Source organism: Lygodium microphyllum, chromosome 27 (genome assembly GCF_053477565.2).
Source record: "Lygodium microphyllum isolate KBCC chromosome 27, Lygodium_microphyllum_v1.1.10, whole genome shotgun sequence".
Lineage (NCBI taxonomy): Eukaryota > Viridiplantae > Streptophyta > Polypodiopsida > Schizaeales > Lygodiaceae > Lygodium > Lygodium microphyllum.
The window spans coordinates 56,824,035-56,896,123 of NC_141161.1; the positions used below are offsets into that span (position 1 = coordinate 56,824,035).

At 41.5% G+C, this 72,089-nt stretch overlaps 1 protein-coding gene across 2 annotated transcripts; it reads left to right on the forward strand.

Moving 5' to 3' along the window:
• The first annotated feature begins 17,067 nt into the window (after positions 1-17,067).
• LOC148012344 (CDPK-related kinase 5-like) lies at positions 17,068-57,131 on the forward strand. 2 transcript variants are annotated; one of them, XM_087669809.1, is made up of 11 exons: positions 17,074-18,224; positions 18,395-18,525; positions 38,330-38,371; positions 38,461-38,569; positions 38,730-38,808; positions 38,933-39,229; positions 39,324-39,430; positions 40,447-40,554; positions 40,660-40,722; positions 56,107-56,274; positions 56,425-57,131. In XM_087669809.1, the coding sequence occupies exons 1-11, from the start codon at positions 17,676-17,678 to the stop codon at positions 56,563-56,565; spliced, it is 1,794 nt and encodes a 597-aa protein (XP_087525935.1). In that variant the 5' UTR covers positions 17,074-17,675; the 3' UTR covers positions 56,566-57,131. The 2 variants fall into 2 exon arrangements, 1 of the variants encoding a protein (XP_087525935.1); XR_015689168.1 differs by lacking the exon at positions 56,425-57,131 and having other exon boundaries at positions 17,068-18,224; positions 40,649-40,722; positions 56,107-56,192.
• The last annotated feature ends 14,958 nt before the right edge of the window (positions 57,132-72,089 follow it).

Consider the following 72,089-nt stretch of genomic DNA (forward strand, 5'->3'; position numbering starts at 1 on the left):
TACTGTTATTGAGGATGCCAACCTTAAAACATTAGTAGTCTATGCTAATCATGTGGTGGTTTAAACCATGACCTGGATTCATAGATCCATTGCCGCAATGCAATGAAATCATTTCCTAAAGCATCTAAGATGTAGCTACTACTATGGAACTACACCACTCTTGATGCATAGTATGCATGATACTACTTATGGATGGGTATGCATTGTATATGGCATATGCAGTACCAACTCCTTTTTCCGGTTATGCTTAGTGGCATATCTCAAATCCCTCTTAGGTTATTGTTTGGATAAATAGGTCCATGTGATATGGATCCCCAATCTTTTTGGTTATGGATGTATATGGCATATGCAATGTTGACTATATTCTAGTAATGTTTTATGCATGTCTTGAATCTTTGTCATGCTACTTGTATAGATGTATATGTTTTTGTGATATGGACCCCCTTCTTTTTATGCTTGCACACTTGTAAAATGTTTCCTACATGCGCTTGGTTATGGGCATTTGCATGTATGTCAGCAATATCACCATGTGTGATTCCAATTAGTGCATGGTGGCCTACCAAGAAAAAAAAAACACACCACCTCTTTTCTATGAACAAGACTCTATCAATAGAGTACTTAGTACAACAATTATATTTATAGCACTAACTCATCCATAATCATAACAAGTCACAACATCACCTACACCTACAACCATTCTAATTTACAAGGGTATGCCCATATATCTATGAAATACTAGCATATTGTTAGTGGAGTTTTTAGCAAGTGGCCTTCAAGATTGGACTATCAAACCTAGCCATACTTGCCATCATGGCATCCATGATATTATACTTCCAGCCCATGTAGTGCATCTCTCTTAATATTAACCTACACTTGTATATTTCAAGACCCTTACACATATAAAAGTGCATTGATCATTCCCTTTTTCCCCACCCCTCTATTGCAAACCCCCCTACCACTTTACCCCCTTACCATTCACAACCAACTCTCAAACTTCCCATACAAAAGAGGCTTTGCAATTTGCTACATCACAACTCTTGTGGCTTACCTAGAATGGACTCTACAAAGGTAAAATTGATACACAAGCCAAGGGCAATTGGGAGAATGTTGACACTTGCGATGCAATGTTTTTTATTAGTTCTTATTAATACATGGCTTTTGTTTGGTTCACAAATACCACGTTGCTGCCCTACCCATATCCTGGAGTTCTTTTTTGAAAATTTGTTCCTCATATTATGCTAAAATGACATTATTTAATATGACAAACACATTCTATTTTGCACTTTTGAGCTTCATCTTTCAGGATATCTACGTGCTATGTTGTCATACTACACTCTTGTTTTAAATTTGTAGCATTGTGCATCCATTTAATGTCTTCTTGTAACATGATAAGGAACACAAAGAGAAATTACATTTTTTCTCAGGCTACCTTTCTTCATCAATTGCTTATTCTTGCAATTTTCTCAAGTGGTTGTTGCAAATCAAGGGTAGGTAGAGTGGCAAAAATCCAAACTAGAGCAAAACGATGGCAAGATGAGACATTCTTGATTACTTCAACATGCAAACAAGGATAGGAAGGGAAAAGTGGTGCGCAGATCGGATGCAGGTAGCTCACGTAGTGAATTCCCAAAGGTCCCCAAGAACAAAGTACTCTACTTTTTAGCACAAAAACCAATGTAAAAGCAAGCACGACATGAGACAAGAGACAAATTGGGTTGAATCTCCCCCATGCCTTGTGTGAGCGCTTCACCAAGCATGTATTTAATGTATATTTCCAATCTTTTTGCTCAAAAATAGCCCAATTACAAAAATATGACAAGCTTTTAGCTTTTGAGTTTGCTTTCTACCAAAAATAGGAAAATAAAGCTAATGGACGGTGCCCAAAGAGTCTGGCACGCCCAATCTCAATGTCCAAATAAAAATAACATATCCAGGCGCATAAGCGCATACAAAATAATAATAAATAATCGATGTCTCTATAGACATAACAAAATATAGGCGTGGTGCCTATCAAAATATAGTCCAAAGGTCGAAAACCCGCTAGACTCCAATGCTTTCCTCCGCACTGCTGCTATCTCTACACATCAACTGAAGCATTCACAATCGTTAGTAAAATAACACAATTAAACCGACAAAAGTGAATACCTAGCAGTCTTCAGCTACATAAATAAATCAACTGGTTAGAAATAAATCCTAACCTTAATTTATTACGAGTGCGCACTCTAAACTCATAAACGTTTATTAATTTAATATGCATTTTGCGGAATCACCCGCTATGGAATCACCCATGTACACACTAAATTAATGAAACGCCCGAAAAGGACAGGCGTCCCCATCAACTTCTCGCACAAAGAATCCTCTTTGCGTATGAGCCCCGGTCATCTAAGTTTACGGAATCCACCGTAAAACCTCACGGAATCCACCGTGGAATATGCCTCCTGGCATCATACCCCCGGGGTGGGATAGCAATTGACCTCAATTGCTATTAGCTCAATGTGGAGCTAACAGAGTGGGGAAAGCATTTAGGTCTCTAGCGTGCATCCATTGTGCTTCCTCTACAGGATGGTTCTTAAATTTTACTAGATATCTAGAATACCTTCGGCCAGTTCTAGTGGTCATGTAATCAGTGTCTATGATGGCTTCTGGTTCAAGGATTTCAGTCTCTTCTTCTAGTAAAGGTGGGTTTTCATATACAGGGTGGATAGGTAATTGTCCTCTAAATGGTCTCAATAAAGTAATATGAAATGTATTATGAATTTTCCAATGGGATGGCAGTTCTAACTTGAATGCATTGTCATTAATCTTATGAATGATTCTAAATGGTCCGTAGAATCTAGGAGCTAATTTGACAACTGGATGTCTATCTACACTTTGCAGTCTACGCTTTTCTATTCTAAGCCAAACATAATCATCAACTTTGAAATTCATGGCTTGTCTTTTCTTGTTGGCTTGTTTAGTATATGATTGTTGGGCTTTAGCAATCATATCCTTTACTTCATCAAAAATAGTGTTATGCATAACAGCAATATCATCGGCACTTTGTATTCTATTAGACAAAGATGCAACAGGTGTAGTTAATCTATATCCATAAATAACTTCAAAAGGTGCTTTCTTTGTAGATGTGTGCGGTGTATTATTGTAAGCAAACTGTAATAAATGCAAATGAGTATCCCATGTTTGAGGTTTAGAGATAGTGTATGCACGTAAAAGATCTAAAATAGTGCTATTTGTGGCTTCTGTTTGTCCATTTGTTTCTGGATGAAATGCAGATGAGAAATCAATCTTTGTGCCTAGATTTGCAAACAGTGTAATCCAGAAATTATTACAAAATCTAGAATCTCTATCTGAAATAATCACTTTCGGCAATCCATGGTTAGTAAAAACAGTTTTCAAAAATAACTGTGCTGCTTGTGATGCTGTTAAAGTTTTCTTACATGCAATGAAATATGCTTGCTTACTAAATCTATCTACAATTGTCCAAATCATGTCATGGTTAGATTTAGTATTTGGTAAGCCAGTAATGAAATCCATAGATATATGTTCCCAAGGTTTAGATGGAATAGATAAAGGCATTAATAACCCATACTGTTTACCATGATGTCTTTTTATTCTTTGACAAATCAGACATTCAGAAACAAAATTAGACACATCTGCATCCATATGGGGCCAATAAAAATCTTCAGTTAACATGCGTAATGTAGAAATGATACCTCTATGACCTTGATATGGGGGACAATGAATTTCATTCAAAACAAAAGATCGGAATGGAATAGTAACACACAGTCTCTTTTCAAAGAACATGAATCCATCATTATATGACAATGAATCAACAGGAATGAAATTATTTTGAACTAATTTTTGCCAATCAGAATGAAAAGTAATATCCTGGTGATATGTGTCTTTCATAGCAATCAAAGAATCAAAAGATATGATAGAAATGTTATGAATTGCAGGTCTTCTACTTAATGCATCAACAACTACATTTTCTTTTCCAGGTTGGTATTGAATGATAGGATGGAAACTTTGAATGAATGAAGCCCATTTGATATGGCGGTCAGAAATTTGGGGTTGGCTAAGTAGATGTCTAATGCTTTGCTGGTCAGTCTTTATCATGAATTCTGAACCCATTAAATAATGCTTCCATTGTTTTAATGCTTGTACAACTGCTAAGAGTTCCTTGTCATAAGTGGAATATTTAAGCTCAGAGGGTTTCAGCTTAGAACTAGAATATGCTATTGGATGGTTATCTTGCATTAGCACGGCTCCTATTCCTGATCCGCTAGCATCGGTCACAACTAAAAAGAATGGTCTATTAAAGTCAGGCAATTGTAGGACAGGGGCATTGGTCAATGCACGTTTAAGTAAATCAAAGGATTTCTGCTGGTTTTCAGTCCATTGATAAGCAATACCTTTCTTAAGAAGTTTGGTCAGTGGTAAAGCAAGTAATGAGAAATTACGTACAAACTTCCTATAGAAACTAGCAAGACCAAGGAATGAGCGTAATTCATGTACATTTTTAGGAATAGGCCAATGCAATATTGCGTCAATTTTCTTAGGATCAACTTTTATTCCTTCTTTTGATACAATATGACCTAGATATTCTATTTCTGTCTTAAAGAATTCACTCTTGTCAGGATTTGCAAACAATTGATTTTCTTTCAGTAATTGAAAAACTAATGATAAATGCTCATAATGCTCTTTTTCACTTTGACTGAACACTAAAATATCATCAAAGAAAACAATCACACAGTATTGATATTTTAGAAAAATACGGTTCATCATTCTACTGAAAGTAGCAGGTGCATTAGTTAATCCGAATGGCATAACTAAGAATTCGTAATGGCCAAACTGTGTCCTGAATGCAGTCTTAAATATGTCGGATCTATCAAGCCTCACCTGATGATATCCAGATTTAAGGTCAATTTTACTAAATATAGAAGATCCTTGCAGTTTGTCCATAAGGTCGTCAACTCTAGGTATAGGATACCTATTCTTTACAGTGATCTTGTTTAATGCTCGGTAGTCAATACACATCCGATAAGTATTATTCTTTTTCTTGACTAAGAGCACAGGTGCACCGAATGGAGAACTGCTAGGTCGAATTAAACCTCCATTTAGTAATTCTTCTACTTGACTCTGGATTTCTTTTTGCTCTATTTGATTGTGCCTATATGGGGCTTTGCAAGGTGGTTGTGTGCCAGGTATTAGGTCAATCTTATGGTCTTCTGGACGTGATGGAGGTAAACCTGGTGGTAGGTCTTCTGCAAAACAATCCTTAAAATATGCAAGAAATTCCTTATGTCTAGGGTGCATATGAGTTTCTTTTGCGTGTAATTCATTCACCCAAATGAGATATGATTTAGTGTTCTTGCGTAGTGCACGTTTTGCTTGAGTATGCGAAAGCAGTGGAAACATATGAGATGCATGCATACCAAATAATGTAATAGATTTTCCTTGAAAATTAATATTCATTGTATGCGTAGAATAATCTATATTGGGATTATGTTGGTGTCTCCATGGCATTCCTAGAATAATGTCGCTAGACTCTAATGGGACAACTAAGAAATTTCTTCTTTCAATGTATGGACCAATTTGAATTTCTAAATCTTGAACTTCTTGTGTGCCATTGTACCTAGTGCCTAAAAATGCAGCTTTTATGCGATAGTGTGTAGGTACTGTATGCAATTTCAATTCCTTTACCATTTTTGCTGAAATAAAATCATGCGTACTACCGTCATCATGCAAGATAGTTCTTTCTTTTCCATGCACCATACATTTCATAGTCAACAATGAATGTAAAGTAGGCATACCTGGTAAAGTGTCGGAAGTAGTAATAGGATCATCTTCTTCTTCAGTGAAGTCCGGCATATCCTCATGCTCGTCTTCGTCCATAGCTCCAAGGTAGTTGATATGTGCTGATGGCTTCTTTGAATGACAATTTGCTGCGAGATGGCCTGGCTGGTGACACTTGTAGCATACGATGGGCTTGGCTTTGGTCACATTATTTGCAATGGCTGGGAGTCTGGGTATATTTGAATTTGCTTGTTGGATAGGCTTAGGGTTTGGATTGACAGTGGATGGTAATGCAGGTGGTTTAGGCCAATTCTTGCGAAAAGATGGTGATGAAAAACGACCTGGATTAAACCTTCTGAAATTTGAATTGAATTGTTTAGATCCATAATTATCGTTTGCTTGGAATGGCTGTGGTCGTCGATCTCTTCCACGTAACTTATCTTCAGTGTCGTGAGCTAAGGAGATGGCGTCTTCAAGGGTAGTAGGCTTGAACATGTTCACCTCAGCGTAGTAATGTCCAAGAAGTCCAGACATGTACTTCCGCTTATGTGTCGTCTCTGGTACGTCTTCAAGCATGCGTAACTGTAGGAGTGCATTCCAAAAACGCTCTGTATACTGTGGAATAAGCTCACGGTCGCGTTGTTGAAGTAAATCCCATTGCTTGATTGCCTTCTCATGAAATTGCGGTGGAAGAAAATTTTGCATGAACTTCTTCTTAAAATCTTTCCATGTAGCAGGACATTCTATACTCTTGCGGACTACAGTCCACCAAAGTGATGCTCTATCTATCAGATGATTAGTAACACACTTGATTTTATCTTTCTCAGGATAAGTTTCCTCATGGAAATAGTCATCAAACTGGCTAATGAATGATAAAACAGTCTTTCCTTCTCTTATGCCATTGAAAGTGTGAAACTTGAAACTTCGTTTACTTATCTTGGATTCCTTGCGAATGGTTTGTGCTTCAAGAGTGGCGTCGATGGTACGGCGAATCAGATCTTCAGCTTGAGGTTCTTCTTTATCAGTGGACGCTCCTTGTAGCTTTGTCAATTGCGCTTGCAAGGCTTGCCTAGCTCTTCGCTCTTCGTCCAATTGTAACATGATAAGATCCAGCTTTTGTTCCATGGTAGGCTCGGGTAGGTCGTCTTCAGCCATAGGATCATCCATATGTGGGGTAGTCATCCTGTAAAACTCAACAAACCTTTCTCACTCAAAATCAGTTAGCGGGATGAGCGTAGCTCAAATTTGGGGTTACAAGGCTATGTATTTTTGGGTATTTTCTTCTTCAATTTTCAGAAATTCTGAAATATTTCTGTCTCCGTTTGCTGAAAGTACTTCAACGAACTTGTAGATAGGTAAAACAGCTTGCTGCGAACAACTTTCCAGTTCTGAGTTTTTGCAAACGAACAAGTCTTCTAGGAGTTTCGAGCGTTAGTCAGTTCTGATTTAGTCTGACTTGCAGAGTTGCAGACTTAACAGACTTGCAGGGTTGTTGACTTGCTGAACTTAGCCGATTTGCAGAACTTGCAGGACTTGATTCCAAGTGACTTACTGAACTTGACTTCTGTAGTGCGAGACCCGGAGTTTACAGACTTATTTGCCTTCACTGACTTGCAGAGTATGGAGGGACTTAAGCTTAATTAGTTAAGCTTAAGCTAATAAGCTTAAGAGGAGAAATAGGCCGCCGTTTTCTGATCGTGAGGGGGGGGGGCTCCGTTTTTTTTTTCCGCCGAAAATTTCGGGGCCCTCCTCTTGCCAGTCGACTGATAATTATGAAGCTTATAAAGCTTCCTAAGCTTTGTCTTAAGCTTTTTGTTTAATGAAATAATGAGAAAATTAGTCAAGCTTATCTGTAACTCCACGACTTCATGAAGGAAGTGTTTGAGTGGTCCTCCGCCGACAGAGATTGGTCCTTCGCGATCTGACAGTGGGAATAGGGGTTCTTGATCGCCAGAAGTCTGCCTGTATCGACGGTTCGCGACGAGATTGACTGTAGAGGCCGTTTGTTCCTGGAGCTCCGCCTTCGCCCGAGATTGGTAGCGATTGGAAGCCCTTGATCTCTGCTCCGCTCTGATACCACTGGTGCGCTGATCGGACGCAGGTAGCTCACGTAGTGAATTCCCAAAGGTCCCCAAGAACAAAGTACTCTACTTTTTAGCACAAAAACCAATGTAAAAGCAAGCACGACATGAGACAAGAGACAAATTGGGTTGAATCTCCCCCATGCCTTGTGTGAGCGCTTCACCAAGCATGTATTTAATGTATATTTCCAATCTTTTTGCTCAAAAATAGCCCAATTACAAAAATATGACAAGCTTTTAGCTTTTGAGTTTGCTTTCTACCAAAAATAGGAAAATAAAGCTAATGGACGGTGCCCAAAGAGTCTGGCACGCCCAATCTCAATGTCCAAATAAAAATAACATATCCAGGCGCATAAGCGCATACAAAATAATAATAAATAATCGATGTCTCTATAGACATAACAAAATATAGGCGTGGCGCCTATCAAAATATAGTCCAAAGGTCGAAAACCCGCTAGACTCCAATGCTTTCCTCTGCATTGCTGCTATCTCTACACATCAACTGAAGCATTCACAATCGTTAGTAAAATAACACAATTAAACCGACAAAAGTGAATACCTAGCAGTCTTCAGCTACATAAATAAATCAACTGGTTAGAAATAAATCCTAACCTTAATTTATTACGAGTGCGCACTCTAAACTCATAAACGTTTATTAATTTAATATGCATTTTGCGGAATCACCCGCTATGGAATCACCCATGTACACACTAAATTAATGAAACGCCCGAAAAGGACAGGCGTCCCCATCAACTTCTCGCACAAAGAATCCTCTTTGCGTATGAGCCCCGGTCATCTAAGTTTACGGAATCCACCGTAAAACCTCACGGAATCCACCGTGGAATATGCCTCCTGGCATCAAAAAGATCCACTACTTACCCTCTTCAAGTGGACAAACCTTGACTTGTATCTCACCAATAACTACCGTCAAGAGGAGTTGCAACCTACTTCATCAACAATAGCTCGACTTCTTACCACTACACCCATATGGAGCGTAGTTCTTATTCAACAACATTCACATTAGCATCAATGCATTGTACTTTGATCATCTTCACCTTCAAATTTTTTCATGCACACTTATGTGCATGTAATTAATATAGAGAGGGGTGGAGCTACTAGTTCTAACTAGATTTTGTATTTCTTATGTATACATTGCTAAGAGGATGATGTATGATGATTGTATGTAACCGCCCAAAGAAAGAAAAGAGAAAGAGAAAATTAAAAAAAACGCTAATGAATTTCTCTTTTAACTATGTATTAGCATGCTTAGGCATGTGCACTCACATAATAATTGCACCATAACTTGTACTAGGTCCTTAAGTGTGTGATGATACCCTAGGCTTGTTATCCAACATAATATGTCATGTGCATAAGAATTTAGGCCTATCACTTCCCTTAGGAAGTGCTAGCAAGGTTTTTAATTGCAAAGTACAAAGGTCATGAAGGACCCAAAGCCATTCCCTCTACTTCTATAATGAGATTTCCACTTTCTACACCTTGTGATCCATCCGCCATGACCCTTTATAACAAAGGACCATTAGTCAAGCATACCGACAACTACAAGACCCACAATCCTCATCACCCTCGAAAATGAGTCAATCATTCAAATCCCATCTAAGAGTCGAGGATCCCCGTCCAAATCCCATTGAAGAGCAAGGCCAACTATATTCATCATCCATGACTTCATCAATCTTTACCATCAACAACACCTTGTGCTCCTCCCACAATCTTGCATTTGTGATCCCCACATTCCACACTTTACAATGTGTGCCAAGCATACTACATTTGATGAGAGTACCAAGGTACTAGCACTCGTCTAGTAGGGGGAAAAAGTGTTAACCTAATGTCAAAACTACCAAAAGTAGCTGCCACTAAATATAAGTGTAAGCATCTAGAAGCAAGAAATGTCAATCTAGTGTGCCAATAGTAATTTTTTAGAAGAGTTATAATTTTTGATAACCTTAGTATGCTACTTTAGCCACCATATGTCCACAAGGTGAATATGTAATCTTTCCATCCATTACTTATAGATATGGAACTCTTATATGTTTGTAAAAGTAGAAGATCCAATCTCATCCTATGTGACAACTTGTAATATTACCGATGGTCAAACTAGAAGACTTGCAAATAGATGAGGAGGTTGTAGACAAGTCCATTTGCTTTTACATCATGATCATGACTACTATGCAAAGTGGAATGTAAGAAAGAAAAACAATTGGTTGCAAGTGGAAAAGGGTTAGAGGGTGCCCAATCTAGAGTGTAAATCCTGCTAATGTATACAATGTGTAATACTAAATGAGAGTTGAATCTTATGTTTGCAAAGTATTGAAAACCTCTTCTTATCTATCTTCTTGCAGGCTTCACCATAGATTGAGAGTGAAGAAGAGAGTGTGTAAGAGAGTGGGTAAGGGACTCGAGGAACATTATTCTTTCTCTTCCTCTTTATTTTCATATTCACACCTTGCAAGCAAGAGAGTGAGGGAGATAGTGAGAGACATTGAGAGTGAGAACTAGCTTGGAGAAGCCACATTCCCAATCCTCTTATTCTTATTCTTCTCCTTGTTCTCTATTCTTCTCTCAGGGTTGGAGTGTTATGGTAGATGGATCAAAGGAGGGAATGGTGGTAGATCGAGAGGAGCCACACTCAAATCATAGAGCTTATCTAAAAACTATATGATGGATCAAATTACAACAGGTGAAGAGGATTATGGTAATGCTCACTACATTTGTCCTTGAATGGTTTGAGTTTTTTTCTTCATGGGATTGAGAAGAGAGAATAGTCAAATTTGGAGCAAGAGCACAAGCCGACTGGGTGAAGAATCGTGAGAGAGAGAGAGAGAGAGAGAGAGAGAGAGAGAGAGAGAGAGAGAGAGAGAGAGAGAGAGAGAGAGAGAGAGGTGTGGGGGGTATGTTTGGCAATCCAACTGACATGATGAATTGTGGGATTGTAATGGGACACCTTACTTAAGATAGTATTGACTTTCAACTTTTGAGACTATGTATTTAGCCAATAATTTATTCTAAAACTATTTATTGGACCAAGTCTTTTTGATTGGTTGACTTTGTAGCTCATCACATAGCAAACTACATGTCCATCATTATCATGACCTCATCTCTTATGCATCTCAAAACCTCATCAAAAGGTCAAATTGAGCATCTTATAACGTGGATGGTTACAACATGAACACATAAAGAATTTGTGATGTGTATAAGAGCTTTAATGAGATTCAATGTGCAAAATGTCATGTATATTTGAGAGTATGCATTAGATAGGATGTGTAAAGAAAGGGGCAAATTAGGACCTCCTTGAAAAGGTAGGATTGAAGCGATGATTTGTCCATAAAAAGATTCAACAATCAAGTTGGGAAGTTTTTAATATGAATACTTATTTAATGTTAAAGAATTTAATTGTTTGCATCTTTGAGCTTTAGTTATTAAAAAAAAGGGATATATATTGCCATGGGTAGAGTTCCATGAGAAAAATGAATATTGTGGCAATTCAAACATCAATTGGACATTAAATAAAACAATGTTGAATTCATAGGGCCAATTTGAATTTCATACAACTTTGAAATCATAGGGACAATTTGAGAATATGAGATATACATGCCATTTTGACATTTCCCATAAAACTAGGGTGATTTGAGATGCTTTCTTAAAGTTTTTTCTTTTACTCCACCTGTTATTACATAAACAATCATTTGCCCCCTTTCTTTCAAGAATCCTAATCCTAATTATATATGAAATTTTTTGTTACATCTTCTCCCTCTTGTACTCTTCATGGAGCAATACATCTATTATTTTTTGCACCCACATGCACAAAACACATGTGAAGCCGTAATGATCACACATGGCAAGAGGATCATTGTCATTGTCAACACCCAATGCAGTGTTTGCCTTGATTCTCTCTCAAAGTTGTGGCTGCGTGGAAATATGTATCATGGTTTTTGTCACTAATTTTGATCGTATATCAAGGTTCTTCTCAATTGGGACTTAATTAGGACTATGTATAATTGTTATTGTCAATTACTTTGATTAATCCACTATGGTAAATGTGCTTCCACCTTTAAACTTGCCTTTGTGTTTGTATGAAATTTCATAGATGTTAATAGCAACTAGGTAAGCAAGTTCATGCATACTAGCAAATAAGCATGACAAAATTGCCTAGGTGCCAAATATGTCACGTGCAACCATTTGGGACATTCAAATTCATAGTTCATGGTCCAAATTCTTCTATACATCACATATGTTTATCCCTAGACTTTGCCTCTCAATAATATTTTATATCAAACCCCTTTAATTTCTCATGGAGATAGAATTCGTGGGAGCCCCTAGAGAAAAAATGGACACGCTTAGAAAAAGAGTTGGGAGGTGACCCTCTCCCAAACAACGTGCATACATGTGTGGAGGGAGAGAATTTATAGAGATTTTAGCTAGTTAAATAGTGTACTAGCTTTGCGCGCACGAAATGCTAGGCCACTTCACGGCAGCAACTTCGCTGCCCCGAAGTGGCAAGCGAAGTTGGTCAACAATCCATTTCTCATCTTTCTCTCTCCTCTTTCTCCTCTCTCTTTCTAATTTTTTATTTACTCTCTCTCTCCCCCCCAAATTCCCTGTCTAATTCTCTCTCTCTCTCTCTCTCTCTCTCTCCCCTTTTATTCCCCCTCTCTCCTCTCTTTTCCTTCTCTCTCCCTCTCCTCTTTTTTCATTTTTCTTCTCTCTCTCTCTTTAAAATTTATATTTTCTCTCTCTACATGTTTTCTCACTCTCTCACTCACTCTCTTCTTCTTTCACTTTCTTCCCCCCCCTCTCTGTCTCTCTTAAAGTATGTAAATTTTATATTTTCCCTATATATAATTCTCTCTCTTCTTCTCCTCTCATTCTCTCCTTTTATTCTCTCTCTCTGCCCCCTTTTATTCTCCTCCCCTTTCTCCTAATTTTTCTTTTTTTCTTCTCTCCCTCTCTCTTTTAAATTTTATCTTCTCTCTCTCCCTCTCTCTCTCTCTCTCTCTCTGAGAGAGAGAGAGAGAGAGAGAGAGAGAGGGAGAGAGAGAGAGAGAACTAGGCCCTACACATGAGAGAGAGGGGGAGGGAGAAGAAAAATATTTAATTTAAAAAATATTATTATTATTCCTCTTTCCCCCCTCCTCTTTACATCTTCTTTTTATCCATCTTCTTCCCCTCTCTCTCTCTCTCTTCTTCAATCTCCTCAAAGAGAGTGAAAAACTATGTTCGAAAAACTTCAATTTAAAAAAGTTTTTTAAAAATTAATTAAAAAATTTAATCTAACACAGAGAGAGAGAGAGTTTTGATTTAAAAAGAAGTTTGATTTAATTAAAGGAGAGATAGAGAGAACCTAGGCCCTACAAATGAGAGAGAAAGGGGGAAGGGGGAAGGAATTTAATTAAAAAGGGGAGGGGGAAAAGAAAGAGGGAGAATATAAGAGAGAGAGGGGAGGGGGTTTTAATTTAAAGGGGAGGGGCGCTTTAATGAAAAAAGGGAAAGAGAAAATGAGAGATTACATGCTAGAAAGAGGGGAGAGGAGGGGGTTTTGATTAAAAAAAGGGAGGTTTGGAAAAGGAGATAGGTTTGGAAAGCCCTATGGAGGTTCGGAGCTTTCTGAATCTACAACGAAAATAATATAGTAGTAAGATTTAAAAAGAAGTTTGATTTAAATAAAGGAGAGATAGAGAGAACCTAGGCCCTACAAATGAGAGAGAAAGGGGGAAGGGGGGAGGAATTTAATTAAAAAGGGGAGGGGGAAAAGAAAGAGGGAGAATATAAGAGAGAGAGGGGAGGGGGTTTTAATTTAAAAGGGGAGGGGGGGGGGGGGGGGGCACTTTAATGAAAAAAGGGAAAGAGAAAATGAGAGAGTACATGCGAGAAAGAGGTGAGAGGAGGGGGTTTTGATTAAAAAAGGGAGGTTTCGAAAAGGAGATAGGTTTGGAAAGCCCTATGGAAGTTCGGAGCTTTCTGAATCTACAATGAAAATAATATAGTAGTGAGATGCTCACCTTTAACTTACCTTTAGTCTCCAACCTTTCTACACCTCAACTCCCAATGGGAAATGGAAGAGACTCAATTGATGCGAAAATGTCTACATTATAATGCACACTTGCACATCAAGTAATGAAATGTCTACATTCTTAATGCACACTTGCACACCAAGTCATGAAATAAACTACAAAATACACTACTTCTAATCATACTTGGATAAGCTTCTACTAAATGCCTTAAAAACCCAATATTGAGATCTTTCTCCACTATTTGTTGTCTTGATGAGATTTGATGTGCCTAGAAAGGCCCCTTTTACTTTATTGTGTCACATCTAACTTACTTTCTTAGCTACTCTCACTTCTTCCTATGGACAACCCATATCAATTTTGATAAGGATATCGTTAATTTGGGTTGCAATGACCTTTCTTAGGCCTACTTTTCAAAATATGTCAACTATGCAAATAGTTGAGGAACATCAACAAGGTTCTTTTTGAAAGTAAATGTCATATAGAGATGATCAAGTGAAACATAAATATTAAAGGGAAAACTTCCACTTTCACATCATTGGTCCAAACCGAGCTTCAACACAAGCATTTTTCACATACCTAGATTTATGCTAGGGACATGCTCTCTAAGATGCATTTTCAAAAAGTAAGGACAGCCACTTCGATGTTAGGAGTTTCACAATTATGAATACCATTTAGAAAGTAGGATTTGTCTTGGTGATTTCCAAAAAAACCTTATGGTAGGATGAACTATACTTGAAAGTTAAAATTCTAGTTATATCAACTAACCCATTGAGAAGGACCTAGCGAAGGAGTCATTACGGTATCATAAATGCACTTTCATGAAGATTCAATTAGTCACCAACCACCTTACAAGGTATGCACATAGTCGGCTAAGAAGGTCGGCTCATCTTTAAGTCAATGTTAAACAATATTTTGCATTGTAAAACCATAATCGAAAGTCTTCATGTAAGTGATGCCCCATGTGTAGAATTGGCATGATATGCCACATACCCAAAGAGAAACTATGGGTTAGATCACACGAAGGTCCAATTGCTAGGTGATTGGGAGCCGCTTCACCTTTTTGTATGCCATGTAGACCTTTGTTCGTACTTGTGTTAACTCATAGTCACTCCACCAAAAATTTGAATGGGAGGAGATAAAATAGAGTATTGTGTGAAAAGAAAAAGAGGCTACACAAAATTGGAGCTTTCATGCATTTGACCCCTCCTTTTTGGGCTAGTTTGTAGCTTGATTAAAACAAAGGTGACTAGTGAGTAACTTACAAGCAAAAGGGCTCACATGATCAAACCACCCTAAGTGGCACGAAACTTTGAGATTGTGATGAAGATGCAATGCTTCAAATAAGAGCAAATACATTTTGGAGCTCAAATTAAAATCACATGCCTATCCTACGTTAAGCTAGTTGTATAATTTGAAATAGTGCCCTATTTATCATCTCCTAAACTATGCACACATTTATCATCGGAGATGACTCACTGCTCTTACACAAAAGAGTGCTAAAACCTTCTCATAGGCTATTCTCCAAACATTTTATGAAAATGCACTCTCTTGTAAATATTAAAATGAATTTATTGCTTGATACCAGCACTAAGAATCTCATGAAATCGTAAAGCTTGAACGAGCCACACCTACTTCATGAACTAGTTCACCTACTAGCATAAACATGTCACCTCCATTGAGTACTTTATTTATATGTTTCATGCTAATGGCATTGTCGTCAAAATGAAGCATCATGTTAAGGGGTTGTTAGCATCCATTCTCGTGTCTGAATTAGGTGAGTGTTTATAGGCGTTGTTTGGGTAGTAATGAGACTAAACCACGTAATTGAAGTAACTCGTAGTGTCTAGTTGGACCAAATTAGGTGAGTGTTTATAGGTGTTATCTAGGTAGTAACGAGAGTAAACCACATAATTGAACAAACTTGTGTCTAGTTGGACCAAAATTACTTTCACATGGCAACACATTTTGGTAGCCTTGACCTAAAAAAGTAATAAATGATTCCAATGCTTATAAATATGCTTGCATGTTTGAAGTCTTTGTAGTGTCAATGTGAGCATCAAGGCATGTAGGTGGACAACTTTGCTACGCATACTGATTGTGGTTTGTTAGACCTAATAGATTTCATCCTCAAGCATTCAAAGTACTTGAATCTCCTAGCTCTTGTTTACTTCAAGTTGTACCTTAAAAGCAAAACCTCTAAACATATTGACAATAGAGTGATCCTCCCTTGACATGTAAGGAGCTAATCAAAGTGAGCCGATAGGTGACATAGAACCTCAAAGAAGACCAAGGATCCCAAATCTTGACCATGAGAACCCTTTTCAACTCAAAATTAGAAACTTGAGGTGCCCAAACACCATATTACCACATTGAAGCCTTTGCTTTCATAAAGTCATAATTATTATTTTTGCTAGCACATACATATCTAGACATATCAAAAATCTAAAAGTTGATCTTAGAGAAGTTAAAGGAAAACCTTCAACATGGTCACATTACTAATATCTCTTTAAATCAACATTTATGTAGGACAAAATGACATTTTGAGAGTTTGTTCTACAAATTTAAATATCCCTTATTAACCTCATTGGCATGCGAGGGTAGGTGTGTTTATCAAATTAGTTTGTACTATATTTCACGTTAAATAAATTAGGCATTGGTCTACAATTCACAAGGTTTAAAGCCTAGTCTTATACCAAGCGTTATCGTGACAAAGTCCTACTATGCACGTCTACAATTACATGTGAGGGTTGACAAAGCACATCTTTACAATTGCTCATGAGGGTCAAGTTCCTTGGAAGATTACGTTGAAAACCTCAACTTGGCAAGTCCTTCTAGGATGTAGAAGAAAGTAGCAAGTTCAAGAAGGATAAACTCTAGGCTAAGGCCCTCAAAACTACGATAGAAAGATAGACCTATGAGATATATCTTGGCACCCATAACAACCTCGAATGAGAGAAAGACATGAGTTTTTGGGCTTGCAAACACTTGAATTAAAAGGAAATGTTAAGGCACAAAGAGAGGGTCCCTTGGGCCTTACCTAGAGTAAGAAAGATGCAACACCCGGTAGAGTACGATGATCTCTCTCTCTCTCTCTCTCTCTCTCGCACAGTGTCTGCCCAAAAAAAGTAAAAGTAGTCCACATCTTGCCCAGCTCAAAGGAAAAGAGCTCCTTTCTGGTTTGACCCTCTGTTTATGCGCGTTTATGGGCGGCTACCAAACAGAAAAAAAACTCTTACTGCAAGAAGCCCATCTGAGTTTATTGCCTCTCTTTTTCCTGTTTTCTTCCTCTTCCCATCCCACCCAGGCTCTCTGTTCCCTTCGTCTTGGCCCTCTGCAATCTGCGCTCTCGGTGAGCCCCTTGATCCTCTTCTGGGAGGTGGATCCCTGGCTCTGGTGACATATATATATTTTTGAAACAGAGCCCTTTTTCTGGTTTTTCCCGAAACAGAGCGCCCACCCCCCCGACGCCAGCTCCAATGGGGCTCCACTCTCTAGGCAGCCCCATGCCAAGGCTTCCCGGCAGTTCGCACCGGCATCAGAGCACTTCTCCGCCTGGCAGAAGTGTACTGGTGAGCAATATTCTTCTAGGGTTTCTTAATAGTTTGTCAGGGTAGCAACTCCTTTGGCCCTGCTCCAGTGGGATTTTCGGCCGACAAAAAGACACAACAGGGCTTACTTCTGTAAGCGATGATCATGTGCACCGGACTAATGCAGCACTACAATGGGGGGCTACAGTAAAGCAGTCACCTGAAGCACCTTCCTGCTGAGGGAGGCAATGGGTCAATGCTATGCCAGGCAGAAGGATGCATCAGACGAGGAGTTAGCAGAGGGGGATAAAGCCCGTCGCAGCAGGTCACGGGTTGTAGAGAATGGGTCTTCGGGCAATGGGAATAGGTCTACTTTTACGGTGTCTCCATTACCTTCAGCAAGTCCTCTTCCGACCTTCTATAGTCCCCTCCCCAGCTCAAGCTCAGCAGTGCCTAGTCCTAGCCCGTCCACTCAGGTAGGTGCTTCTCCTGCACGTTCGACTCCTCGACGTTTTTTCAAAAGGCCTTTCCCCCCTCCTTCACCAGCCAAACACATCCAAGCATCTTTGCTCAAGAGATATGGTGCAGCAAAACCAAAGGAAGGACCAATACCTGAAGGTGTCGAAGTAGACAAGCCCCTAGAGAAGAATTTTGGGTATTCAAGAAGTTTCACTAGCAAATATGAGCTTGGGGATGAGGTTGGCCGTGGGCACTTTGGCCATACTTGCTTTGCAAGAGTCAAGAAGGGTGAAATGAAAGGTCAGGCTGTAGCTGTCAAAGTGATAGCCAAAGCCAAGGTGATTGCTGCTTGGCTTTTCTTAAAATGCTTATTTATTGGAACATTTGTGCAATGATTCTAAACTTCTGGAATCAACAAGTTATGGGCCTTGTAACATCGTCAAGGTCAACCTTGCTACTTTCTACAACTTCAGCTGAGTAAGGATACGTATTATGACCTTTGATGCAGATGACAACAGCCATTGCCATCGAGGATGTAAAAAGGGAAGTGAAAATACTGAGGGCACTATCAGGGCATGACAACTTAGTACAGTTTTATGATGCTTGCGAGGATAACCACAATGTGTACATCGTAATGGAGTATGTATCTCTCTCAGACTTCTGTTGTGTTATTGCACTTGTCACTTGATCTTGATGTAGCGTCTATCCTTTCTCTTTATGTTTTGTGCAATGAAGATTGCAGATGTGATCATTAAGATTTCACATTATATTGGTATGCGCAGGTCTGCCCCCTCTTTACGGTGAATCTTTCCTCATTGTCTCATCACAAGTATTTGATTGTATCAGCCTTGATTACAATGTATTGTTCAGGGGCTCTTTTTGATGTACATGTTTTGCATGTAAGGAGAAATCTAGAGTTTAGACATTGATTAAACCTATGTTTTTGTAAGAATATGATGGTTGAATCACCTAATTATCTTGAAATAGGGGTGGAACGGAGGTGCTGATTATTTTTTGTTAATGCTTCATATTAGAAATTATCATTACATGAAAATTTACTGAATGAACATACCCAATAGGAAGAGTTGGCATCCCAATTCACTATTGGTACATATAAGTGGCCATAATAAAAAACTGAATGGAGATGAAGCATTGAAACATAAATTCAATGAAAGGCATACCCACATACACTCTTCCAAGGTAAAGCAATGTGAGCAAGGTAAGAAATGTTAATGAATTGAGAAGGATGTGAAAGAGAGTGGGTTAACACTAGTTGAGACTCTAAAACACTAACACCAAAGCCAAGGGCCAATGGCGTAGGGTTCTCATCTCATGGCAATAAGGAGTCTAGGATACTTCAATATTTTCATAGTTTGAGTTGGCTTACATGTGAACATGCTTTAAAAACTCTAATTTGAATTGATTGCTTGCTCAAAGTTGCTAGGGTGATGGTTGTCAACATTATGTATGTGGATGCAATGGCCTACATGTATGATATGTTGATGGCCATCAACCTTATGAACTTATTATGTCTTGGATGCAGTACCCTAGGTTGTTAATAAAAATGCATACATGAGTAGGAAGTGGTAAAGTAGGTGAAGAAAGTACCTAGAATGGTGGTGGAACCCTAAAATGCATTGATCTACAACAAATTTACAGCAAGCATACTAAATTTATAAAATATATGATATCTAGAAAATTTAACACTTTACCGTTTTGGGCTAGATTGCCTTGAGGAAAATTGAGATGAGTTGACACCTGATTGGCTCCAAAATTTTGGTGCCACTTGTGGCATGTCTTTTTACATTCATTCTGATCAATTGTTGTCTTGTGCAAGCCGAGCCAATTCTCCAATAACATTTTGAATGGCAAGCTGTCCTCTATAACTAGTAATCACAAAATGAAATTTGCCCCTTGATCCAATGCACATCTAGTTATATACTAAGATTTGACTTGAATCCCTGAGAAGAGTCGGGCTTGGCTTGGGATTCGAGAGGGATTGCTCTCCAAAGGTCCACTCTTCCTATGTAGACCAAGCCGATTCTCCAACAACATTTTGAATAGCAAGCTGTCCTCTATATCTAGCAATCACAAAATTCAATTTGCCTCTTGATCCAATGCACATCCGCATGCAAAATGGGTCTTAAACTCTTGGATGCAAGTCATGAATGACCAGCAATATAAAGCTCCAAATTTCCCTTTGCTATTGCATGCAAATCAGCCCACCTCTAGACCCATAATCTTATCTATTTTGTTGTCCATTTACTAAATTTGCATCAGCAACCTTTCTTAGTCATAGAGGCACACATGCAAGCATTTCAATATTGCCATGTAAACCCTAATCCTTGTTGGTGACATGCCAAGAATAGGAAATTAGCCATTCAAAATACATCAAGTTCAAAATTGAGGCTTAAATCTTCAATTTTCATCACTAGATTCAGCATGCATTTGATAGAGGAGGGAGGATGAACAAGAGGGAGAGAGTTTTGATTTCCAGCCTGTGAGATGATGACCAGCAGCAATTATGCTCAATTGCCCCTTGATTACAAGTGTAATCAAGCACAACTTGGGTCTTCTTCAATTGCATGTGAGTCACTTTAGTCGTAGATGGGCAATCCATCGTAGATGTACTCAGTTTTACATCAGATCTCCTTCTTATCTAGCTGAGGTTCAATGGTATGCTTGTCAAGATGGTCGATAAACCTTGATTACAACAGCAATTAGGTATGAAATCAGCAAAACAGTGCTGTATATCTTCAAATCTTTTGAGATGAGAGAGGACAAAAGAGGAGAGAGAAAACATCACTATGATGCCAAGAAGGTGCTATAATAGCAATTGCTTGTTGTTTTAGAGAGATAAAATCGGGTCACCTATTGGTTTTAAGGGTTTTGCTACTTAATTTTAAATAGTATCTCCACATTTTCAAGGCAACGATGGTCAAGAATTGTTTATCATAGTTGGAATAACTTAACTTAATTGCCTTGAGTTTTTGACTTTCATGAGCCACTAGACGATTGCATTGCTACATCACTCCTACACCATGTCCATTGGTATCACAAATCACGAGAAAAGGTTCATTTAGATTTGGCAATCTCAATACAGGGTTTCGAGAGTAGGGAGCCTTCAACTCCTAGAAAGCTTGGTCCATCTCTTGCGGTCATGTCCATTGGAACTTGTCTAGTGCATCTAGAAGAGGCAATGCTACTTGTGCATAGTGCTGCATGAACTTGGAGTAGAACATTGTTAATCCAAAGAACATGTGCATCTTTGATGCACATTTAGGACAAGCCCAATCCATGATTGCCTTGACCTTCTTAGGCTCCATAGAAATTATCCTGTTGCAAATGATGTGTCCCAAATACGAGATTGACATAATATACAATTCATACTTCTTCCTATTCAAGAAAAGCTGATTCTCTTACAACAATTGCACGACCCTTCAAAAGTAATCATAATGCTCCTCTTGAGACTTATCATAAACCAATAGGTTATCGAGGAAAACAATAACACACTTTTATGATGAGATGTAGCACTTGAGTCGTGAGTCGAGAAAAGGAAGCATGTGCATTGAATGGCTGAAAAGAAAGCACCGCAAACTCAAACAATCCAAACGGAGTCTTAAATACCGTCTTTGAAATATCTTCTAGAGCAATCCGGATTTGTTGATAACCGAACTTTAAATCTTGCTTGCTGAAAATCCCTTAGTCTTCTAGTTGATCCAATAACTCATCTATTTGCGGCAAGGGAAACTTGTTTTTGATGATGAGCTTATTGAGTGCCTTGTAATCCACAAGTAGATGCAAGTTCATATCCTTCTTTTTGACCAACAAGATTGGAGCACCCAACATGTTAGAGCTGATTTGAATGAGTCCCTACTCCAAAGGGTCCTCAAATTGTGCTTGAAGCTCCTTGAGCTCCTTCTTGCTCATTTGCTAGGGTGCCTTTGATGGAGGTTTTACTCTTGGGACTAGCTCAACCTTGAAATCCTTCGGCTGTGATGGGGGGCAATTCTCAAGGTAACTCATCCATGACAAGAGAATTGAACTCTCGCAACAATGCCAAACCTATCTCTTCTATATCTCCTTGTTGTGATTCCTCAGGCTCTTGCACGCATGCCATCATAGCGGGGCTGTCCTTGCAAACTACTCTCTTCCTGTGGAGACAAGAAATAGTTACCACTTGCTAAGTCAATCTTCGAGGGTGCAAGAGTGCCATGCAAGGTCTTCACCACTTGTCGAATCCCATCTTGAATGAAGATGAAGTATAAGTGATGATCCACCAAGCCCATGTGGTCATAGAGCCATGGATTCCCTAAAATCACAATGACACTGAGGAGAGGAGCCATCTTTAGAGTATTAGGAACCTCAAAATCTTCTAGTTGGCTCTCTTAAGTGGTATTCTCAACTTTGTTTTTTGTCTTAGGCCGAAAAGCCTGTTCCATAGGTTGGGCCACATTGGTGAGCACCACATGGAGATGATATTTCTTGACAAACTTGTCGTGGATGAAATTCTTGGATGCTCCACCATCCTCCAAGCAAAGTGCCAGTTAGCTCATGACCATTGTCTACACGAGCAGAAGATTATGATGCCCAATGAAGAGGAGTACATGTCTCCCAAGGGTGCTATTTTTTGGGTAGAAGCTATGACAGACGAGGGTGCTATTGTAGCTTGCCTCCATGGTCTTGATTCATGCTTTGGAAGTTTCGTCCTTCAAGGTAGGCTTTTTGGGCCCATTCTTGGCAATATGCCCTGCTTGCATGTAAAACACTTGCTCTCTTCCTTTAGCTTCTTTTGCTCCTACCTTCTTGAAGTATCTTGTCCACTCCTTGTGGACTTGCCCTTATCTTTGGCTATAGTAATAGTGGATTGGTTGTATTAACTTGTCTTCTTGCTCTCCTACAGCTTCTCATAGATTGTAGCCAACTCGAGCTCGCTCCAAAGAATTTAGTTGTTGTGCCTTCACATAAGTTGAAATGGTGGTGTGCAAGTTGTCCACAAACTTTGCCATGAACTCATCCTCAATAATGGAGAAGGATATTGTACACATCAATAAGAATTTGGTGAAGTGAGTGAAGAAAGTGTCCACATGCTCCTCTTGTTTTTGCCTAAAGGATTCCCACTCCTTCCATTGCTGCAATTTGTAGTTTGTCAAAGTAAAGTGTTGAAGAATGGCCCAATTCATATCGATTCAAGTGCTCACTTCATATGATTTTAGGTACGAAACTACCATAGAGCTCCTCCATCTAGAAGACTCTTTTGAACATGAAGAAACTTGAATCCCTTTGTTTGCTACATTGAGGTAAGGGCATTGTGCACTTCTTCACCCAAGTGTAGACAAGCTTTGCATCGTGCTTGGTATTCAACTTCATAATGGTTTATTTCTTGCTAAGAGAGATCCAAAGACTCATTGAGTGGTTGGGGCCATAGTTTTCCCATACGTGAATCAAACGTCAAACGCAAACGCGTATGAAAGTATGAAACGAGTATGATTCAGACCCTAGACCTGAATCATACATGACCCTAATTTTTAAACATATTCTTAACAAAATATGAGAAAAATACACAACCAAAAGCAAAACTGAAAACTGCATAATAGAGTCACATCATATATCATGATTCATGATTCATCTGTCATCAACTAATCTACTCATCATCTTCATCATTCATTAAATTTACTCGTTAGGCAGCAGTATGTCCAAGTAGAGAGCTGTGTTTCCCACAGTTTGTGGAGTTCCTCAGGCTGAGTTCAGTCGTTTTCAGTCACGATTCCTCAGGAGCGTGTGTTTTAGATTGCCTGGATCCAGGGAAAGAGTCGGCAGATAAAGGCGACCACATTCCGTATGCTTTTGTGTAAAGTCGTCAACATTTTTTAATTAAAAAAAACGTCAAGTTTGATATGGGGTTTTCAGACGTCTGTTTTTCAGACGTTTACAGACGTTTGAAATTCATTTCAGACGCGTCTGAAAACAACTATGGTTGGGGCTAGGTGTCAAAAATGGTTGAAAATGCTTGGGGTGGCCTTAGGCACCTCATGGAGGAGGACTGAAGGTGTTGGAAACATGAGTAGGAGTAGGTGAGTGCTCCCACCTAATGTGTTCTAATCCTTCAAGCAAGTGAACTTGGTGATGGGGGCACTTGAATAGTGCTAGCTCTCTCTTTGCTTGTGGCAAAGAGTTGCGACATGAACCCCTTGTACTCAACTTTTCATTTGTTGAATTTGGAACCACCAACCACTCTAGTTGCTCCAACCTTCGTTCCATGTGCTACCCTATCTCGACAACCTCCCCTCGAATTTGGGAGACTGTCAAATGGGAAGAATTCATTTGATTGTGGAGAGTGGTGAAGTAGTATTGCCTCCCAAGTGTGTTGCCTTTGTCATTGATTGTGTCGCCTCCACTTGTGTTGTGAGGTCTATGTACAATGTGTCTTCATACAAAGCATCTATGGTTGGAAAGTGAATCCTTGTAGCCTCTTGTAGTGAAAATCTTGGAATCCTTTGATCAAGTTGCTTCTTGCTTGTCATTGAGACCTGGCTCTAATACCAACTATAAGACTCAGTCATAATGCACAACTCAATAGAAGATGAGATAACCAAAGGAAGGTGGAAGAATCTTTTCTACAACAATCAAATAGGGATTTGTACAAGTAACAGCTTTGAGAGCCCAAGCATGAACCGGCACTTCGAATTTGCTACGTTGCCCAACCATCCGATTCAAGAGAGCTCTTCACTTTGTCTTGATCTGCCTTGAATGATCTTCACCTTGATTAACCCACGAGCACTCTAGCTCTCCTCGATCTCATGCATACTCTAGCATGTGGGTAGACTTGCTTTGTGCTGCTCCTTGCAACTTCGTGTGTACAGAGGAAGAAGAAGAAGAAGAGATTGCTGATTGCCACCAGGGTGAACACCAGGAGGCCCTCCTCAGGTTGACTTTAGCCTTTTTTATGTCCATACTGTTTGATTAATGTGCCATTTCATCATTAATTCTCAAGTGACAAGGCTGCTTTTATTGAGAAGTCATTGTGTTTGTGTTGCCTTCGCATGTTGAGCTGACCACTATCGGCGATCCTTAAGACACGATTTGCCTGCACTTCATGACCTGTCTCACCTTTCACCTTCCACGTGCATGCGTCTGGCCTCTCGCACAGTCCTCACATGCGGTTCCTCGTCCATGTCATCCATCACCTGTCCCATTATTTGCCTGATGTATGAGCACATGTATGTGGGCGGTGTCCAGGTGCATCATAGTTGGATGGCATGTATGACAGTTGGACGTGTGCAGCAGATCAGCCAGGCAGTGTGCAGCATCAGCCAGGTAGTGCGCAACATTTATGACTATATCTGCGGACTAGTTTACAATCTGATCCAGTCATGTTCACGCTGCATATATAGCCTGCTTTTGTGTGGTCAGTAGTTCAGTCAGTCTGTCTGATTCAGTCAGTGACAGTAGTCTTGTGAGGTTCTTTGAGGGCTGATATACTCACACAGTGATATTCTGCCCTCAGTTTTCAGTATTGAACATTCATCTTCTTCAAAGTTTCTCTTTCTTCCTTTCTCTCTCTCTCTCTCACATTTATTTTCTGTCAGCCTGTGCATCCACTTCCACATTGCTGCACTCTGATGTGGTATCAGAGCAGCAGTGGTGGCAGACCTGGAGGAGGAGTAACAGCATGTAAGAGGAGCAGTGTTTCAACGTATGAAGTGAGTAGGAGGGATGGCTACTGCTGGTGTGGATTGAAGAGCATGTCAACAAAGGGGGATGTGCAGTGTTTTCTGATTGGGAGGGCATCTTGGACCTGTGTTTTGCCATGAGCAGGCTTGTAGACCTGATTTTACAAAAAATTCAGTAGAAGAAGTGCTGAGAAGGTTGCATTTTCAGCAATCCAAGGCAGATTTTGAGTTCTTATTACCTAACTGGTAAGGAAAACCCAATGATCGAGTGGAGAAGTCCTAGCTGGCTGCGTTCTTGGAGTGAGAGGTGGGGCTACCCGTGAAGAGTGGTATTCTAAAGGGGGGAGAAGGATGTCTACTGATTTCTAGGCCTTAATGGACGGTAAGGTCCTTGTTCTACCAATGCTTCTTTAGGATCAAAAGCAAGATCATGGTCAAGGATTTCAACTTTCGTTTTAAATCTGAGAAAGATGCTTTGGAGAAGGCCCAAGCATATTGGGGCAAAGTGCACATATCTCGTCCTTCATAATTTCTTTTATGCCGACGGGTAGTCATTGTGTACATAAAATTAAACCAACCTTTCTCCTCTGAGAGGGTGGTAATAACTTGATTTAACAATAGTTACAAGTAGACAAATCACATAAATTGAAAATGCACACTTTACCACTTTAATATTGGACAATGGATGGCATATTGGGCCTAAAACTAGTGTTCTTTGTGGTATTTGTTTAGCTTGTATCGCAAATGAGTGGAGTACAACCGAGATTCTCTGATCTCCTCGGCTAATCCAACTGTCTTTTGCTATCAAAACTAACCAGCAAACCTTCAAACCAATCTGCCCCTTGGTTTGCTTGGCCTTTATCTTGATCCTTGAAAGACAAATTAAGCCTCAAATTTGATATAGGCCGATTGGCCTCTTGAATCTTTTCAAAATTTTTTGATTTCAAATGTTGGAATTTGAGTCATAGAAACAGGGAACGGCTGTTTCGTCCTGTAGGAACGATCTAATGCTCTAAGAGGTAACGTTAGCAACAAAGGCAACTCTAGGGGACCAAGCGTCAGCTCTTGGGTGATGGCTATAGCCAACAAGCGGAGACAAAGGTTGGAATCAGGTGCCAGGTGGCAACATATAGCAAGGGTAAGGTTTGACCACAATGTTCTTTACAAATGGGGTGTGGGCAGTAGAGATACAACACTTGAAACTTGGGAAAACGAGATTGAAGTTGAACGGAAGGCAGTTGGCCTATTTATAGAAAGTTTTGGTAGCTCGTACTACGCATCGTTTTAGAACTCTCTCGAATCGCACTCCAAATTACGGATTTAATTAATCAAGCAATTTCGGGGCTGTTTAAGAGGCTAATTCAGCATGTGATAGTTATTTTAGATCAATACCCCCTCTCAAGCCCAAAAATTTGAGCAACAAGGGAAGGCCAAGTGTCGTTTTTTGTTTTTGTTTCATATATTTTTATCCCAAGGCATCCCATTCCAAAGTAGCCAAGGCATTAGACAAAGGTGTATGGTGGTTGCCCAATGGCTTACTAAGACTACATAGGCGATGGTTATCTTACCAAGGGAATCTAAATGGTCATCCTAGAGAGGCCAGAGCATTGGACAAAGGATACATGACGGCTATCGAGTGGCCTACCAAGTCCTGCAAAGGCGGATGGAATCACCTAATTTTTTGGTGGTTTGATTTGCTTCAAAAAGGGGAGGTGGCAATTGATTAAGTAATGGATGGAAATGAGTAGCTAATCTCAAAGGCTTTCATGAAATAAATGGGCTATTCCTACCACTACTGGGTGTTGATGATGAAGTAATAGGCTAGTGGAATGTGCAATAAATATGGAGGGTATGTGAAGTGGCAAAAATAGATGTGTGAAATGGCAAAAGTAGATGTGTGAAACGTAAGCTAGCAAGGTTGCCCTATGCAAGCAAGGGAGGTTGCTTGGGAGATTGCCACGTATATGGTGGATCCAGAGTCGACCATAGAAAGACTGAAAAGGGATAAATGCACATGGATGCATGTTTATAGAATAGAATATCGATGCACTAGAGTTATGCAAGAGGCAATGTAGATGTGAGCATGCTCATGCAAAATGTTATGCAACGGCACAACTTGGTTAGTATCCCTGCAGGAAAATCGTTCACTTACCAAGTGCTCTTTTACAATCATGTCGTCCTGATAGTACGGATGAAGATACAATGTTCAAAATATTTTAATAAATACAATGATTGAATCAAAATTTGTAAGCAACATTGTAGTCACTATCAAGAGAAGAAGCTATCCCCTCAAATTAGAAGGGAAAGCTAGAGAGAAGCACCCTCTCCAATCTAAAGAAGTAGAGGAGGGTGTACCCAAGCTGATTTTGGGTAAAAGATATTGCACCACCAGTTGATTGTCCGCCTTGGTCAATATGATTGCAAAATTGTTGGAAGAAGGCACAAAGCTCTAGGTGGATGGTACCAGCTCAACTTGCTCTCTAGTGAAGTGAATGGTAGGAGAGTCGCATGAAAAATGTAGTGCTGCCAGGAAGCTCCTCAAGTAGATGGCCTTTGTGGTACCATTGAAAAGAGTCTGATACTCAATCTCCGTTGTGAAAGCAACCATCATCTCTTGCTTACGGTTGGCCCAAGAAATGGGTGTCATACCCAAGGTAACAAGATCTAGTCAGAGTTAGTGTATCCTTGTAAACATAAACCGGATCCATAACTTAGGCCGTAAGAATAGGTACACCACAAATATCTCAAAACATGTAAACACGCAATCCAACGTGACATCCTTTGTGCATTGAAATATTGACTACCTAAGCAAACTAATAGAGTAAGCTAAATTTGGCCTAGTGTGAATCAACCAAAGAAGCTTCCCTACAATAGACCTATAGGTGTGCTCATCGAAGGGCTAATTGAGAGTATCTTTAGAAAGATGGATTGTGGGATCAAGATGTGTGGCCATAGATTGCGTCTGATCCATGCAATGTTGTTTCACTAAGTGAAGAGTACTTCTGTTGGGAGACAAAAATACTACCCCCAAATTGAATTACCTCCATCCCCAAAAAATGAGACAAGAAATTAAGGTTTGTCATCTTAAAAGTTAAGCAAAGTTGGGCCTTTATCTTTGCTATGGCAATAGAGTTAGAGCCGATGATAAGTAGATCATCTATATATAGTAGGATATAGCTGATTCCATTTGAAGTAGTACCAACATATAAGTTCGGGTCATAAGGACTAGATTGGTATTCGTGAGTGTCAGAAGTGGATGTAATGATGGAAGCGTGTGGAAAATTGTTGAACACGAGACATAGGAAAGAGAGAGAGAAACACTGCAAAAGAAAAGAACGCTGCACAAGGAACTTAGAAGTAGAGAGATACTCGGGAAATGGAATCCATATACCAAGGTATGAGACAATACAAAACCAATGTGAGTCATCGGCTGTGAAGGCATTGGCACTTGCTCCATTGCCGGGCCACATACATGGAGCCGAAACGTGGACCCGGAGAAGAGGAAGACTTGCTGAGAGAGTCGTCTTCCGTCGTCACTGTTTGTGCCTACTCTTGTTGTAAAGCTGCTAATGTCCTATAGTCCCTTGGAGGTGTCCCTTCTAGCCACAATAATAGCACTAAGACTTCTTCTTCTTCTTCTTCCATGGTATGGCACAACCCCCCTCTGAAACTGGAACCTCTGAAGTACTAAGATATAGCATCCTCATAGAAACTTAAAGTTGAACATAGCAAGTCTCTAGCATAACACTTGTAGATGAGTAAAGAATATTTGCATGTTGACCATTAGGAGATGTTAGAGGAGCCATCATGAGGGAGATATAGAGAAGATGAAGAAAGGTAAGGGATCTTTAGAGAGAAAAGTATGCCAAAATTACAACTCACAAGGATTGCACTAGTTCCAAGTAGTAAAGAAAGCACATAGAGAAAGATCAACAGTAACCAGAGTGTGGTGATGAGAATATGACAATTGGATGGACATGAACCCTCTCTAAAGCTGAGCAATGTACCACAAAGTGAGAAGATGGACCAAAAATAACCAGAACCAGCCTGAAAATACTCTTTCCCAGCCAGGCATAGGAGCAACCAGCCAAAATGCAGCTGCTGATCAGTAAAACACAGGCAGCAGACACCAAAACACAGATATGGAAGGGTTACTAACAGGTCCCGAGCCCTGTAACAGGCCCAAAAGCTGAAAACGAAAATGGCAATCTTCGAGACGTTGAGGAGTCGGGCTGAAAATGATCGAAAGATGGTCGCTCAGGCTGTAAATCAGTCGCAGCAGTTAGAATAGGTCCAATTAGCAGCAAAAAAGCCAAAGCTCAGACCTGAAATAGTGTGAAACAGCAGTAGGACAAATGATCTTGTGCTCTGATACCATGTCAGAAGTGGATGTATTGATGGAAGCATGTGGAAAACTGCTGTTGTAATAAACTGCTGAACACAAGAGACACAGGAAAGAGAGAAACACTACACCGACTGTGAAGACACTGACACCTGCTTCTCTCCCTTCACTAGAACCAGTCAGGTGATGAATGATCATAATGTGGAGGAGAAGCCCAAGCAAATACACAAAAATAATGCCATAAATCGTGTCAAGTCGGCCAGCAATAGATTCTAAAATGACCATCATAAAATGCCAATAAAAATACCTAAATTATTAGGATAATATCTTGGTGGCCTAGCCCGTTGATATGCACAAACTCAGCCATGAACTGACATATTTGCTAACAGTGAGTCATAAGGAACTCATCTATCCTTTGAAACCAAGAACGCGGTGCTTGCTTCAATACATAAATAGCTTTTCGCAAGCAAAAGACCTCGTCCTTCCAGTCAATAGAAGAAAATCTGGGAGACTACTCCACATAGATTTCCTCCTCCAAATAAATGTTCACAAATGCACTTTTGATGTCCTTATGGTAGATCAGCCAATTGTGGTGAGCGGTGAGCGCAACAAATAGATGAAATGAAGTCAACTGTGCTATAGGAGTAAAGGTCTCTTCATGATGAATACCTTGCTTCTATTGAAACGTTGCACTGCAAGGCGAGCCTTGTATTTGTCAAAAGTCCCATCAGCTTTGAGCTTAGTCCTAGAAATCCACTTTGTCTCGACAACTTTCTTGTGGCTTGGACGATCCACCAAGGTCCAAGTCTCATTTTGGTTAATACTCTGTAGCTCCTTTTTAATGGTCTCTTGCCATTGGGGGTGTTGAAGAGTCTCTTGCCAACTATCCAACTTACAGTGCGCTATATAATCAGGTGTAAACAATGATGCAAATGAAGCCTGAGATGTAAGTCGGGCAAATCTTATAGGCCCCTCTAGAGTCGAATCTGGTGGAAGGATCCTTGAATTCTGCACGGTCTATCAGTACTAGTGAGGTAACGGGTCTCACGGAGGAAGCCCGGGATGTGAGGAATTTGTGGGTTGGCAAGGAGCAACTAGTAGAGCTACCTAGAAGGCACTACCTCAATAGGTACAATGTGAGGAAAGGACATGGAATTTGGTGTAGAAGACTACACAATGTCCCTCTTATCAAACACTACATTCCACCTAACGATCACTTGTTTGTTCGAGGATCGAATAGACGATAGGCTTTTTCTTCGGAGGAGTATCCTACAAAAATCAAGAGATTAGCTTAGGGGGTGAGCTTGCCTATTTTGTCATCAAGGGTGTGTGGAGGCAGGACTCCCAAAGACTCTAAAGTGGGAAACTATATACCGAGAGCCAAATAATGCCTCGTATAGAGTTCTTTGAGGAATAGTCGCAATGAAGTATCGGTTGAGGATGTACACGGAAGTGTTAATAGCCTCGACCCAAAGGCGCTTAGGGAGCTTTGTTGTGAATAGCATAGAGCATGCCATTTTCATGATGGTTTGGTTCTTACACTCTACCACTCCATTTTCATGATGGTTTGGTTCCTACGCTCTACCACCCCATTCTAGGAGGGGAATTTGGTAGAGGTGAGTTGACCGGAAATACCATGCTCTTATAGAAACTTGGAAAACTCGTGGGAGGTGAAACTTGCCCCCACTATCACTCTTGATGTAGGCCACACAACGACCAATTTGGTTATACATCAACATCACCCAAGTAGAAAAGTATGCGAAGGCATTGGACTTATGATTAAGAAAGTACACCCACATGTAATGAGAATGATAATCCACAATCAAAAGGAAGTACCATGTGCTATTCAAGGTGGTGGTGGATGTCGAACCACAAAGATCATCGTGAATCAATCTAAGAGGGGCCTTAGCTCTCTGTGTAGATTGTTGAGGAAATAGGATACGGTGTTGTTTTTCGAGTTGACAGGGCTTTATAAGCATCTCGTGATAGTTTCAGGAAGGAAAGGTGATCAACCATCTGTCGATGGAACAACTCATAAAGAGAGTCATATCCAAGATGCCCTAAGCGAAAATGCTAAAGACGCTTAGTGCTTGTAGGCTCCTGTGTAGTGCTTGTAGGCTCCTATGTAGTGGCTAAAGCTTGGGAGCGGTGGACTTAGAGCCCTTGGTTATTAGCTCATAAAGAAACTGTCATGTGCTATGGGCACTAGGTTGTGCTTCACCATGAGCAATTACTAAACTAGTTTTAGAGTCAAGGACCTCAACTGTGGTTGTTGTGAAGAAGATTGCTTGACCCAACTAGTAGAGCTATTGAACGGATAACAAGTTCACCGCAAGTTGGGGAATATAGTATATATATAATCCATCGTAGCTTGATCTGGGCCCTAGTCAGTGGGAAAACTAACGCGACCGTGAGTTTGAATTGTGATTGGGAGTTGTTCTTGGCTCAAACATGCCTGATTGTAGGGGCCCGAGAAATGAAAATATTTGCGAGGGGGGTTATATGATGAGTAGCTCCACTATCCACAATCCAAGGAGTAGTTTAAGTACTTTGTTGTGATGAGTGGGCCTTTGCAAGCACCTCATCAAGAGGCAACTTGGAGATGCAGATGAGACTCGCATTCTCAAATGTCTTTATGGAGACGATGTGGGCCTTTGTAGACCAGTTAGACAAGCCTACTGACGTTGAGAACGTTGCCCACTATGACTGATTAGTGGCAGTGTGGGTTTGCCATCCTTGCCACCACTGCCCCTGCTGAGGGTTGCCACCACCCTACATCCTTGGTTGGGGATTGCTCCATTGAGGGGTGGGGTTTTGATTTTTAGCTTTTGGTACTATGTCTCTTGCCTTTGATCGACACTCCTCATCAAATGGCCAACCTTTTGACAATGTTGGCGACCCCAATTTTTCTGGGGTACATTCTGCGACTAAGGTTTTAGAGATGACTAGGAGTATCCTTGGGTCTCACTAGTTTGGTTTGACTTTGATGTTGATTGGAATCTTGATTTTGTTTACCCTTTCCTCGTTGTCCCTTCCAAGGAGAAGCAACGAGAGCCTCCTTAGTAGAGGTCAAATTATGGAATTGATTGAATAGCCAAGGGTAACACAATAGGTGACTCTTAAATTCATAGAATGTGGGCACAGTGCTAGGTTTTGAGATCATCAGTTGCACAAAATGGAAGTATTTTCTTGGTAGCTTGTTTAGAAACAATGTGACTTGATTGTCTGAAGACTTAGGAGCCCCCATGGTAGAGAACTCGGCGAGAAGGCGTGGATACTCAACCATCTTGACTTTTAAGTCATCTTGTTTAGTGATTTTAAAGTTTTCAAGTCCATGATCCAAATTGATGTGATGGGTCCCATCTCGAGCCGAAGAGTAGCTAGTTAAGTGTGCCCAAGACTCAGATGCTAAGTCAAAATGCTAAAGCTGCAAATGAAATTCAGGTAAGAGACCTTGCATTAGCTCGACAATAGTAGAGGCATTTCTAGTCTTACATGAGCGGACAACCTCGTATGGGACAAGTGTGGGATCAAGATAGGGTTTCAACCCTTGGATAATATCCTATAGGTTTTGGGAGTCAAGGACATGTCTCATCAAATTTGACGAGGTAGTGAAGTTCGATTCGTTAAAATGAGTCTTATCATTAAAGGCATGTTTGGTTGATGAGGATGAAGAACCATGAGGTGTTAGATAAGTGGAGTAATAGGTAGGAGGTGGAGGATGAGGAGGAAGGGAAGGTTGGTGGGTAAAAATAAGTTAATATTGTCCAATGGGTGCCAATTGATGTGGAGGCACTGAAACATGAATGTTTCCATAAGGTGCCGGTTAAGGTGGAGGTAGTGGGACATGTAAGCCCTGTCCAATAGATGTGGGGTACAACAAAATGACTAGAAGACACACTAGGTAATGCTATGGAGGCAAACTGTGACTATGGTATCAACTGATCCACACTCAGCGGTGGTTGGGTGGCATTCCCAAGATGTGAAAAACAAGTGTGGGAATAGAAGGATGAACCTCCATCATAGGGACACTACTCGGTTGGGGAAAAGACGAAGTCGTAAAAGACATGCCTATAGGTGAAGGACCTCTTGGTGTGATGTGAGAAGATATATGTGATGTACTTAATGGAGATTGACAGGAAGGTGCAGTGAAACTAATGGGTGGGATGGGGGGAGATTAAATGGATTTGTCATGTGAGTTGTTGTGGGGAAAGTTTTAGGTTTCTTTTGTCCATTAAATGCAAATGAAGAAATAGATAGAGCTGCGAGGGGAAAAAGTCAATTTTACTTTCAATTTGCTGTTGAGCTCGATACATGAGAATGAGGTTGTATTCGGCTTGTGAAATCTTATATGGTCTGTGAACTCCATGGTAGTTTGGCCATGTCGGATAGAGGAGCAAGCTTGTGTCTCGATGTGCTAGGCTTGGGAGCATCATGATGATGTGGTGAATTTGTGTTCGAAGTCATCTTGCCCTTGTGTTGTTCTTGCTTCTTGCAACGGCTTCCCGATCAAAGGCTGAGGTTTCGTGGAAGAGAACCTTGCTTTGATACCATGTAAAGAAATACCCTAACTCAGAAACATAGACTAAAGCGTATGACCAAGCATAAACTTAGAAGAACACAGTTAGGGTTAGGGCAACATAGAGACAATGAACATAGTGAATTTGAATGAATGAATAAATACTAAATATACAATGCTCATGCAGCAAATAAACTGTCCAGGAATGAATGCCCGAACTCGTGTCTCAAGGACTGAGGTAGAGGTGCTGAGCGGGAGAGTGTATCGTACTTTCGACGGATGTCGAAACGCAAAAAGGCAGCCTTTGAGAGTCAAATACTAGCAAACACAGCCACAAAAGATTGGATCTAATGCATTTAGGTAGTGAGGAGAGAGAGAGACAAAAAACGTAGGTACCTGAGGAGAGAGAAAAATCGGGCAGCAACTCGAGGCTGAAGGGGGCTGTGCCAGGAGTGTAGGCCACAATTAGAGAAGAGAGAAACTCAGCAAATGCAAAATCTGGATGATGGCAACAGCTCTAGGAGGTGACGTTAGCAATAAAGGCAGCTCCAGAGGACCTGGCAATAGCTCTAAGGTGATGGCAACAACCAACAGGTAGAGACAAAGGTTGGAATCAAGCACCATATGCTGTCTCTTTTGATTGGGAATGTGTTGGATTTATTCATCCAATAATTGTTTGCTTGTTGCAGTTTACTTGTAAATCATGGAATTGACCACCCATTTTGTCAAGGTTGGTCATAGTAGTTTAGTTTGATATTTGATTCAGTCAACGAGAGATCGAGTTGTCTTGTGAGGTCTTGTAAGAGATATACACTCGCACACTCTTGTACATATTCTACTCTCAGTTTTCAATATTAAGCCCATGCTTTTGTTGCTGCATATATACTACTCTCCCCGCGAAGATATGCTTTGCAGTGAGGAAACATAGAAAGTATGACCATGATTGAAACACAGACTTGGGCAGTGACGCGGAAAACTCAAACCTTAAACACAGAAACTCAAAACTCAAACACAAACAAAGAAGAAAGAAAACTTTGTAGAATCAATGTTGTAAATGAAAGAGAGAATGTACAGAATACTCAAGGGTAGAGCTGTCCAACAGCTAGTGGCTCTCGTGGGAGTGGGTTGAGGAAGGTGTTGATGTGTGTCGTTCATTGGAGACGGATCTCGAGTGCTACAACCACCAGTCAGAGATGTCAGAGTGTGAGGAACTACAAAATGCTGATTACCAGGGTAGTAGGTGAAACCGGCCTTTGGAAGCGCAAAGGGCAATAAATCACATTTTAGGAAACACTTAATTAATTCAGCAAGAAAACTTCACAAACAAGTGGAGCTAGAGTGCTAAGTGCTTTTGCACCACACATTGATGTTTGCTGGTCCCAAAGCTTGACATGCCTTTCTATATTTCTTTCGATTACTGAAATATGCTCGAAATTGGTTACAAATGGTTGTATTTCAGCAAAATTTTTGCAACATAATTTCAACATAATTTTTTGTTGTTGTCCATACTCTGTCTATGTTGTAAGCTCATTCTATGTTTGAAATCTGCAAAGCAAGAAAGAAAAGTGGTTGCTTCCAAACTTGGGTTGCCCTAGATAAGAGAGAAGAAACGGCAAATAGCCAAGATAAGCTTTTTAAACGAGTAACCAATTGCTCCTTAATCATACCACGTCATTGATTAAGGGCTAATTAATGACTTAGTCATTAATTATCAGTGAGCTACTCATTGTGCGAAACTTTAGCCTAGGGCCTGCTTAATAACTTAAATGTCCTAAGTGAGCTATTTATTGGGTGAAACTTTCAATGTAACTCAATTCTAAGGGTGCAAAATTTCCATTTAATGAAAGTTTATGCTGCACCTTGTTCCTTTAGCCTTGGTCATGTGCCACATGGCTTGCACAATTGTCCACCTTATACTCCTGTGTCAAATCCTTCATTGCCGATACAATGGTCACCATGCCAAAAGCTAGGGGCACCAAAATTAAAGGTTGTTTTAATTATAAATCTTTGTAAGGTTTAATTAAATTATTGGGTTCATTTCTCATTTTGGTGACCGTAGGGGATCCAAGTGATAGCATAGGAAATGAAAGATGATGTGGCTGACCACACCACTTGCAAAAACGCAGGCTGATTTAGTCACTAGATGGAGATAAACCTGTAGCCAAGTTTGAAGCTGAAAACGCAAGGTGATCTGGGTGTCAATCATGAGGAAATTGACAAGTGACAGCTGATAGTTGAAAGCGCAGTTGTACAAGGCCTCCAAGCAGCAAGGTGATAGCAGAGATGGAGATGCTAGGTGTCGGAGAGGACATTGCTGCAGGCAATAGGGGTTGGGCAGTAGAGGGACGATGGCTGAAATCTACACGTGGGAGTGAGAAACTTGCACACAAGTATGGGGTTGAATTGTGGGTAGCGTGTCTATTTATAGATGTGGAAGGATCCTCCCAAATTAGGGTTTTGCATGTAGGTTAAAACTCTCTAGAGGTGCTCATTTAATGAAACTTTTGGTAATTTGTTGTGGTGCTGTTTTCAAGAGCTAATCAGTAAGTAATGAATTTTTAGCTCGATGTGCCCCCCACCCCCCCAACCCACCCTCGGGGGGGAGGGGGGGGGGGGACCCCACCCACAAATGTTTCATCTTTTGTCTCAACCTGTGCATCCGCTACCATATTGCTGCACTTTGAAACCATATAGGGTCTATACGGTTTGGATGGATGGAATTTTTTTTAAAACCATTGGAGCTCCGAAAAAGTGTCATCCCGCCCATTTTTTGGCCATTTTATGACTATTTTTTGGCAGTTCTTCCTCGCACTCATCGCCTATCCCTCATGCTCCCTCCTCTAGCTATCACTATAAGCTTCAAGCTCTACCTTTTCCTCTTCTTCTAGCTCTACTTGTACCTCTCTTACCACCTCCTCTTCCTTTACCTCTTCTCTCCCTTCCCTTTTGTCAGCTTCTCTCTCTACCCTTCTGTTCATCAGATTTCTCTACCTCCCTTCTGATCCCCTACTCTAGCTCTACCTCCATGTCCTCTTTCGTTACCTCTATTTGGAACCCAAATTTATCTTTGGCATTATTTACCTTGTCATGCTATTAAGGTTTTGTATCATGGGTTATCATATTGAAAGCATTATGTTTAATGTTTGTATTTAATAGGTTAATGTATTTCTTAGTGACTCTATGAAACTCCGTAATTTATTCTATTAAAGTTTTTTTTATATGTTCAATACCATACTAAGTCCATGTACTAGACATTCGTATCAAGTAGGTGCCTTTCTTTCCACATCCTCTTCCTCTATCTTTTCCCTCTCTTCACTTCATCTCTCTCTTTCTCTCTCTCTCTCTCTCTCTCTCTCTCTCTCTACCTCTTCATCTACCTCCTTTCTCATCCCCTACCTTGAGTTCTACCTTCATGTCCTCTTCCTTCACATCCTCTATTTGGAACTTATCATGTTGAAAGCATTAAGTTTAATGTTTGTATTTAGTAGGTTAACCATTATTTGTTGTGTATTTTGAAGTGACCATATGAAATATTGTATTTTATTTGACAAATATTTTTGTATGTTCAGTACCATACTAAGTCCACATATGAGACACATCATATGAATATACTTGACTACCTTGCATATCAGGCCTAGAAGGGTGTGTTGTAGCTCGGGAGTCCATTGAAACCGTGAAACACATTTACCAGGTGTGAAATGTGAGATGTCTCTTGTCTGCAGTCAAAACGTTGGTATGAAGTGATGACTTTGCTTAGATGTTATTGCAATGGATGATCCCTTGTAGTTCAAAAATTTACACATGAGTTCAGGTGTTGACTTAACCAAGTTTATAGTTCACAAAACTGTACACTAGTTTTAGAGGCTCTATGCTCTCTTATGCTGAGTTTGTGCCTCTCTCTTCTTACAGACTTTGCGAGGGTGGAGAGCTGTTGGATCGCATTCTCTCACGGTAAAAGAAATCTATTTCAGTATCTTTTTTGTGTACAGTAACTCTATTTAAGCTTTACTTTTCTGAAAAACTCTTCTCATTGTTGGCAGGGGCGGAAGATACTCTGAGGAGGATGCAAAAGTTATTGTGGTTCAAATTTTGAACATAGTATCCTTCTGCCACTTGCAAGGTGTTGTTCATCGGGATCTGAAGCCAGAGGTTAGTAAATCATTGCTTGTAAGTTGTGGTTTAAGTTCTTAGATGTCTGAATGATGCATGTGTGTTGTTCACGACATGTGAACTGTTTGGTGGAAAGCTTTTTATTATCATTGGTCCTACTTCCTATGGCCTTAAGTAGAGGATGCCATTTTGCAAACAGAATTTTCTTTTCACAACGAAGGATGAAGCTGCACCAATGAAGGCTATCGATTTCGGTCTGTCGGATTTTGTCAAGCCAGGTTGTTGTGCTACAGTTTTCTTCTTTGTGCTTTTGGCATCCATTACACTGCTGTAATGTTACTTTTCTTATAAGCTGTTTTTATGGATTTTAACAGCTTGATGTGTTTTGGGAATATTTTGTAGAGGAGAGACTTAATGACATCGTGGGAAGTGCCTACTATGTTGCACCTGAAGTTCTTCATCGATCATACAGCACAGAGGCTGATGTTTGGAGCATTGGAGTTATTACTTATATTCTTCTTTGTGGAAGTCGGCCTTTTTGGGCTCGCACTGAGTCGGGGATATTTCGGGCGGTGATCCGTGCTGATCCCAGTTTTGATGAGATGCCTTGGCCAACTATCTCTGCAGAAGCTAAGGATTTTGTCAAGCGGCTGTTGTGCAAAGATTTACGCAAGAGGATGACAGCTGCTCAGGCTTTAAGTAAGCCAAAGCATTGAAGAGTTAGACTTTTCTTCAATCTTCTGTCCTGTGTATTTTAGCACAATTTTTTAAGATAGGGATTTTGTTGAAGCAGCACACCCCTGGCTTCGTGGAGATAATAAGATTCCTTTGGATATATTGGTTTACAAGTTGGTGAAAGCTTATCTCCGATCGTCACCTTTGAAACGAGCAGCTTTAAAGGTATCCTTAGACCTCAAATAGGGTCAATTTTTTTCTGAATGTTCGCTCTTTTTATTTGTAAACAGTCCAACACATCAGGGTTTACAATTTGTGAGTTGCTGGAAGTTGACGAAATATGCAAACAGCTGCTTGTACTCATATCTATAAATGCGAGTTGGTATTATGTACATAGTTTGTGCCATGGGCTTAGGGAAGAAGTCTAACATGGTTGAAGTCAGGGCTCCAGTTGTACATAATGACTTTTAGAGCACTATGCAATTGTACTGGTATAGTAGGCATAATGGTGGGTTTTAGTATGCATGGTGACACCTATTTTCAAAGAGGGTCAGATAATAGTTTGGACGTTGGAAATTGGCATTGGGCAGGGAACATGCTCCACAGTCACCTTGTGTAAATATACTACAAAGGGGTCTTATGTCAATATGGTTGGTCTTCAGGTGCTCTTTGTGAGAGAAGTGGGCTGACAAGGTGCAGAAAATATGAACTTCTGAAATAAAAATGGATCCTCAGACAAAGGAATTGAACAAAGAGAATGACAATGATTGAATAGTTACGACCTATACACTAGTTAGGAAGGTCATGTCGTCAAACAAAGGTGTGGTACTTGGACTTTGCATCCATTGTTCCCCTGTACAAAAGCTTGCTTTCAGAGACCTTGAAATGAGCAACGAATCACTAGTACAGTAAGGTCTGAAAGAAGTTAATCTGAAATAGCATGGTTGGATGATATATATTGTGGTGTTGTGACCCAATTTTTCAGTGCCAGCATTGGCTTGGAGGTGATGTGGAAAGTGGTTTTTTTGAGATGGTGGTAAGCAATTTGAGTTAGGGTTTGGTGGGTAGATGTCATCCACTATGGGTTCCTTTGCTTGCACATTTTGCTTAGACTTGTGTCACACTACTTGTATGTTTGTTTGCTTTGTTAGGAAGATCTGGCTTTTCATTGCCAAACCTAGATTGTTTCATGTTATTGTACTTTTAACACAGCAGTACTGTCATTTTGGTACACTACACAGGCTTTGTCCAGGACTCTTACAGAAGATGAGTTGGTTTATCTTCGTGCCCAGTATACCCTGCTAGAACCTAATAAGGATGGGCGTGTCACTCTTGAGAACTTCCGACAGGTGGGTGCGCCTGATTTTCTTTGTATTTCATGCATGATGCATGTGTGAGGGAGATTTTTAATCTAGTTAATAACAACAATTTCAAGCTTTATAGATGATGTGCAGGCTTTGCTGAGAAATGCAACTGAGGCTATGAAGGAGGCCAGGGTGATGGAAATTTTGAACTCGGTATGTTGGCACGATATGATTTTTTATCATGTATTGTGCATTGATGTATCATGCATGTGTTTTCTGAGGGTAACAGAGTCAGGCTCTCTTCATATGGGAGCACTGTTTTGGTTGCTAAGTTGATGAATCTTGCGCTTTGTTTTTCAAGGTCCTGGTCCACTTCTTAGGTGCCTGTATGTTTGTTCTGAACTCTTGTGATCACATGTATTTGATGCTTCATTGCATCAAGCAGGCACTGGCACTGTCAGCAACAACTGCTTGACTGCCAAGTTTATTGAAATGTTTTAATGTGAGAGAGAGAGAGAGAGAGAGAGAGAGAGAGAGAGAGAGAGGTTCACTGTTCTTACAGTCTCTGCAACAATCCTGCATACCCATATTGTATAATTGTGCTCTCCTTGACTTCAGATCTTGAAGGTCAAAGTGGAATTTGAGAGGGAGCATTGCGTGATCCTTTTCTAGAAGTGCTGATTCAACTTTCATGGAAAGCTAGCATGTTCAATAAAAGATCTGGGCTGATGCTCACAAGTATCTCATGGAAAACCTCGTTATTGTAAACGTTACCTGATATTGCTAGTGGTAACTTGTAGAGCAAATAATCAGAAATCAGATAGCTAAGTAGAGACACAAACTTTGAGGATAACTTCTGAAGTCCTCTATTGACTGATTCTGAGGGGTGAGAAGTTGCACACTCTGAAATCTTTATTCAGTAGAATGCTGAGTGAAGTTAAAATGGAGTCTTCATCTCGGGCAGATGTGCCTCAAAGGCTCTTGTTAAAATCAGAATGCGGCTCCACCTTCACTTGCGTTTTTCAGTCTGGAGGCCTTTTCCTTGCCTGGTGCCATCATTTGCAGCTTGGCATCAACATCCTAGCCTCTAGCGATAGTCTCCATCACCAAGCATTAGTGATTTCATCACTCCTCTATCGTAGGGGTTGTCAGAACGTGTGTTTTGCAGTTTCGCTCCTCCTCCATCACTTTGTGTCACTCGTTTGTCACAGGGGTTGTTGGGACCTGCGTTTTTCAGTCTGGAGGCCTTTTCCTTGCCTGGTGCCATCATTTGCAACTTGGCATCAACATCCTAGCCTCTAGCGATAGTCTCCATCACCAAGCATTAGTGATTTCATCACTCGTCTATCGTAGGGGTTTTTAGAACGTGTGTTTTGCAGCTTCGCTCCTCCTCCATCACTTTGCTTCACTCGTCTGTCGTAGGGGTTGTTGGGACCTGTGTTTTTGCAGCTCGGCTCATCCTCCATCATTTGGTGTCATCATTATCCACTTGGTATATACATTTGGGCTGCTCTCCTTGCGTTTGACAGCTCCAACACTCTAGGATTTGCGTTTTGTTGCCTAGGTCACTCCCCCGCATTAGAGGATTGTGGTTTGCTCCCTTAGTAGCTGGTGACCATATTCCACATCTCCGATGGTATTAGAGGATTGTGGTCCACTTCCTCGACAATTGTCTTTCACCTTTCAGTGATTACTTTGATAGCCTACTCCTTGGAGGATTGCGTTTTACTCCCTTCACTGTGCAGATTTCCACGATTGTTGCCGCCTAATTCAGATAGGAAAATGCGGTTATCTTTTTAGCTTTGGCTCTGCTATATTAGCTTTTCTTCTTATAGCATGATTCAATGCATTATCACCGTGTTTTTATTGTGTTTTTGAGTTTCTCCTCTCTCTCAGTATTTGCCATACACACTCTGTGTTACTTCCTGCAAACCCTACTCTCTCTTTGCATTATCACTTATTTTGGCATGGTATCGGAGTATACCTATTATTTTGACATGGTATCAAAGGGCAGGAGCTTAGAGAGCTAAAAATCTTGTTCATCAGAGAAGGCACAGACAGGTTGCAGGTTCAGTATCATCTGCTGATTTTCCCTTTCATTCCCGCTGCATCACTAGGAGATAGAATACCCTTTTTTTCCTCTCTCACCTACCCTTTCTTTTACAGGTTGACGCTTAGGTGCTATGACTTCTCCACAAGCAGATGGATAGACCATTGGGTGCTTCTCTTTTGGCGTCATCGGAATCCCCACCGATGCTTGTCGCCATGGATCTTTGCTTTCTACCCTGCCGAAGTATATACATCTACCCCCAAGCACTCATTGTGCTCCCTCTCTTCTAGGCCACGGAGTTTATTCTGCATCGACTCCCAATTTTTTATGCTCAAGGCAATAAGACACATCCAATGTGCACTAAGCCCTTTCAAGCCATTGGAGGATCGATTGGTACCACGACCTCCTTGTGACTGCTGCAATGCATTACAGAGGTTTCTTCTGCTTCTTCTAGGGTTTCAGGTATGCCACCTTGATAACTTGTAGTTCTCTAGTCTGCTCCCCCGTGAGACAGTGATTGTTGGATACTGTCACCTCGGCAATCCACTTCTTCGAGAGACAGCGGTTGTTTAACCCCTTCTAATACTTTGGCTCCATTGAGAGATAGTGACTATTGCCCACCCTTGGCTGAGCTTGAGCTTCCCTATTCCCCCATCCTTGACTACCCAAGTTCGAGAAGCCACCTTTGGGAGTTCTTCGATATCTTCGATACCTTAGATACCTTCTTTGACACGACCGATGGCGCTTTCTTTATTATCAAATGATTCGGATTTCGTGATCCGTAAATTTTGGATTCCCTCTCTCTAGTAGAGGGGGATCCAAAGGGGGCTATACTCTCTTTGCCCTGAGAAGGGGCTTCTACTTGTATGGCTTTAGAGGGGGCCCTTGCACCTGCATCCTCAAGGGGGGTACCTATTCATTGTGAAATTTGTCACCCACCATTTACTCTTTTGGGATGGTTGTCTTCAGACAATCATTCTCTTATTGATACCCAGGATCTTCAGGTACCACCTAGATTGGGGCCTTGGAGGTTCGGTCGCGACTTGGTGACGAGACCTTCAAATTCCTTCTAGCATGGAGTTAGTGGCTTCTTTCCTGAGGTGGAGTCAAGTTCTACAGTTCATCCCGTCTACTATTCATTACTACATGTTATCTTTTAGGTGGCAATCTTGGATCTCTGAGATTCTCTACATTATCATCGTCTCTCTCTTCGCTCCTCTTTTTTCATCCCTTTTTGGGCTTGAGAGGGGATATTGAGAAACTTCTTCAGTTTACACACTTCATTTAGGGTTTTGTATTGATAGTTCCAAAAAGGGCTTGCGTCCACACTCTGGCCACTTTTCCAATGGGTGGCCACACGATGCTGTGCCACCCTAGACATCTTATGCTTATAAATAAGCAATCACTTCATTCATTCCACCACATTCTCTTCAGTCATTATTTGCCACCTTCTTCGATTACCACCACCATTTCCCTTCTCTCACCAGCCCCTTCCATTGCCCTCACATCCCTTTAGGACATTGCGGTTCATGGTTCGTGATTGCCTTCACCCTTTCTTTTTTGCTTCAAGTGCCTTGTTCCATCATCAGGCATTGCGTTTGGAGTATCTTCTACATGGTGTCACCATCATTTGCTTGGCTACATTACTCTCCTCCTTGAGGCTCCATCGTCACTTGCGTTTTTTTAGTTTGGAGACCTTCTCCTTGCCAAGCGTCATCATTTGCAACTTGGTGTCAACATCCTAGCCTTTGGTGATAGTCTCCATCATTGGCCGTTAGTGATTTCATCACTTGTCTATCATAGGGGCTATTGGAACCTGCGTTTTTGCAGCTGGCTCCTCCTCCATCACTTGGTGTCACTTGTTTGTCACAAGGGTTGCTGGGACCCGCGTTTTTGCAGACCGACTCATGGTCCATCTTCTGGTGTCATCATTATCCATGTGGTGTTAGCATTTGGGCTGCTCTTCTTGCACCTGACAGCTCCAACACTCTGGAATTTGCGTTTTGTTGCCTAGGTCACTCTCGGCTTCAGAGGTTTGCGCTTCGCTCCCTCAGTAGCTGGCGATCATCTTCCACATCTCCGATGGTATCAGAGGACTACATTCCACTCCCTCGACTATTGTCTTTCACCTTTAGTGATTACTTCAATGGCCCATTGCTTGGAGGATTGCGTTTCGCTCCCTTCACTTGTGTAAATTCCCACAGGTATTGCCACTTGATTCAAACAAGATAGTGCGATTATCTTTTGAGTTTCGGATTTGCTATATTAGCTTTTCTTCTCATAGTATGATTTAGTGCATCATCACTGTGTTCTTATTGTGTTTTTGAGTTTCTCTTCTCTCTCAATGTTTGACATATACACTCTGTGTTACTCTTTGCAAACCCTATTGTCTGTGTATTGTCGCTTATTTTGACATGGTATCGGAGCATACCTATTATTTTGATATGGTATCAGAGTATACTTGTTATTCTAATAGCTCCATCCTCCTTTCATGTCATCAAGAAGGTGTTTTTCCTCTTCACCATCATTGACATACTATCTCATCCCAATCAAATTTACCCAGTTTCATGGAATGGTCATCGATCATTCATCATTAAGCATGTCATGAAGCCATAGGCTTAGTCCTGTTCAAAGTAATAAAATTGCAAGGATTGAAAACCTCAAATTTCTCCCCTGAATAAAGGAGAAGGCAGCATTTACATGGCTGTATTGTCCTCTCTTATCTCTTTTCTTTCCCCATGCTTTTGACTTCATCTGCTACTTCTTTGATGGGCACTATTGACCTTGGTGGATACTATTACATTTTGCACTTGCCTTGTGGATTATGCCCTCAACAATGTGCTTTTGGCTATTTGCTCATAAGGCATTCAAATTCTTGATGAGCTCATTCAAAAGATCTCGAGTCAACATCATGTGCTTTCAATTTTTAGTTCCTGGCACCCTATTTCCTCCTCTCCCTCCCTTTCCCTTCTTACGCTGCTTCTTCCTATTCTTATAACTCCAGTAGCAACAGTAGGACCATCTCCACCACTATCACCATCACCATTAGTACCACCACCTCCTTGTCCTCTTCCTCCTCCTAATTTTAGTTTTTGCTTTTGTTTTGCAAATAAAGTGTGGCTAATTATATTACTTAAGAAAAAGCATGAATACAAAGAAATGCTCATGCTCAACAGACTAGCTGGAGCTGATGATGAGTCACAAATATATCAAGTGTACAAGCCTCTCAAGGCAGTCTAGGGGGAATGGGGGCACGAAGCCATGGAGAGGGGGTGTATCGCTATCGGGGGTTGCTTGTCTACATCATGAAGAACAGGTCTTGACTGCCCCAAGTGCGCATGAAGTGAGAACGGAGCTCCTGATGAGCTCGAGACTTGCCTTGCACCTAGTCCCGTCAGTTGCGGAGGGAATGGATGATGGAGGTCCAGAGCCCTGCCAAAATCTCTTGTATTGAAAGTCTCTCCTTGCCGAAAACCTCTTGACGCCGTGCCTTCCAGATGTGCCATCCAATAAGACTCCCTACGATCTCCCATACCTCAGAGCTGTCTGTTGTGGCCTCTACTACCTGGCGGATGGGTAGAGCCTCCAAGCCAACCACTGCGCACGACCCAACCTCAATGATGAACTGCGCATGACCCAACCTCAATGATGAAGATCGTGTCTTGTATCCCAGCCTCATACAAAAGGTGATGGCCTTGGCTTACTGCCTGCTAGCAGAAAGCACCCCATGAGATGCATCTAAGGTTGGGTGCTATACGGTGGAGAATGCGGCATGCTCCTCACCAAACGAGCTGCATTGCCTCACACGACCAAAGGCAGTGCTTTGAAGTTTTCCGAGTCTGCTGTGGGTAGCGTTTACAATCTCCATCCTTTTGCATTTGGGTTAACCAGCTCCCCACCGTCAGGCCTCCATGTGCCAACAACCATAAGAAATATGATACCCTCCTCAACCTCCAGCTATCCCATAGGCGGCGCTCAGAAATCTGCCAGAAAGCATTCGTGATGCCGTGCTCTGCCTAGTACTTGCTACGTGAGGGCGCCCAGTCCATGTTCTCCTGCATCAGGACGTGTTTGCCAATCTCTGCTGTGTACTCCAGGAACCTTGGTGGCTTCTTGGTCACTATAGTGGCTAGCCATAGCCACTCTCCAAGGTTCCACTCCAACACATCAAGTGGCTTGCTCTCCCATATCCAAAGGCGCCACTCCTGGAACTCCTCTAAGAACACATAAGGGTCCAGACGCCATGTCTTTCCCTGAAGGCCACCACCTGAATCCTCCTCCACGGAAGGACAACTATCTCCTCATCCTGCTGCCCTCTCTCAAGGGTGAAGAAAGTCCCATGTGGAGCGCCGCTCTACATGCCATCTCTAGGGGGATACCTGTTGGTGAAAACTTAGTGGCCCATACCTCACCAAGCTCTATCAGCTCTGTTAACGAGGGGGTCAAGCCACCCTTGGGGTATTGCAGCGTCAATCTCCCTCGTTCTCAACTCAGATTCTCTCTGGCGACTTGATGCCCGCTGCAACACCTCCTGGTTCACCATTCTGTACATTTCCCGCCACGTCCTGATGGTACAAGCTAGGCTGGCCTCCCAACCAGCCCACTGAATGTGGGGGCGCTTGCCAATCTATATCCCCTCCCGATCTCTAAACTTGGGGTTCCAAATCACTGGCTGGCGGTCTGTCTCCTCCTAGCAACCTGGGGGGCTTTGAATAAGGGCCTTACGGAGGCCCTGCCACACACGAAGTAGGTTGTGGAGGAAAGAGGATTAGGGGGGCGTGATTTGGGCCGTCGTGAAGATCCATCTCAAGGACAGTCTCCAATTACTACCAAGCCTCGGCCTGCACTCCCCTGGAGACCCTCTTGCAATAGGAACTTCCATGTTTGCCCTTTTGGTGTGAGACTGAGGACTACTAGCTTGCCCGAAAGGGCCAGACTTTGATACTTTGGGTTTATGATCCCAAGCCCTCCCTTTGACGGGTGCCGGATGATGGCCGCCCACGCCACCTTGGCTTGGGAGTCCTTGGAACCGTTGGACTTGGCCCAAAGAAAATTCTGCACTTGGCGGGGAAGCTGAACTACACGGGACGAGGAAAAGCACCGACACGAGGCAATGTACCAGGCCATTGCTAGGAGGATCTGGTTAACCACCAAGGCTCGACCCGTTAAGGAAAAGTGAGCAATACTCAAGTAAGTCAGCTTTCACCGAATAGAGTTGAGGATTGGAAGAAATTGTTGGGTAGGAGTGATGTCGAGTCCCACTTGGAACCCTAAGTAACCGACAGTTTGTGCCCTTTGCACACCCATCTAAATCCCAAGTGGACACTCCACTTTGTGCTAGAGTTTGGGTTGGTAAGGAAACCAACCGACTTTCGTCAGTTGATTTTCGCTCCCGCTGCAGTGCAAAACACCTCGAGAGCTAGTCTCACGCTCTCCAGCATCAACTCATCGTCCTCTATGTAGAGTGCTGTATCATGTGCATACTTTGAGTCTAGTAGCTCCGTCTTCTCTCTCATTGGTAGTTGGAGGCCACATAATCCGCTCACGTGACCTAAGGAAGTAAGACATCGCCTTTGGAAAGAGTAGGAACAGATATGGGGACAGAGGGCAGCCCTGCTGGACTGATCTCTGTAGCTGAAACTCCTTCCCTCGCCTGCCACCTATGAGAACCTTGCTGGTAGCCGATTTGTAAAGTGCAGAGACCTTACGGTTCCATGTGTGGGGAAAGCCCAACCTCACCATGGTGCCCTTTGATCGGTCTGCACTGGGATAGCGCCAATTGGTCTCCCTCTTTGGGAAGGAGATTGATAAGACATGTCGATAGACTTCCTAGCATCCGTCCTGAATTGAAGATCTCCTGGAAGGCTAGCAGTAGGGGGTTCTCCACCACCTCCCAATAGGTAGTGAAGAAGGCCTTGGTAAGGCCATCCTCTCTAGGGCATTTCTACCTGTCGTGTGCATGGAAAGTCTTCTCTAGTTCCTTCTCTGTGAAGGGGTCTAGAAGGGAGTGTCCCATCTCCTTTGTGGTGAGGGACGGGATGTGATCCTAGACTTGCTGTCTGTATCGACATCCTCTGGCTGAGACTGTCTCCTGTTGGAAAAGGTGTGTAGTAATTAGTGGCAATCTCCATCACCTTATCTGGGCTAGAGTGAATCCTCCCATACTGATCCCGGAGGTTGCGTATCTGCTCTCCTGAGGTACGGGATTGATGCACTTGGAAGAACTCCTTGTATATCGTGTCCCCCTTCTGCACCCAAAAGGATGTTGAGGTGTGGAATGAAAACTCCGAGCACTTGTCCTCTAGGCTAGTGAGGGCCGCTTGTGCGTGTACCTGCCGTGCGTGGAGGATGGGATCCTCTGGTGCCTCCTATAGGAGTCTTTGTGTGGCTGCTAGGTCTCATTGGAGTGCTCTCGTTGGCTTAGACTGTCTCCTGTTGGAAAAGGTGTGTAGTAACCAGTCGCAATCTCCATCACCTTATCTGGGCTAGAGTGAATCCTCCCATACTGATCTCGGAGGTTGCGTATTTGCTCTCTTTAGGTGCGGGATTGATGCACTTGGAAGAACTCCTTGTATATCGTGTCCCCCTTCCGCACCCAAAAGGATGCTGAGGTGCGGAATGAAAACTTCGAGCGCTTGTCCTCTAGGCTAGTGAGGGCCGCTTGTGCGTGCACCTCCCGTGCGTGGAGGATGGGATCCTTTGGTGCCTCCTATAGGAGTCTTTGTGTGGCTGCTAGGTCTCACTGGAGTGCTCTCTCCTCCTCCCAGATCTGCTGCTGGCATGTAGGGTTGCCTCCTGGCAGATACTGCTCGACTCGGCTAGGGCCTCTGCAATCTCCTCTTCGATCTAGTCCCTCTTGCCCCACTCCCCAGTCCAAATCTACTCAATCTGTCTCTTCACCTTCTCCCTCTTGTAGGTCGAGTTAGGGATCCGATAGGATCGTGTGTCTAGGGCAGAGGTTGGGTCATCAAGTGTCAGGAGAACCGAGCAGTGATCATACAAAGTGGTGTCTAGGGCAGAGGTTGGGTCATCAAGTGTCAGGAGAACCGAGCAGTGATCATACAAAGTGGTGTTTGCCAACTGCCCTACTTGGCCTCTGCGAGAGCACCTCCACTCTCCCATATAAAACTTGTCTAGCCACTCCAGCAAAACTCTGCCTAGACGCATGTATCCCCAAGAGAAGTCCAGTGGCCTCTCCCTCCTGTGGAAAGCAGGGTCTCTCCAAGCATCGCCTGCTCCTATTGTCAGTAGGAAGACCTTCCATGCCTCCTGCTCCTCCCTAGCCATGCCTTGGTAGTTTTTGCCACTGCCTTGTTGGTCCTCGAAGGTCTCCAGGCTGTTGAAATCTCCTCCAATAATCTAGGAGTCCACCTCTAGGAGTCGTGTTGCGATTTCCACTCAAAACCTGCTATGTGCCCTAACCTCAATAGGGGCATAGATATTGAGGACTCCAAGGCACGAGTCCCCAATGTCTAATGTGATCCATAGAATCCTCCTTGTCACAATTGTCTTGTGGTCTCGTACGCAGGCGGTGCGGCTCGGGCCAATAGAGGTGCGTATGCCTCCACTCTTGCCGTGGGCATCGATGATATGCTCTCAGTAAGTGTGTGAATTGCTTGGGAGTACCTTCCCTACACGTTTGGCTTGGGTGGGAGGGAGCTTGTGCTCTTGCAGAAGTAGGACGTCGATCTGTTCGGCGAGGGTAGGCTGCAGCTCCTACCGAACAATCAACTTCCTGGAACCACTTGTCCCACTGTAGTGGAGGTTGTTCACATTCCAGGATGCAAGATGTAAACTCAAAGGGAAACCGGCGACTGACCGAACAAGCATTTGTTCAGTGCGGAAGCTGTTGACAAAGAAGAAGAGCTATGGGGCATGCGGATACACTTTGTTGCAGGCCTGGAGGGTGGACTCCATTTCCCCATGGTAGCCCTTGGCCGGACCATGGGGGTGATAGATGCACCTGGTGGTACCGCCAAAGCATCTATCAGCCAGGTTGAGAGGCATGACTCTATACACTGGTAGAAACGAGCCCCCTGTGCCAAGGGCCACTCGATCACATCCATTAGAGCCTTCAACTGCGGAGGGGCTCGAAAGATAATACTCAGATGTGGGACCTCAATCCCAGTCCACCAATTTATGACCATCATGCAACCTAGTCACTGCTAGGAGAAGAGTGCTAATCCTACCTCCTTCTCTATTTGTGTCATCGTCCAGTCTCCTGTATGAGAGGTCTGAAGGAAGAACACATAATTTAGTCCATCCGGTGGTGCTAGTAGATGTACCTTGCTGCTCCTTGACTTGCGTACCACGAAGATTCCCACCTCTAGAGGTAGTGGGAATTCTCCGCGCTTCGTAACTCTCAGGTAAGACCATGGATCATTGCGAAAAAACTCCTGTGATAGCTGTTGTGTCTGTCTTAGGAAAGTGTGATGGGCGGCATGGGTAGATGAGCTGGTGGTTGTTGTGTGGGGGGGGGGGGGGGGACTAGGCTGTTGGTGAGTGGAGGATGTCGGCGTATGGGGCTCCTCACCTCCTATGGGGGGGTCACTTGTACTGGGTGGGGATCAGGGGAACTTATCGGTGGGGAGGGGGAGGATCGAGGGGTGGTAGGGTGGTTAGCAGCACAAGGCAGGTTGGGGGGGGGGGGGGGGACTGGTGGCTCTAGAGGGGGGGTTGTGGGCTAGAGTGGGGGGGGGGGGGGGGTCATGGGGGGGGGGGTGTGGGGGATGTGGGCCCTCGGGTGTGGGGGCATGTGGTCCTGCTAGGTGGGACGGGGGGGGGGGGGGGGAACACTTGCCCTCCTGCTACTGTGGCTGTGTCTGAGGGGTTGACTGTGGCCCCCCCGGCCGTTTGCCTCTCTGTCATCTTTGGACCCGTGTAAAGCCGTCCATGTCCACACCTCTGGGCTTGTCAGCAAAGCCGCCTTGGCTCCGAAGCATGTTCAATTTGCTACCTGATGCCCAAAGTCATGGCAATGCAGGCACTACCCTGGTTGCCTGGTCACAATAACCTATTGCTTGAAGGAGTGTCCACTTGCCTCAATCTCTAGAAACTGTGGTATATTCTTCGTCTCTTTCACTGCCACACGTACCTTGGGGACTATTGTGGCTGTCATTGCGTCCGCGAAGGAAGTGGGAAGGACAGTGCCGAAGAGTCGTCCAAAGTCCTCCACTAACTGGCGACACTCTACCGCCAGTCCAAGGAAGAGTAGGGTGACCAGATGTCTAAGGAACCTGTTGTGGAGCACGAATGCCTCCATTGTGAAACCATTGTACTAGGGAACCATGTAGATGACCCCCTTCGTGGAAGCATAGGGTGAACTGGCCACAAGAGGACGACGTGCAAGGTGTTTGACTGGGGGGACACTCGCAGAATGCACCGGTGTCTGACCAGAGGTTTTCATTGCGCATCCCTACTGAGAACCTACCAATCACACTGCTGTACTGCCGGAGGGGGGATTGTTGCTGCAAATGGAGGGAGCAATTTGGGGGGGGGGGGAGGGGGGCGATGGCGAGGAAGGGGGGGGAACTGTTTTCTGACGGCGATAGAGGCTCCGGGCGCCACGGATGACAGCATGGGGGGCCTGTAGGCAGGTGGCTGCATGGTGAAGGAGACGGGGGACAGCACGGGGGAGATGCCAGGGTGGGGGGGTGACCAGGTGTGGGGGAGCAGCAGGGCAGAGGGGTTGACCAGACGTGGGGGGAGCGCGGGGGGAGGCAGTGCGATGGAGCGGGGAGATGGTGGGAGGGAGAGGTGCAGTGCATTGCGTGGAGGGGCAGGCAGGAGGAACGGGGTGTCTGGTTTCTCCATTTGAGCATGTCATTGGGGATTTCGTCATTGTTCCTGCACTTGAGGACGCACCTTAGATTGAAGTTTCTAATGACTTATTCAGGTCATAGTGATGCAAATACCCATATAATCTCACACTTGGTAACAAATGTCTGAAAGGCTCAAGAATACGAGGCAGCAGCGGCTGACAGGCAATGGAGTGAGTGATCTTCCAAGAATTGAGAGGGTTAATTGTGCTGGCTTAAGATTCAATAGTAGCAATTGAAGCAAGCAGTTCAGGGAGTTCTTTTTAAAGGAAGCTGCAAAATATGGGGTTTCTATAATGTGAAGTAGCTCTGTGATGCTACCTACCAATTGGAGTTCTGGGCAGTTTGGAAGATGCTTTCATGTTAATTATCTTGGAAAGTAGCATGGTCCTTTGTCAGGTCTATCAAGAAGCGATGGGACTTCAGACAATGCTGGGAGAGTGTTACATTCTTGGACATATAGAAGGGGCACCTGCAGCCATATATGCATTTCATTTGATCTGTACAGAATGGATATGGATAGTACATTCTGTATGCAAACTGCACAATCAGCCTATTTCACAGAAATGGCCTCTGTAGGGTTGAAAACCGACCTTTTCTTTACCACCTTTTTAGCCATTTTAAGGCTGTTTCAGGGGGATGTGAGAAGGTTGAACCTTTGCTACTTTCAGCCCTCTTTTAAGCAAGCCCTCTTATGGACTTGCCACTCCATCTTCTTAAGCTCTCAAGTAAGTCTTCTCATGCACTTGCTACTCACCTCCTCAAGTTCTTAAGTGCTTACCTCTACCTCTATTGCTAGAATCTACTGCTACCTCTACCTGCAGAGTCTATGTCTATGTCTACCTCTACCTCTGGCCCTACCCCTACCTCTACCTTGGTCCTCTTCATCTACCCCTTTTTCAAAGAAATGTATAATGCGTGTGACCTTCATATTTAGGTCTTTTTGGTGATTGCATGAAGAACTGTATTTTATTCTCCAAATACTTGTGTATGTCCCATATTGTTCTAGTATGCTTTTAACACCTTGTAAGACTCGTACACTGTTTACCATGCCTGCATTGTCGGTGGCTGACCATATGTTGAGTAATGACTCGGTGCAAATGTGCCTTAAACATTAGGGTGGTTGATGACTGAACGAGTTCTATAGAAAAGGACTCGGGAGCTCATCTGTGCCAATCATGTGGGTGGCCATCCTAGATGTCCAAGGATGTGACAGAGAGTAACCCAACTACCCTTTAGCACAACCACTGATGTGTGTGAGACTCACAATAATGTGCTATGAACGCATGATGAATTTAAAGCACTCTTAGTAGCAGCTCTCTTTTTTGTGGATGATGGGCAGTTGGATTGGCATTAACTCTGGTGGCCTCATATTTCACTGCTGGTATGTGTCCACTGTAGAAGACTTAAAAGTTCAAAGCTGAGCTGGGATTCATAGCAGATTTGAAGGAGAAGCTCTCGACTTTGCTTTGTTAGTGTCAAGAATTCTGGTGAAGAGCTCCCTGATATCTTGTTTTGGTTGGTTCAAGGCGAGTTCTGTGTGTGATGGGTGTCTTGGGGGGATCTCAGTGCCCACCTTAGTGCTGTGCCTTTAGTGATGGATGGAGGTTTGGGGCCGGGGCTGTCCACCATATTTTTGTCTTGTTTCTATTTTTCTGATCCTTCTTCTGTTTTGGTTGATTACGTGTGATTGAGAGAATCAAATATCTATTACCGGTTGTATCACAGGTTAGGCTTCTCCTTCCCAGAAGAAAGTGATTTAAAAGGGGACAGATAATTGCTAGAACTCCAAAGTTTTTGGAGAAGCAAAGAAACCTGAGTTTAGGTCTGGACTAAACCCTATGGCATAGAGTTATCTCTATTTATGAAGTCTCATGACAAAACACCTTGACACATGGAGTCAGCACTTTTGTGAGATACAAGATAGTAGGTGGATTGCGAAGATAATGTTCTCACAAGTTATGAAAAGGAAATTCAAGTTTGAAATTGGCCTTTCTTAAACAAAGGGGAGAAAGATAACCATGCTTTTGATATATCATATCAAATACTTGTCATGTAATCGTGCAAGCCATAGAGATAACTGTACTCCTACATGTTTAGAGATGATGAAAATTGTTTGAATATCCTCTTTGATTACAAGTCACTTGTGTTGATGGCCTCCATCACTCAAATGTTTTTTTCTAAGATGCAGTGGACATTGTTGAAAAATACTCTTCGATTTCAAGTCACTTCTGTTGATGAGGCTGTTACTTGTATGTTCTTCTAAATAAAATGTGGGTCTTAAGATTTTGTAGTTCAATATTGTGTTATGGCTTGAAGGATCTGTGCCATTTCATAAGCAATCATGAACGAGTTCCACTCAAGTAATGCTTATGGTCATTGGACACTGGTAGATGTGTGACTCAACATAGTTCTAGAGTGATGAGCCATTAGTATGAGATCCTAAAGTACGTTGAAAGCTTCTTGAAGGAACACATCTTTTTTTTTTGGGGGGGGGGGGGGGCGTCAAAGAAGACTTTTCAAGCCTTTGTTTTTTGACTCTGGTTGCGGAATAAGTAATCTATCATGATTATAAGGAAATGAAAGGATTTAAATTCAGGTAAGGTTACAGAGCTTGTGGTCCTGAAAGGGACAGACCTGGCTTTAAGAGATGAATTACAGATCCTGATGGAATTAATCACAGTTACAAACTTATAACCTGTTGCATACTATGTACCAGGCAGTTGTTTGGATGATGGGGTACTTTCTGAACTGGATAAGCGCTTGATGCTTGAGTTCTATACTGGGCATTAATCATTTAGACTTAAAGACAGCTTATTTTCAAGTCACAGCTGTAGGCAGTTTTTCTCTTTGGAGGCTATCAATGCCTCTCTGTATATTATCTTTTCCAACTGCACCTGCAAGCTGCAGTCCAATATGGTTTGTACATCAACGGACTGTAGATTCAAGTTTTTTTGTGGAGCTAATCTTTGGGACTACTGAATGAGGTGCCAAATGCATGCATGATCTTTTTGATTTTTGATTTTTTGAGTTGGGTGTGAGGCCCAGCAACAACATTCTACTTGTTACTATGCCTCACAAAGGCTAAACTCGAAGGGATCAAAACCTTTTGGTACGTCTTCTGGGGGTCTACCCAGAGGGAAGCGACTTCTTATCTCCTAAGGAAGTTGCAAAAGGTGCATTGGGGTGGCTATAATGCATGCATGGTAGTTAGTAGTGTTAAAGATGTGGACGATGAAAGAAATTTTGCTAGTGTAGCACTGCAGCCCAAATGTGAGGCATGGGAGTTATTAATGACAGGAAATTCATTATGGATCCACTGCGATGATGAATGGTGATTCCTGCCCCTAAGTTAGTGAGATTTGCACAATGGTCGGCTCTTTGCACCGATACTTCTGACAACATCCCCTTTTCTTGCGAAACGTCAACCTTATGGATGGCTAGCATGATACCTCCTCATCTGAGGCTTAGGGCTGAATTCATATTACTAACTGTAGCTGGACAAGGAAGGGCATATTGAAGGTATCCCATATTGAAGGATCCCCATATGAATATAATAGCTAACTTCAAAAGAGGGAAATATCTCGTGTGTATTCCCTCACTTAGGTCGTGCATGATGTCTTTGGTTGCTCAGTCATCATGGTTATTTTGAAAAACTACCTATATATACAGATTTTGTGTGCGCTTTCAAAATTGTTTTCTAATTGCAGCTCATATTAATGAAAACAGATGGATGCACTCGCTTTTAAGAAGCTGGACTTTCAAGAATTCTGTGCAGCTGCAATCAGTGTACACCAGCTTGAAGCACTAGAACACTGGGAGCAGTATGCCAGGACTGCTTATGAATATTTTGAAAGAGATGGCAATCGAGTGGTCAATGTTGAAGAGTTAGCCCGAGTAAGTCAACTGCATCATTGAGCCGTTGGACTTGGATTGTCTTTTTAATAATCAGAGCATATCTCTGGTCTGTCTGGTACTTGGGGCCAGCCTGCAAGCTGCATGGATACTAACAGCATCTGTTCTCTGATTTTCAACTTTTTATGACAGGAGGTAGGACTGTCACCAACAGTTCCTGCTCATGTTGTTTTCCATGATTGGGTCAGGCATATGGATGGAAAGTTGAGCTTTACGGGCTTTGCAAAGCTACTACATGGGGTAACACCACGGACCAGCACAAGGCCGCAGTAGAGTTCAAGCACTTGTTGTACAGCCTTTTCCCTCCATGAAATCTGGCAGCTGTCTGTGGAGGATTGTATTGTAATCCCTAATTTATTAGGAGCATTTATTTGGTGCTGCAATGTGGTTGAAGTTGGGCTTGAGATTCTACCAAGCTTGTTCAACTCAGCACTGTAAGCAAGCTCTATCGAGTTTTAAAGATGCTTCTTATCTTGTGCAAAGAGTTGCTTAAAGCATTATTGCATATGGTGTTAAATGATTCTCAAGTATGTTCGTCCAAAGGGATCTCAAACGACAGACAGGCTGCCAATTCTTTGATTGTAATTTTTATGAGATGCTTTTTCGATGTGCTCTGCAGTTGCAGACCTTCATGTACAAGTGATAAATGGGATCGCTGGTGTTTTGTCCTAATTGATGCTCAATACATTATACCTAAGCCATAGTAAGTCACTGTGTTTGCTTGCCTTTTGGGCTCCACAGTGCGACCATTCACAAAGGATACATTCCTGATTTTGGTCTTCAGACAATTTTATGCTGACGTATAATTCTATGCAACTGACTGTTAACAAGCATCCTTGTTATTATCTAAATTGGTCCTCATGATATCCAATTTGATTTCAAGAAAGTTGTCATAAATATTGTTGTTACTTTTAGTCACCCTAATGCAGAGGCAACAATGATTTCAGGACTCAGTCCTATACATTCTTAATGAGGATAGGAACTAAAGAGTGGTGGCGGATATTCCTTACAACAAACTGACCTTGACTTTGATAACAGTGTTTGTCAGTAGTCAAGGACACCTGCAATTGGAATGATGTTTGTAACTAGGCCTTTGGCTACCATGACAGTGGTCTTGATAACTTCATCCATGAGGGTGAAGGGGTTCTGAATTTTGGTTTCATGACGGTTGACACTGAAGACAGCTGTGTGGGGTAGATTAGCATGAGTTAGGTTTTTTTCCAGGTCTCAAATGACAGATACTTATATTAGGCGAAGCTCCATTATGGATGGATGGATGGATGAACATTCAGTATGCCAACCCCATAATTAAGACAGCCATGCATTTGGTGAATGCCCTGCCGTTCTTGTCATGCAGGCTAGTGTTTGCCGGTCTACCACTTGACTTGTTTTGAGGCCCTAGCGCAAGTTCTCATTCAAGCAGCTAGTTTCTACTCACCTATGACTTGGATTCTTGACAAGTTTTCTCATCTAGTTAGTCTGTTTTGTCTATCTAGACTTTTTTCTTTTATTCATTTTAGTTTGGGGTCCATGCTTTACACTTCAAAGTCCAATTCTAACTTGGCTTTTGACTTTTATGTCTTTGCATCTCGAGCATTGCAAGTGTATTCTTGAGTGGTTGCATTGCTGGATCATGACACCTTGAGGGAGGTTGTCCATTGAGTTGCTCCTTGCACAGCTTCTCCCTTTGCCTTTGCCTTAGACTTGGGGACTTGCGTCTCATGGTTCATTTGCCATGGTGCCTTGTTTATATCACCAAGTGCTTTGGTTGTAATTTCTTGGCCACTTTCCAGGATCTATCTTACTGACATATTGGTTAGTGTAGTTTCTCTTTGCACGAGGTGTGGACTTGGTGCATGACACCTTGACCTATGCTCTCCTTAGATGTCATTTGCCTTAGTTTCTTTGTCTTAGATGAGTGGTTTGGGTAGCTTGCCTTTACTTAGGTGTGGTCTCATTGCATCTCATTTGTAGTTATTCTTGAGGGTATTCTTTGCTTGATGGATATGCTTGAGGAGTAGCTCCATGTAAGTGTCTCTGAGCTAGTGACAAAGCTTGGGTTTCTCTTTGAATGAGGTATCCCCTCATAGCTTGGCACATTAAGGTTAGCTTCATGTCACGGTTAGGATTGTCTCTAAACCATTAGCTTGTTGCTCTCCTAATGAGCTAGACTATGTGATGGGCTCTGATACCAAGTGTTACAGATCTTGATTAGACTTTTAAGTCATTTAAGAAAAGGCATGGAATAGGCACACATTGAGAAGGGACATTGTGTAAATAATGAGTCCTTATATTATTCAATAGAAAGGTACAACACATAATGTAGACCTTTGGGCTACATGCTTGTTATGCTGGACACAGTTGAGTTCACTATAGAATATGGACATTACTTATTTTATGTAGTAACCTTGTAGGGGGAGGGGAAAGAAGTGTTTTGGTGGGGGTTTGGGGCCAACGTAGAGAGAGTTTTGGGGGGGGGGGGGGGGGGGGGGTCTTTATTGAGGGATGACACATGAATTCACATGCAATTTGTGAGCGTTTGAAGGTAAGTACTTAAGAAGGTTTGAAAGGTTGTATGTTTAGAATTAGTTCAATGCTTAAAATTCTCTAGTATGAATCACGTGTCAAATTCCTTTGATTAATCATCATTATTTAAATACTAGGAACATTTAAAATATGCTAACTTAGAGGGAGGCGCATTCTACGTGTCTTTAAAATTTGATTGGTGCCCTTGCATTGAAAACATAGTAATGGCTACATTTGCACATTGGTTTGTTTCGTAATAAATTTTGCAAATCCTTGAATGATTATTGTGTGTATTAAAGACTTATTATGTGGTTTAAGTCCATCTTATACCCTCAAGAGTCATAGTTGGTCATGATGCATAGTTTTTAAGAATGCTTAAAATAACACGGTGCCCTTGCATTGAAAACATCATTCTGGCTACATTTGCACATTGGTTTGTTTAGTAATAAATTTTGCAAATCCTTGAATGATTATTGTGGGTATTAAAGGCTTCTTATGTGGTTTAGGTCCATCTTATACCCTCAAGAGTCATAGTTGGCCATGATGCCTTGAATGTTTCTAAGAATGCTTAAAATAACCCATATAAAGTTTACTAGATATTCATCACATTTGGTCCCCTCTTCATTTGATAGGCATTATATCATAAATTTGCAAGTTTAGGTGAGGATAATTGTGTGAAATCAATTTGGATGATAGATTGAGGGTCTTCTTGATAATGACATGGAATACTTGAATCAAGTGGCAATGGTCTCCTTACATAGGTTGATTTAGAAAAGAATGGACTTTTAGTTATTTGACATAAGAGGATAAATGGGTATTTTGGGAATTTTGTAAATGGAGGGGTGAATTAGGACTTTCCTCAAACTAGAGGGACATGTTAGTACCACAACTTGAAAATTTCGATGTTAAACTACTAATTTTTTAAAAACTTGTTTATATTCGAGAGATTCATCTAGTTGCAATTAGAGGTTTTTTGCGATATCTTTTATTTAATAAGCAAATCATAGAGAGTTAAGATGTAGTTCTACTCAACCAAATGACTATCATGGCCACATCTGCTTGATTTTGCATGATCGCACTAAAATGATATCTATATTTGATCGTTCTCTTGACTCAAAGCCTTGTGGGTTATTTCTACTTGGAGTGTTTCTTTTGTTAAGTGGTCGCACTTAAAATCTCATATTTGAAATAATTGTTACATGCTTTGAAACACTTTTATGTTTGTAAAATGTAAAAGCAACTCATGAATTTATTAGACTTAATAATGCTGATAAAGGCACAACAAAGTAGTATTAATTGTTGAAGATAACTATTGATCCTTATCATGTAAAGAGAATGCCATTCATATGTAAAAGCTTTGCTTGAGAGTCCATTCATCACTATATTATGTCATACTTATTGTGGAATTCAAGCAAAATTTCATAATGATTCTATTTAGTGAATTGTGCATGAATTTTCTTGCATTAATAAATTGCCAAAATTTAGGGTGCTTGCCATGCACTTCAAATTAAAATAAATAGATGAATGTATAAACCTTACTAGTTTTAGGTTGCTTGATAGCTTTTACAAATATGCATAAAAAACATGTAGCTTTGTATATAAATAGCTTAAGACAACAAATATGAGTATGCATAGTGGAACAAGCACATTTGCAAACACGTATGATTTTTTTGAGATAAACACAAAACACACCTTAAAGCTTCTTCTAAAAGCTTTGGGGTTGGTGATAGGTTCCCTTGATATTTGGCAATTGAGGTGATTGGATAAATAGGTAACTCTTTTTGAATCAATAGTAGCTAGACTATCTAGGACATCTTTTTTTTTTTTTTTTTTTTGGGTGGAGATTTTATGAGTACGCTACCATGCAGTAGCACCCCACGTGGGTAGACAAACCTTCTAAGTAGGCATGTAAATATCTTAGATTGACATTATTCAGGACCTGAAGAGCTTGTAGCTCAAGCATAAAGAAGTATGGGATCATTAAAATTGAAGGCTTTGTTTGCATTCCTAAGACATTTGATGTAGCTTCTTTACAGGATGTTTGTTAATGGGTTCTCATTAGAGGGTTTGAAGTGGTAAGAATTGAGTTTTGACCTAGTTTGAATAGTCTAACCTTGAATGTGACACGAACTTGCGATAACCAAATTACATTGTTCTTCTTGAAACAAACTTTCAAATATTGTGAGTTGAGAGTTTTTGCCCACAAGTTATAGTCTTCTAGATCCATAACTGAGCTTTGGATAATTTTATTGGTTGGTATGAGCATTGTGATATGTTGGATTTCATCATTCTTATATGATTTTTGGAAAGCGAAGATGAAAATCTAAACACCCAATTGTTGTAAATGGTTGAATGCCATTTTCATTAGAAAAGAAACTAAGGTATGCACATTTGCTCATGCATGTGCACCTGTGGGGGTGTCCCCCCCACACACACATGCACACACAAACACACATACACATAGACACACCTATCCACACCCAACCATCACACAAGTGTCCACAAGGGGACTGACTTCGATCCAAACATCAGATGGGAGAGCATCACACTAGCCTTTTCCCTATCCCTATTCTTGTTTACTTTGAGCTTTAAGAATCTTCATTTACATAAAAACTTTCTTGTTTGTCTTGTGGCTTAAAAAATTGGTAGCATAGGATCTCACTATAATCTCATGTGCTATTACTCCATATCAACAAAGTAAGCACACAAGTCCTAAGCTATAGCACGAACCAAAGTAAGACTTCAAAGAGATTAGGGATGGTAGTTACAACTCAAGTGAGTTGCAAGGAACATAGCACATATGGGTGGAACATGAGTATCCATAGTTGGTAGATCACTCACTCACTCAGTGTTGCTCTACCTAGCTCTTTCAATCACAATTAGTGAATGCACACATGAGATAAACGAGACCAAGTCTTCTATTTTCATTACATATGGTTTGGTTGCCTGTATTAGGGTCCAAAGGTGGAAGTTAACAAAATAATCGCAATGTGTAACAGAGCAATTCATGTTGTCGGTTCCACAAACTTGGGATGAGTTAAAAAAAAAAAACAAACTCCATTTGGCACATGAGAAGATATCACAAATAGGGGAAATTTTGCAAGTTTTAACATGTAAATTTCATGTATATTGTAGACATATGGATGTAAAACTTTATATGAGCATGTTGTTGTACATATAGTTTAGTAGCTTGTACTTTTCCATGATTGTTAGATATGCATTTCTAGCTTATGTTGGCCATGTCAGTTAGAATGACTTGTGTGGATCTTCTAGTCATTCTACATAGTATAACTGATTTCTTAGGGACTTTAGGATGCTATAAGACATGTGAACAAGTTTATCTTTGTTCATGATGTGCCAACATGAAGTTTGGGAAATCTCATGAGCCTTGGATACTTAGTAAATTGATGGGTACCCTTCTTTGTTTGGCTAGAAGGTAGGATTATTAGTGAAGAAGTATGGGCCATACATCAAAGCATCAAATCTAGAAAATAACTAATTGACATCCAAGTTTTAGCCATTGCCTTACTTGTCAAAGCTATATTGAGGTTATAATTTTTCATTTTAAAAACAATTGAAATAGTGCAACAATAGGTGTAATATATGATGATTTGGGCTTCTAATATGGACTATGAAGAGTTGGGGGTCAGAAGTTTTTTTGGAGCATGAGAAAAGAGGAGAATAACCTCTTAAAACAAGACAAAGATGGGGGTGCTGTATTACTAGCTAGTAAAAAGTAATCAAACATGGATATCGTTATGATGATATTTTACTTGCTATTTGTCAATTTAGCTCATCTCTTTTATTACTTTCTTTTATAGGAGCTTCTATGATTTGGATGCTTTCCTATCATATGCATAGGTGATTTATGAGAAAAGAAACATCATGGCATAGGAAAATCGAAAGGAAGCTTGTGTGCTTCAATGAAAGTAGCACGAAGTTTATGGCAACTTCAAGGTCTTAAAGGATCTCCCACACCTTGGGGACATTGAGCTTTATGACTCAATCTTCCACACTAGGTTACTAAACCTTGTACAACCCTCTTTTGGCTTTTCCTTGCTTCGAGAGCAAGCCGTTATGGCCAATTTTGAGAGAAAAAGGTCATTTTAATTAGTATTCACTAATGATGAGATTAGTAAAGAGGCCAATGGGACACTGCCATGTGTAGTTTAATGTAACATTTGATTGTCTACTAATTCGGCCAACCTTATTCTAACACTAGCAAAAATGTAAAAAAGCACCTCTAAACCTATCCTCATGAGGAAATTCCAAACCAAGGACTTGTTCTTGATAATAACATTCTTTTGAGTCCTTTTTCCTAGCTTTCAACTCAAAATTGCACCCAAAATTGATGTTACAAGGAGTTATTATCAAGAATGTTATTATCAACTCCTTGATGTTACAACAAAATTGCACCCAAAATTGAAGGTGTATTCACTTATTTAACAAATTTGAGACATTCAAAGTGCTTGTATTTCACATGTAGGAGGGTATGTGCATGCATGAATACACATGCACTCTTTAGGATTGTAGTTTCTATTTTGGCATGTAGGACGACATGTGCACACATGAATATGCATGCACTCTTTAGGATTATAGTTTCCAATTTGTATGTGCACATGCATGCATGAACACACACAAAACATGCATGTGCATATACACACATTGTCCTTGCATACTAGTCCACATGCATATACTTTGGTTCACATGTGGCACATGCCATGACTTTGAACAAGGCATTAGTTTGAAAGTATTCTTACCTTTGGGATTATCCTTGATTGAATATACCCTTCACATCTAGAAAGGCATGTGTGTGTGTGCATGTAGTAGAAGGTTATGTCCACACATGAATATGCATGCACTCTTTAGGATTGTAGTTTCCAATTTGTATGTGCACATGCATACATGAACACACACAAAACATGCATGTGCATCTACACACATTGTACTTTCATACTAGTCCACATGTATAACCACTTTGGTTCACATGTGTGGCACATACCATGACTTTGAACAAGACATTAGTTTGAAAGTATTCTTACCTTTGGGATTATCCTTTATCATGATTGAATTTACCCTTCACATCTAGAAAGGGGTGTGTGTGTGTTGGGGGGGGCATTTTTTGCCTCTTCGTAGTCATAGGTGCAAATGATAAGTGACAAATAATTTGTATGCATGGGAAAATTTGATGATCCAATCTTGTTGATGAATATGCCCATATGCTCTCATTCCCATGTGTGTGTGCATGCACACACGCATGCATGGACACACATATACACATTTGGATTGATCAATTTCATATAAAACATTAAGGCTTTGATAAGAAAAATAATATAATCAAAACTCATAAAAATGGATGCAAACTTGCGCAATTCACTCAATGGGACACTTAGAGTTGCAAACATTGCTCGACTTCTACCTCAAAGTACTCTTCAAGACTTTGGATTGAATGGTATGTAACATGCATTCTTGTGAGACCTTCAAAGAAAGTGGTTATGTCTATTCTTTTAAGCATTGTATTGACAACAATTTTTTTAAATTGAAACAAAAATAAGAAATTTTAAACATTTTCGAAATCTATAAAAAACATAGAGTTTCAACTCATATCCATATTTTGATAAATTTCTTGAAATGCTTAGGGAAGATAATAGAGAAAGTTGGATTGATAAAATGGCATACATGCAGAAGTTAGCTAAGCCATACACTTTTATGCCTTTTGTTGGAGGACCTAGAATGTGCTTACACATGAACTTAGCAAAGCTGAGATGGTAATTTTCATCCACCACCTTATGACTAAATACAACTTAGAATTTCAAGAGCCTCTTTGATTTAACATATAATGAGTTGTGTGTAGTACTAGAAGCATGTATAGTTTAAACTCAATTTGCATCTATAAAGAGAGAGAGCAGGTGTGTGCATGCATGCTTGTGTGTGTGTGTGTGTGTGTGTGTGTGTTCACGCATGTGTGTGCATGCACACGTGTGAGATATAATTTATGAAAATGCATACATATGCGACATTTTTCTACAAAAAAAATGGTAAATTTCTGTACATAATGTTAGAAAGGATGGCTTGTGTGATATAATTGTTAGATGAACTATCTAACCTATGCACACATTGAACCTTGAACAATTAGACTATCACAATCTCACTAGCGGGATGAGAAAGTCATCCTAACATTATGAAGCTCCAGATCTATATGAGACTATGGGTGTGTGATGAAGGTGATCCGTTATTATATTGATGTTAACTTTTTTCACATCAATATGAGAAAGACATGACCTTGGAGAGGAGGCTATGATGGCACCTATCTATTGCACTGCATGCCAATATAGTGGACTACATGTAAAAACTATCAACAAGCACCACTACTTTCTACTTTTCCTTTTGTCTATCCATCTTTACAAGGCTTGTGTCATCAAAGATGCATATGTAGAAGGTAGAAATTTCACACCTATATGTGTAGTAGGCAACCCTAACTTTTTAGGTGGTGGTGTTCAAATTTTGCTAACTACTACCCCAATCTTCAAGCTCATTTGTCAACCCTAGAAGCATTAGAAAAATTGCACCCCCCACAATTATTCCATATTATTAGACATGTTGTACCACTATTGCTCTAGATTTCCAGTTGAATTCAAGCTCAAATCTAAGCATACATATAGCTAGTGAGGTATGTGGACAATGATCAACATGTGGCCAATGATTGGGGCTTCTATATGTGCATTTTCACATTGATACTATGAAGATTGCTTCAAATCATGTGTTCTACTACTAGCTATAAGCTTAATTAGGAAACATATTTCCAACATTGTAATTCTTTATAATCCTAGTCTACTTTGCTTCATTAGGTAAAATCTCATTTTACTTGGATGCCATTAAAAGATATTTAGTTCCAACTTGACATCTACCTTTGAGGTGGATATTATGATATCTTTGCATGGGTCGGATGATGCAAAGGATCATGCAAATCTAGCAAGGAATGATTTCCTACCTTTTAGTGCATTAGAGTAGGTGGGGAAATATTTTTGTAGACACTAAATTAGTGGAGATTTTATTGCATTGAGGACATGGAATTGATTATAGAGGAGGCCCAAAGAGGTTGTGCTTGACTCATTAGATAGTTAGTAAAATGCTTGGCAAAAGATAGCAAAAGCAACCAATAGAATCAGATTTGAACTAGATCATGGAAATTGAGGCAAAATTTCCTCTTGTTTCAAAGAGGACACCCAAGGAAATACAAGAGTTAATTGGTGCATTTAAGTGCTTAGAAAATAGGGCATAAATATTTTAAATATTTGAGGTCGTCATGCGCCAATTTTTCATCATCGCAAAGGTGCGTTAAGTTGGTCTTCTCTCTCCACTGGGACCAAGAAGGACACCAAATAACACATGTTTCTTATCTTCTATGTCCATTTTACCTACAGAACTCCATGTGGATGTGTTTCCATATGAGCAAAAAAGAAGCCTTCCTCCTATACAAGGTTTTGACAAAGCCCGTCTAGTCGCACATCCTATTGACCAAGTACTATTTGAGCTATACATCCACCAGCGCATACTGCCATGATGTGCTATATGATGTGATATAGTTCAACTTCTTGCTTCACATCATCAATGGGACAAAGGAAATTATAGCAACGACAACACTTGGATCGGCAGAGCAGTGAGGGACGTCCAGTCGCACATCCAGTCTAATTGTTCAGCTTCTTACTTCACAGTAAGGGGAAAAAAAGAGGGGGCCCCCATTGTCCGCATGGACGCAGACCTCTACCCCCCTCTTTTCTTCCAAAAATGATTGCACATTCATGCATTTTGTAATTATGCAATAATGAAGGCAATCATGCTAGCCTTATAAAGCTTGCTAACACGAAGAGGGAAAGGGGAGGGGAGAGAATTACATTAGAATTAATCAAATTTTTGGAAAAAACAGAGGGGTAGAGTGATGCCATGAGGCATATTCCACGGTGGATTCCATGAGGTTTTGCGATGGATTTCATAAAACTATATTTATTTGCCGGGGCTCATACACAAGGTGGATTCCTTGTGCGAGAAGTTGACGGAGATGCCTATCCTTTTCGAGCATCATATTAATTGAATGTGCATGTGGGTGATTCCATAGCAGGTGATTCCACAAAATACATATTTAAATTAATGGACGTTTATGAGTTTAGAGTGCACTCGTATTAAATTAAGGTTAGGATAGAGTTCCAGCCTATTTATTTATTTTGTAGCTAAAGACTGCTAGGTATTCAAATTTGTTGGTTTAATTTTATTATTTTCTAACAATTGTGAATACTTTAGTTGATGTGTAAAGCAGGCGCGGTGGCATTGGGAAGCATTGGGCGATAGCGTGTATTCAAATTATTTAGAAGAAATTATCATTTTTGATGGGTATGGATCTTATCATTAAAGGTGTGGTGCTAATATTTATTTAGACGTGCTTATTTATTGAAGCGCTTGACAAATATTTATTATTTTGTATGCGCATGGGTGCGTGGTTGAAATAATTCATTATTGGACATTGTATTTGGGCATAGCTTGACTTTTGGGGTGCCCAACTACTTTATTCTTTATTTGGACAAAAGCAAACACAAAAGCTAGAGCATGCCAATTGTAAAATTGGGCTATTTTTGAGGTTTGAGATGAATAAATTTATAAATACATGCCTTGTGAAGCACTCACACAAGGCATGGGGGGAGATTATACCCAAATTGTCTTTTTGCCTCATGTCATGCAAACTCTCTTCTTGTTTTTTATGAGTTCTTTGTTCTTGGGGACCTTCTGGCACTTGCTACGTACGCATCCAGCATCCGATTTGCGCACCAGTGGTATCAGAGAGAAGCTGAGATCAAGGGCCTCCAATCGCTTACCATCTTGCACGAAGGTGGAGCTTCTGGAATGAATAGGCTCTACAGCGAGTCTCACGAAGAACTGTCAATACCAGCATGTTGCTGGCGGTGAAGAACCCCTTGCTGTACTGTTGGATCGCGAAGGACCACTCTCTAGCGATGGAGGACCACTTGGAAAGCTCCCTTATCAAGACGTTTTGTTTTTCCAGAGAAGCAGAGAATTTCATTAGTTATTATTCAATTGGAGATTATAAAGCTTAAAAATCTTTATAAGAAGCTTAACCCTTCAAATTCTATTGTCCACAGCGTCAGCATGTACTGACGAGCGCCAAATCCATCGTCGACGTCCTCTTGTCCTGGCGATTTTTTAAAAAAAGTTATTAAGCTTTTATAAAGCTTAAGATTTCAAGCTTACTTAGGCTTAAAAACTCAATCCCAAATCTCCTTCTCAGCAACTGTTCACACCAAATTTACCCCAAACTACTGTCGAAAGGCTTAGCAAGCCCCTGTTCGTACCTGCACTTTGATAGAGACAGTTTTCAGCAAGAGCAAACTGACACACGTAGTTTATTTTCCATTTGGAAGCAGACCTTCATCAATTTCCGTACCCATAAAAATAAGAAATATCACAAAAAGCCATATATATATAAGCAAGCCTTGTAAACCAGGGTATGATGTGAGGAGGCATATTCCACGGTGGATTCTGTGATGTTTTGCAATGAAATTCGTAAAACTATATTTATTTTTTGGGGCTCGTACACAAGGTGGGTTCCTTGTGCGAGAAGTTGACGGGGACACCTGTCCTTTTCGGGCGTCATATTAATTTAATGTGCACATGGGTGATTCTATAGCAGGTGATTTTGCAAAATACATATTTAAATTAATGGACATTTATGAGTTTAGAGTGCACTCATATTAAATTAAGGTTAGGATAGAGTTTCAACTATAATGAGCGGGGATCATGGGAACATGGCATGGAAACATACCAGTCACACTGACGATATATAAGGTGTAAGAGGGTATTTTGAGGCAACACAGAATTATCAAGAATCTCTCTTTTCACCTTCACAAGCTTTCATGGATTCTTTTTCTTCTTCTTCTTCTTCTTCCTCCCTTTCCTCTCTTTCTCTCTCTTTTCCCTGTCTTTCTCTCTCCTCCTCTTCTTCTCTTGCAGTCCTTCTCTCTCTCCTCTCCCCCCTTAGTTAGACTAGTTAGGTCTCTTTCATTACAAGTGGTATCAAAGCTTTGTCCTTGATCCTTTTCTTTTCCCATAGATTTAGGGTTCTCATAGTTTCTCACAGTTAGAAAACCTCAGTTACATCTCTCTCAAAGGTACACAGGGAGTACTTAGGCAAGCTGTTAGCCCTCTTGAAGACTATGGCAGCCTTTCTTGGAGATTTTCCAAGAAACATGGACACATTTGGAGGCGGGAAGATAAATTTGGCAGGTTATCACTAATTTCCATGTAAGTTTCTTGAGGGTTTTGGGCAAAAGGGAGTGTGATAGAGTTAGAGAAGTCCAAAAGCATAGTTACTTTTCAAGAGAACCTTCTCTCTCCTTTTTCCTTCAAGTTGCCATGGAACCTTTAGTACCAAGAACTGCAGAAATCTTTCTTCCCCCTCTTCCTTAGCTGAAATGACTTGTCCCAGAGCTTTCCTCTCATCTTCTCAACATCTAGAGTAGCCATGAGCCCTACATGACCTGCCTGGAGCCTCCTGTGGACAGCCCAAAAAACGCGGCGCATTTTGCGCTAAGTGGTCTGCTCACTCCTCCTACTCCAGCTCAGCTCTAGCCTTCCCTACTTCATCCCTCAGCCTTTGGTACACTCCTAGGCAAGCTTGAGCATGGGTATTGAGGTTCCCCATTAGTCCTTGACAATACCTCAAACCTTACTGTGGGCAGCAGCCATGGCAACCATGAAACCTTCAGCCCAGCTCATGGCACACTTAAGTCCCTTCAAATTTCTTACCCCGGGAGCCTTGGGAGCAGCCACAAGCTTCAACAAGTGAAGATATACAAAATTGAAGGCCCCCCATACAAGCATAGGCTGCAAGAAGAAGGGCAACCACAAATTTCTTGAAGAAGGGCAGCCATTAACTCTTCTCCAAGCTTGAATAAGGTATGCCAATTAGTTCTTGCTCTCTCTTTTACATCCAATTTTTGAGCTCAGCCACTTGATGAGAGAGATGGAAGAATTGCATGCCTTCTTGGGTTGAGAGTGCCAATTGGATTCCCATCCTCAGTCCACACCCTTGAAATGTATGCATGGTTGGATGATCTTTAAATTTCTTTCCCATTGATCAAGATTTTACTCTAATCCTTAACCATACTCTTATTTTGATTCCGATTGATAAGGAAGAAATTTTAAGAAGGATAAGTCATGCAATCAGTGAGTCACTGATTTGCAGAGGTAACCCCTTTTCCCATCCCATTTTTCTTATTGATCATGCATATCATGAAAGGCCCAATCCTCAATTTGTAAATGCATATCATGCTGGTTGCTTAATAATAAATATCTGCCATGTATATTCTGGGTGAGGAAAAGCCCGATGCCAGGCAAGGTGGCAAGACAAAAGAGGGGTGACCCCCCCTTGCCATCAAAGACCCTGAAGGGGTGCACAACCCGGCCCGGGGGGAACTTTGCCCACCTCTCAATGATTCGGAGCCCAAAGGTTCTTGCAGGTGCAGGTACACTTGAATGAAAAGCCGGAGCCCTGATCATTTATGTCTACAGCCCTCTACATGTATTGGTAATGTCATGTATCACTTGGGAATGTATGGTGGATGCATGCAGTAAGGGCAGGGTATGTAGTCATGAAAATGGTCTCAGCAAGAGAACTATGGATGCAAATGATGTATGGATATATGTGGCATCGAGAACCACCATTGAGACCCTGGATGTCTTGAAATAAGCACCTCCGCTTTGGGATAAGGTATGCTCTTTGAAGGAGTCATTGCAAGGTATTGCAGACAGCCAGTCCCACACAGTCAGCTTGCAAAAGTCAATTACAGCAAAGCCTTCTTGTGTGATTGAGTGCAAGCCCCATAGCTTGTTCAAAGAGGGAATCCCCACCTTTAATCTGAACTAAAAATCTCCCCATTTCGCCTTACTGTTTGGGAGATACGCTCAATTTTGTGCTTAGAGGTACTATGGGATAAGCAGCAATCCTACACAGTCAACCCACAAAAGTCAATTACAGCAAAGCCTTCTTGTGTGATTGAGTGTGGGATCCATAGCTTGATTCGAAGAGGGCATCCCCCCCTTTGATCTAAACCAAAAATATCCCCATTCTGCCCTACGGTTTGGGAGATACGCTCAATTTTGTGCTCATAGGTACTGTGGGACAGGCAACAGTCCTACACAGTCAGGCCATAAAAATCAATTATAGCAAAGTCTTGATCATTTATTCTTAGAGACATTTTTACATAACCTCGTAGAGGGGATTGAGAGCTTTAATTTGAATAAAAAAGTTTGGTGATCGGAGCTTCCTAGCTCAAGATGATGCCAATTCTGTAACAAGGGGTCTGGTGGACTGCACTTGGAATGGTATGCCACGAGGGTAAAGCAAAGGCCCAAGAGGACTTCCATCGTGAAATAAGGGACTCCGGTGCTTCAATGAATGATCCTAGATCATCCCAAGAGGATTGTGAAGACATGTTTGAAGAGGGTGCCCCCGAGATGGACCAGTTCTCTATGCTCAACCATACTCTATGCCAACATGAGACCCGTCATGCCGAATGACATCGAGAGTTGGAACAATGCCATAGGGGGATGGAAACCCGCCATGATCATTGTCATTCTGAGATGATGGCCAATATGGACTTACTCATTGAGGGCATGGCCGCCCTCATCCCCGCCATTGCACTCCCCTCGGATCGACCCAAGGAGCATGTCCCTCCTTGTGAGGCCAACCACCCTCCCCCCTTGGAGACCGGGCGTTGCCCCCAAGGTTTTGGTAGCATCCATGGCATTCCCCATAGCTCTTATGAGACGGGTGAGCCCTCCACTCGACATGATGAACCCATCCTTCCCTCCCCCATTACAAACCCTTCAAGCCCAGCCTTGGGACCACAACTCCCCTATAATGGAAGTTATATGCACACTCATGGGAATAGCCAGCAAGGGTCTAATGCAAATTTTGGGCAGCATGGAATGCAAGGGGTACATGGGCAGCATGCACATGGCAATGGGCAGCATGCACATGGCAGTTTTGGGCAGCATGGTCATTTTGGACAGCAAGGTCCTAATGTGCAGTTTGGTCCTCATGTAACGCATGGGCAGTATGGCCCTCGTGGAAATTTTGGACAGCCAGGGTTTGGGCAGCAAGGCATGTATAGGCAGCACAACATACATGGGCAACATGTAGCACATGGCATATATGGACAGCAAGGCCCAAACGAGCTGCGTGACAAGATTGTGTTTAC

What these genes read in the sequence shown, in the direction of transcription:
- LOC148012344 (XM_087669809.1), top strand. Translation starts at nt 17,676, where the DNA reads ATGGGTCAATGCTATGCCAGGCAGAAGGATGCATCAGACGAGGAGTTA. An exon ending in AATGTGTACATCGTAATGGA is followed by an intron (nt 18,526 to 38,329) that starts GTATGTATCTCT and finishes CTCTTCTTACAG; the next exon opens with ACTTTGCGAGGGTGGAGAGC. An exon ending in ATCGGGATCTGAAGCCAGAG is followed by an intron (nt 38,570 to 38,729) that starts GTTAGTAAATCA and finishes TTTTGCAAACAG; the next exon opens with AATTTTCTTTTCACAACGAA.